Consider the following 72,089-nt stretch of genomic DNA (forward strand, 5'->3'; position numbering starts at 1 on the left):
TTACAAGTTTGCATCGCTCCCCGAGGAGAAATGATAACTTGGTATGACAAACCACATGCATACATCTACTTGGCGCTTCTACATTGAATTAGAACAAGCACTAACAGTCTGCTATAAACATTAATGTTAAAAGTGATTACAGAATACCTTGTAATGTTTGTTTTATAAATATGCATTCAACTCAGTACACGAATTTTCCTTATAAAAATATACAGTTTTCTTGATGTAGAACAGTTCAAGATTAAATTATTTCCTGGCACTCCTATAACTCATTATTTATAATGAGGAATTGTATGCAAACACTACTACAGCAGTGTTTAAAACATGCTTAGTAGTGTGTAAGGAAATAAAAAAAAATGAAACGTTCCTCGTGTTCAGAAATTTTGGGAACAGTAATTCTCTGCACCTACATTAGAAAAAGTCGGTTATAAATAATTATTACAAAGGTAATTAGGATTTAGTTCATTTATCTTTCTATGGCAAGTGCAAAAGTTTATTTGGATAAAAGTGTGTATGTTTACAGTGCAACAGACTACATTTGTGGTCTCGTTTTAATCAAATTCTTTATGGGAGTACCAACCCATGGCATTTCTAGCCGTTCTTTTAGTTTTTAAAGTTCACCCCAAAAGTAACGGAAATCAGCATTTTCACACATATCAGCATAGGCAGAACACTCCTGGCAGAACTTATTTTGTTTTACAAATTTGTCTCTGATGGATAATCATTTTTGAAAATCTGTCACAACTTCCCAAGCAGATGTAAACATATATAGAACCTGCTCATTAATAGGCTACACACAATAAACATAAGAGATAATGCTAGGTATTACAAACGTTTTATGCATAGGTTTACACATTTAGCTGGGTGGTGGCAACAACTAGAATTGTGGTTACCGGAAGCATTTCTCTAAATGTGGTTTATGATAAGCACCAACATCTTAAAGTGTAAACGTTTACCTTACTAGCTTATTCATGGCTTTTTCTAAGGAAGCCTAGGTTTTGTACAGTTATATGATATAAATACAACTATAAAATTTAAAACAAAGCTAAGTTTGGCAAATTCATTTGATAGGATATGAATTACAGTTAAGTTAGTTAAAGGTTGGATCAGCATGCATACGTAGCGTATCGCCTGTCGACAAAAGTCGGAAAGTTTGGGCTGCAGGAGATCCTTTAAAGTTAAAACTTAAAAAGCTCACTATCCAATCCCAAAGTATATTTTGTATAAATATAATAAATATAATTCTTGATTTGATTTTAATAAATATTTAGATTACATCTGCCACTTGCGTCATACAGTGTTGTTATGAAGATAATTTATTTATTTGAAAGTGTGTAACATAAGTGTATTTCAGGTTATAGCTTGAAGTTATTTATCTTTTAAGATGTAACTGTGAAAAATTAATAGACAGTCATTTTTGACATGTTTTAATCATTGGGTTTAAATTTACCAGAGATCTTTCTAGTCCTAGTCATGGCTTCATCTAAGGGATCCAAGCTATACAGTGTAATATGGTATGGAAACAACCATTACCCCTTAAAACAAAGCTAAGTTTGGCAAATTCATTTGGTTAGTCATGAATTGCAGTTAAGTTTGTTAAAAGTTGGATCAGCATGCAGTGTGTCGGATGTCAATAAGTGTTGCAAGCTGATGAATGCCAAAGCCTATACATGCTTTAGAGACTAATCCATCAATATAATTCAGCTTTGTACATACTTGAGCATCTTTTGTGTACATAAAATAAGGATTTATTAATTCTCAAGAAATTTAGGTCATGAAATACAGGTATTGTTTATGGTAAAAGTTCATCATAACCCAACCTAATGAAAATTGCTTTATAATGTGTTCCCTTACTGAATTCTTCTGACTAAATCCAAAAATATAATCGTTTTCTGTCTGAAAAGTCCTTTGTTTCAGGAAAATGGTATTACATTAAAGGAAAATTAAGATTTAAGGAAATGTTCTGGGGAACGAGAGCAAACTAAAGTTCTTGCAGTGACTATTACTTCAAAGGAAGGAAGGTATGAAGATCTTCTTTCTACTAATAGCCTTTTCAAATTCACTATGCATTTTCTATCGCATTATTTCAGTCAACAATATTATTTTAGCAGAAGCTAACTAGACCGCAAAAGAATATTTTTGGGTCAGATGACATTCACCAAAGAACACTCTCAGAGTATACTAATAAAGTTTCCCGAGCAAAGCTCGGTCCCAGGGACTGCTTACAAATCCCTGAAAGGTTTATTACAATCTGCTGAGCGGTGTCGGAGTCCATTGGGTATATGCATACATACATACTTCCTCTTTTATAGATATAGTATATATATATATATATATATATATATATATATATATATATATATATATTAATATATGTATTAAAAATCAAAAACATATTTAACAAAGTATATATATATTTATAACTACACAGCCCGATGTATAACTAGCTGATCCACTCACTCACAGGGGATACAAATATTTACCTAGAACAGCAAGAGATCGGGAATTCGGCACGATTGTAGGCCTTGGTCCCAAAATCCACGGGATAATCCTAAAAAGTCCACCGTTTTTTATCGTTGCAATTACTTGAAATATTTCACAGTTACTAGTCTACGTTTTATTGTCAAGATGTAAAATTTTCTTCAAAACTAAGAGTGTCTTCCAAAAATTACACCTCTTCCTGCATTGTTAAAAGTAAACTTTAATCTATTAATGCCAACTAACAGCTGGCCTGGGGAGGAAACTTTGACCTTGGCATGCGCAAAACAGATGCACGATGGTGGGCCACTACTGTGACTCACACGCCTGACGCCAGTCGCTAGTACGATGTTTACAGAATAACAGAAGGAACATAGGTTAATTCGGGATTCGCAGAGTTTAAATCGAATGCTAAATTAAACTGAATTTAAATTTATATGATGGTAAAGAAGCGTGCAGACCTTGCCAGTTTTTATGCCCATGGAAGATTTATGAGAATAAGGTTTTTTGTAATATTCCAAATCTTATCAAAGTATGAGAAAAAAGAGTTATTTTCCCTTCAAATTTATGTTCAAACCGTTCAATTATCTAGAATAGTCCTCGAGCAACAATAAAATCAAGGCATCCTTTTATAAACCCTCTGTATTATAACACCATGGTCTTATAGTAGAACCCCATTAATAATTCTCTCAAGGGGGTTATAAAATAAGACTGGCTATCAAGGTTAACTTGTCATCAAGGTTTGAATCACATGTGATTAGAGGTAAAATAAATTCAAGGGGATTAGAAAATTGCACTTGTTATCAAGGGTGACTTATTATTGAGGATCTTGTTATCGAGGTTCCACTGTATATTTCTTTCAATATACTCGTATATATATCCACATTTGAACCGATGGTTTTTTTTGCCTCTAGATACCAAAAAACAAAAAAAAACACATTTATCACATAAATGCAGGTATTTAAACCAATTATATAGTTATATTTACATATAATATAACAAAGCAAAGACTTTGAGCTGGCCATTGGCCATGGTAAAGTGATGGTCTAGACTGTGGGGTAGCTGGCCTGGGTGGCAATACCACACATATTGTCGTGGTTCCTGGCCATCATGATATATCCCCTCATTCCCCAGGAGGTTCCCCAGGAGTTCTTCACCAACCAGAAGTCTTCTCCATTCCTGGTAGTTCCGTACCCGATAACTAACACGTAGTGGTCTAGGTCCTGGCTGGAGCAAGCAGGCTCCATGTACACTCCTGGAACCACAAGATTACACATTTAATCGTGAAATAAAGCTAGAAGTTAGGAAGGAGCCAGCTGATATTGTTGTCTTCAAGATGCAAATTCTCGAGCCACTGCTGCAGTCTGCATGATAAAACTTAGCTGTCTTCTGACCCTTTCTCCACCTGGGACTGACCATTGGATTTAAACCATTGGCCAGTCTTTAGAGGATGTTGATCACTGTCTGCATCTTTCCTCGAACGATTGGCTGGTATGCAAAACACAAGTAATGGATAACTTTAAGTTTTTTCCTTGGGTTCGTTATTGGAAATGGTGCCTCACTTTACGTTTATTGTGGCCAATGTTTATAGTATTAGCACAATTATTGTCACAGCTATATTTTAGAAAAGTACAGAGTAAGAAACGAAGTTCCTATAAGAGTGGCATTGTAACAATTGGTTTGTTACAAGTTTTTTTTTTTTACTGTTTAAGAAAATGCTTAAAATATTATTTAAAGTAAAGTTTTGTTTTAATTTCAATTAAGCTAGTTCAGTGCTAGCAGGACAGGTTATTATTGGCGTTTGGAGATAGTAAGTGAGAGAGAGAGACAGAGAGTGAGTGTGAGGGAGAGGGATAACTTGCTATTGATAACTGTGGGCCAAGGTAGTTCTTGCTAAGACAGTGGATGTGTTAGACTTAAATTTGTAGGTTGGCAGATGTTAGTTTTTTTTTGCTGAGTGCCTTGGGAACAGTGGTTATATATATGGGTTCCTAGCCAATGCAAAGTCTTTTATCTTGTGCTCTTGTTCCTGTAAAGAAGTATATCTACAAGTGTTTAACCCTCAAGTGGAGGTAAGAATTTTGTGTTATTTTTAGTAGGATAATTTTAAAAACAAAAAGTTATTCCAGGAATGAATTTAAAAAGTTTGAACCAGATTGACCAGATGAAAATGTGTAAATAATAGTAATTTGAGTTGTAAATATGTGAGCACATGGTTGCAAACTTGTTCTTTCAGGTCCATTTTAATTAAAAACTGCTTATTTTATTGAGGATATTGTGTTTAAAGATGTAAACATGTTTAAGATGTTGAGTAATTAGTTGGTAAAGAAATATTAACCACAGTAATAAATAAATTATATTGAAATGTGTGCAGTATGCTGAAGTAACTATGTGGCTATATTGCATTGTCACCTAGAGTCATGGACATTAAAATTCAACTTTGTTGGAAAGTATAGTTTATTTCAGTAAAAGGAACAAAGTAACTGTGACTGTCAATCATTTTCAGGCTAGTTATTATTTTGAAAAATTGTATGGTCATATCTTATGTGCAGTATTGAGGTTAAATAATTTTGAGTTTACGCCATTGGCAATGAAGATCAATTTTAAATAAGTTTAAACCAATGAAATTAATCAATCCATTTCTTATTATTTCTGTATGGGGAACATACCAAGGAGTTAGGGGAGTTAAATATTTAAATAAAATCGGAAGGCTAAGCAAGGGGAGTTTTCACAGGGTTCCATCCTGTGGAATATGGATTACGTCCGGATGTGCACCTCTGCTAGTCTGTCTTTGGTAACATCGGAGGCTGCCTAGGCTGTCCTTGGACCTAGACAATACAGCCCGAGGCGGAGGATACCTTGGAAGGTGGTCTGCCAGCTGGGGAGTCGTGGTGTCGCTGATCCCAGCAGTCCTGGTCCTGTATCGACAACTCGAGTGGCTGATGTCTACAATATGGACGTTACCTCAGACTCAAGGATCGAGCTCTCTTCAGAACACTTCGGATGAGTACCACATAGTGGATATTATTAAGTTGGGGCCCCTAGATACCTGGATATTGAAAGAACTCATTGTTTTATTTGATAAAAATTGTGTGTAATTTGAAATATGAAGGATAATACTGCACATTTAAAGTAGGTACTGTTTAATAGGAAGAAAATAAATTGGTTAGGTTTGACAAAGAGAAAAATTTGCTTAGTTAGTTTTGGTTGAGAATTGTCATTTTATTTGATTTTAATTTTTATTGTTGTAATAAATCTTTTCTGGAATAAGATGCTTTTATTTTGTTATGACCCGAAGTTCTGGCGTCTCACAGGCATTCATACCTGGTTTAAAGTCCAGTAATTATTCTTGTGGTTCAATTAATATTAGTTGGATCGCAGGAGTCGTTACAAGTTGCGCCACTCTGCTGGTCAGGATGAATGTGTGTGAGTTAGCTATGAGGCTTGGGTTAGAGCAAAATAAATTTTAATGAGTGCAGTTGTAAGTCAATCAGTCATGTCGTTCAATGTAGATCTACTGCTCAAGGATGAGCTGATATATGAATTGCAGTGGCGAGGGTTCCCCGTAACAGTAAATAGTACAGTTCCTGTTTTGAGAAAGAAATTAAGGAAAGCGTTAAAGACTGGGGTGCCTACTGACTGGCAAAATCTTACAGTGCTAAGGGTTTCTATTGAGTTTGACAATTGTAAGGAGAAGATAGGTGAGCTTAAGAGTGTGTTAGAGGGTGTAGAGGGGGTAAAGGAAGCTGTGCAGTTGCACAGATTGAAAGAGAGAGTAAGTCACCTTAGGCGTAGGCTACAAAACTTGCTAGAGAATGGGGAGTCGAGATTAGGTTTAGAGTTGAGAAAAATAGTGGATCAGTGGGTGACAGAAACGGGTGAGTGGGAATCTTTGCTAGGTAAGAGAATAAGTGAAGTTGATGTAGAGGTAGTGCAGGAAGGTTTAAGAAAATTAAGTCAGAGTCATGAGGAGGAGGAAGAAAAGGTAGAGGTAGATGTTAGTGAAATGGGGGGTGATGTTTTCGACCCAGATGTTAGGTCAGGGAATCCCAGGGATAAAGGTGTTTCTGTAGCTTTAGAGTCAAGGGAGAGTCAAAGGGTAGATAACATTGTGGGTAATGTAAACACTGATAACAGTTGCCTAACTCCAACTACTGTCAGTCATGGTCAAGAGTTGTTTACAAAACTAGCTAATCCTTTAGAAAGAATTTTAAAGGAAATTCCACCTAACACTAATGGTCTTGATCACAAGAAACTCCTAATTTTAATAAATGTTGTTAATAAAATCAAACGACACGGTAAATTGAGTGATGTACAGATACTTGAAGTGGTAGCTAGTTATGTAAGTGAACCTTTGCTTGGGAGAATTAATCATTTAATTGAATCTGGATTAAGTCTCAGGCTTGCTCAAGATGCCTTACTAAGGTATTTTATACCACGTGGAATGTATGAGAAGCTAAAGAGGGACATGGTCCACAGACCACAACAGATAAATGAACCACTCTCAATGTATGTAGGTGAAATAAAAAACAATGTAGAGCTTTTATTGTGTGACTATTCTGAAGCTGAGCTTATTGACATTATTATAATGGGTATTAATCAAAATGATAGGAGTAAGCTAGTTTTTCAGGGAATTCCAAAAACCTTTCAAGATCTAGAGAGGATGTGTATGTTTGTACAAAATATTGATTATCATGACCAAGAGAGAGAAGAGTTGAGGAGGGGTAGAATACAACCAAGGGGAGGTTATCAAATAAGAAATGGCGTTAATAATATCACAGAGCGCAGGGAACAGAGTAGTCAACTAAACAATAGAGTTTGCCATTATTGTTCTAGACCGGGTCACTTTATTAGGAATTGTTGGAAACGACAGAGTGAAATCCAATCTGGAAATCAAAGACAAAGTTTTAATAGAGGGGGTCAAGGGGAAAACATAAATAAAGAGTCTGTTGACACCTCTGAAAGTCAGGTACAGGGAAACTAGGTTGTAGGAAGAGTGCCTTCCCTAAAACAGTAAATGTAAATATGAAGAAGGTTAAAACTAGATTACGTAACTCCCCAGGTTATTTGAACAACATAGGTGTAAAGGAGCATGTTAAGGTAGAAAAAAACAAATTAAAAAAGAAAGCTAGAAAGGAAAGGAACAAACATTGGTTTAAGACAAAGAGTGGTGTATATAACTTGCCTATGTTGGATATAGATTTCGGTAAAGGTGTAAAACAATGTGCATTATTGGATACAGGATGCTCTGTAAATATGTTAAGTAGGAAGTTATATGACAAATTATTAGGTCAGAAACTGATAAAGAGTTATTCTAAAGATAAGATCAGTTGTTTAACTGCTACAAATGAGTCAGTTGAAATATTGGGGGTCTGTAATCTCAAGATAAAAATCCAAGATAAGGCATGGGTGCTAAGGTTTGTGATTGCTGAGAGATTAAATATGGATGTGATATTAGGAATGGGTTTTATGGAGAAAGCTGGTTTAGTACTGAATTTAATGGAAAACAAGGGTTATTTTACCTTTGATCCAGAACATATATTTCAGTTAAATGTAAGCGTGGATCCGGTTGTAATACCAACTAAGGATGGGGTACAAGAACTTAAGATAGGTTGTGAAGAGTTAAAGGAGCGTATAGTAAAATTAATTAAAGAAAATCCAGGGGTCTTCACAAATGAGATAGGGAAAGCAATTGATTTCCAATGTGAAATTAAGTTAAAGGATACCACACCTGTTAAAATAAGACCGTATCCTGTGTCACCTCCAAATATGAAGATAATGCGGGAAATAACCGATTCACTGTTAAAACAAGGCATTATAGAGCCAAGTCTTTCTAGTTATTCTTCTCCTAGTTTTTTAGTGAGTAAAGGGGAGGGCAAAGGTCATCGATTGGTTACGAACTACAAAGAATTAAACTCAAAGATTGAACCTATTGTACATCCGATCGGAGAGTTGCAAGGATCCTTTAATTACTTGAGTGGGGCTTCAATTTATACAGTACTCGACCTGAACAATTTTTATTACCAGGTACCTTTGGACCCTAAGAGTAGACATTTGACAGCTTTCAGCACGCCATATTCCCTGTACCAATACACTAGGTGCCCGTATGGATTACATTTAGGATCCGGATTGTTATCGAGCTATTTAGACAGAGTATTCTCCGACATGAAGTTCATCAGTGTAATTTCCTTTGTTGATGATGTGGTCATTTTTTTCAAAAATCCAGAAGAGCATATGCAACATCTCACTGAAGTTATCAAGCGGTTGTCAAACGCCCATCTTACAGTCAACCCCTCGAAGGTATTATTTGCAGCTAGAGAAATAAGTTTCTTAGGTCATCGAGTATCGCACAACTCATTGAAGATTGATAGTGACAGAACCAAGGCAATTAAAGAGTAGAAAAGTCCAACTAACTCTAAGAGCTTAGGTAGGTTCATAGGAATGATAAACTTTTATTCAAGATTTAATGAGAATTTTGCCCTGTTATGTGCTTCATTAAATGAACTACGCAAGAAAAACGCCAAATTTAAATGGACGGATGAGTGTGAAACCAATTTCCAAAAACTAAAGGAGTGTATTAGTAATCCTCCAGTTTTAAGGCTCCCAAATTATGAACTACCCTTTATCTTACAAACAGATGCAAGTCAGGTTGGATGTGCAAGTGTCCTATTACAGGAGGTTGACGGAGTGAGGTTCCCTGTCCACTATTACTCCAAGAAGTTCACTAAGCAAGAGTTAAATCTGTCAGTCTATGAAAAGGAGGCTCTAGGTGTTGTTTTGTCTATACAGAAATTTAGAAGTTATTTGGAAGTCATGCCTTTTTACCTAGAAACTGATAATCAAAGTTTATCCTGGGTGCTATCACAACATAATAAGTTGGGGAAATTAGGGCGATGGACTGAATTAATATTAGGACTCCCTTTTAAAGTAAAGCATATAAAGGGGAAAGAAAACAAGATTGCAGACTGTTTATCTAGGATGTATGAAGGTTACCCTAGCATTGAAGTGGAGGAGGAGGTGTCAGAAGAGAAAGTGATGGAAATGACTCAGTTTGTAAATAACTTAAATAAGGTGCTCGAGAAGGAGGACGTCAATGTGTTGACCGATTACCCGTTGGCTTTCACTGATCTACAGGAACATCAAAAGAATGATAAGCAGATCACAGATATTGTGACTAGGATAAAAAGGGGAGAGAACATATCTCATTTTGTAATTCAGCAATTAGTTCTGATGTTTAAACCGCCAAATAAACAAAAGGGACGGATTGTTGTACCTACAAATTTGCAGAAAATGATTTTACATTATTATCATGATAGTGTGAGCAGTGGGTGTCATCTTGGCATGTCTAAAACTACAAATAAAATAAGAAGCACATACTACTGGGAGAAACTTAATGAGGACGTAAGAAAGTATGTCCGCCAGTGTGAGGTTTGCGCTCGATCAAAACAAGCCCAAAGGATTTATCAAGGGGAAATAGTTGATTATCAGTGCGATAAACCTATGGGTAAGTTATATGTGGATCTAGCAGGCAGTTTCCCTAGGAGCCGGAATGGAAATAGCATGTTATTGGTAGCAGTAGATGATTTTTCAAAATATGTGTGGTTGGTTCCCCTGAGGGATGCAAAAACTTCAAGTATTGTCAAAGCGCTCGAGACTCAGGTGTTTAAACATGTAGGTACAGCGGAGATGCTGATAACTGATAATGCAAGTGTTGGGGGCGTAATGGGTGAAAATGAAAATAATTAATAACTCGAAGGACCAGAACTAATTAATAGTTCAAGAGAAAAATAATTAAATTAGAGAAAATGGCGAATCTGCAATTTGAAGGGCACTGAGGTCCCGAGATGGAATAAAATGTCTTGTGAGGGGCAAATGAGATTAGTTTTAGAGTCTAATTAAAACACACACAAAACTTTAAGGTTGTACCTTGAGTCCAATTATCCAAAGGTGGAGAGTATGGCAGCGGCGTCGTCTATGGTGGAGCGATGGCGGATGGCGGAGTCCTTAGACCGAGTGCTTCTGTTTTGTAGAATTTTGGAGAACGCAACGCACCCAAGTTCATAATCACAAAGAGCTCACTAATACGCGGAAGTCGCGGTGAAAACGTACGGAAAGTCTAGAAGTAATACACGGACGCGCACACACTGTCTTGAGGTTTGAAGAGTCTGAAAGCACTAGATCACAATTTAAGTAATTTAATCACAAACAAAAGGGGGAAATTAAAATGTATATATAGTTAAATGTACTATAGAGGAGAGGGAGGCCAGATATAATTAATCTATAGCCTAAAAATACGTTTAAGGGAGGTAAAATGGGCAATTAATGTCCCGAGATACGAGAAACGGAATACACCGTGAGTTATGGACGCCGACCGTGGACAGACAGACGCCGATCGCCGGCTTCACACTTTGAAAAATGCAATTGTGGTTTAGAGGGGTCTAGGAATTCGATGGCCAATAGGAAATGCGATTGAAGCAAACACGGCGTCAGGTGATTCATGGGTATGTAGTACAGGAAAATAGGCCTTACTGTGGCGGGAAATTCGAGCAGGCTTAGCAATCTCATTTGAATATTGAAAGCGGGAGTCTATATACAATAAATTGTTACTGAGACTAAATAATATTACAATAAATGTGGTGATTTATATATACATTAGCATGATTAATTAACCAGTGACTTAATTAACATAATGATTAATTACTAAATACTCTAAAAATATGAATACCGAACATTCCGGCCCCCTTGAAGCATTACAGCTTCAACAGACAATTAATTAAAAAACACAAGAGCAAACGTAAACCACACTTAAATCTACATGTACATAGAGTGGGTTTCTTGGACTTAGTCTTCATTGCATGGCAGAGGGAAGACCTTGTGAACAGGCCGTGTGAAAGTCCCAGAAGCTGTCTTCACTGTGACGACTCGAACTGTTCCATCAGCGCCAGGGTGAGTGGAGACGATGCGTCCAAGAGGCCAGGTGAGTGGAGGTGAATTGGAGTGAATGAGCACCAAGTCTCCGGTCTTCAAATTCTCATGAGGGGTGGTCCACTTGGATCGCTGCTGGAGGGAGTGGAGATATTCAAGCTGCCAACGCCTCCAGATACGCTGGTGAAAAGCCTGGACAAGCTGCCACTGACGAAGACGATTGAAGGGCACTTCAGACAGGTGAGGTTCCGGCAGGGCAACTAATGGAGCTCCGATGAGGAAATGTCCAGGGGTCAGCACAGAAATTTCGGAAGGGTCTGAACTAAGAGCTGTAAGAGGGCGCGAGTTTAGCATTGCCTCTACTTGAATGGACAAAGTTTGAAATTGGGTTAAAGTTAAAATGGTTTCACCAATTACCCGTTTCAGATGGTATTTTGCACTTTTGACGGCACTTTCCCATAAGCCACCTTGATGAGGTGCAGAGGGGGGGTTGAAATGGAAGTTAATTCCTTTGGGGGTGGTGAAATGAACAATTTTGTCTTGCGAATCAGGTGTAAGGATGGTTTCACGGATTACCTTGCGTAATTCCGAGTTTGCACCAACAAAGTTGGTTCCGCAGTCAGAATACAGATCGGAACAGAGTCCGCGTCTCGACACAAAACGTGTGAGAGCGGCAATGAAGCCTGAGGTGGTAAGATCGGTGACTACCTCTATATGAATAGCTTTGGTAGCCATGCAGATAAAAATACACAAATAGACCTTAATCTGTCTAAGAGCTTTGAGACTGCAAACGCGAACACTAAATGGTCCGGCGTAATCTACGCCTGTAGATGAGAATGGACGAGTAGGATTGACCCGATGAGCAGGTAAATCACCCATTAGAGGGATTTTGTTTCGTGGTTTATTTTTAAAGCACACAAGACACTTAAATATGCGCGAGCGGATAACGCTCCTGGCCGATAGAATCCACACTTTTCGGGCGAGTAGTGATTGAGTTAGTTGCGGACCTGAGTGCAAGTGTACCTGGTGGTAAAAGTCTATAAGCAAATTCACTACAGTATGAGACTTGGGTAGAACAATAGGGTGACGTATGTCATGAGCAAGCGAACAATGTGACAATCGGCCACCGACGCGTATGAGACCATTAGGGTCGAGGAAGGGGGTGAGTTTCTGTAATTGTGCAGAACATATTGAGCTTTTGTTCAATAATTTAATATCCGCACTGAAATGGAGTTTTTGCACTAGTTTAAAAATTGTCACTTCCGCTAGATTTAATTCACTGAGTTTTAAGTGTCCAGAGAGTTTGTTTTTAGACCTGGAATAGTTTATGAATCGTAGTACATAAGCTAGCACACGGGTTAGTTTCAACCAAGATGAATATTTAGACAATAAGTCCCATTCCGAAGGGGCGACTGTTGCACTAAGTACACTAAGAGGAGTTTCTTTAATTTCGTCCGTGGGAGTGAGTTCAGACGGCGAAAAACATGAGGGGGGCCAGTTGGCCGCAGGGAGCTGTAACCATGGTGGGCCAGTCCACCATAAGGGATGGTCAATGAGAGATGAGGCTAGAATTCCTCGTGAGGCACAATCAGCGGGGTTTTCCGTCCCTTTTATGTGCCGCCACTGACAACTGGGAATGATTTCTTGCACTTGGGCTACACGATTAGCCACAAAGGTCTTTAGTCTGTATGGAGGGGTTTGTAGCCAAGTAAGAACTACAGATGAGTCACTCCACAATACAGTGGTATTCGTAGTAAGAGAGTTAAATTGTTTTTCACAATAATGCACTAGTTTTGATAAGAGGTGAGCTGCACACAATTCCAAGCGGGGTAAAGTTACCTTTTTTAACGGGGCAACACGAGTCTTAGACAATATTTGTTTCACAATGACTGTTTTGTCACTAGATTCACACCGGAAATACACTACCGCGGCATAACCGCATTCCGATGCATCACAGAAACCGTGAAGCTCGATATCAGAGGAGTGAGCGAGCGGAAATGCTCGGGGGATCTTAATTTGACCGAGGTGGTCTTTAGTGTTACTAGTGAACACATGCCACTTATGTGCGAGATCAGAAGGGAGAGGGTCGTCCCAATCAAGACCTTGAGTCCATAGTAATTGCATGAAGCATTTTGCTACCATGATTAATGGGGACAAAAATCCACAGGGGTCATATAGTTTGGCAATAAAGCTGAGCACGGAGCGCTTAGTCAGCTTTTCAGACGGGGGGTTGAAAGCGTAACAGAAACAGTCTTCTTCAGGAGACCAATGGAGGCCTAGGATGGAGTACTGGGGAAGCTGAGCGTCTTGCAGGAAACTTGGAGTCTCTAGATGTTCCGAAGGAAATTTGTCTAGAAGAGCAGAGGAGTTGGAGGCCCACTTGCGAAGTTCAAAGCCACCACGATGTAGAAGTTGGATAAGTTGGTCCTGTAGTTCAAGAGCAGCCTCAACGGAGTCAGCACCCGTGATAATGTCGTCCACGTAGGTGTGATGACGTAGAGAGTGAGAAGCCTGAGGGAAGGCATCACCTTCGTCTTCCGCTAACTGCATTAAAGTTTTAATAGCAAGGTAGGGGGAGCTGTTCATGCCGTAGGTGACGGTAGTAAGTTGAAACGTAGAGATTTCCTTTGAAGGGTCGTCACGCCACAGAATCAGTTGAAACTTTTGATCGTCAGGGTGCACTTGTATTTGGCGGTACATTTGCCGAATGTCACATGAAAACACAATTTTATGAGAGCGGAAGTTCAAAATTACGTCACAAATGTCAGTTTGTAATTTACGTCCTGTCAAAAGAATATCGTTTAAGGAGTGACCGGAACTGGTTTTGCTACTGGCGTCAAACACTGTCCTTAAATTGGTCGTGCTAGAGTCCTTCAGTACCCCATGATGAGGTAGGAAGTAGTGTGGGTGTATGTCTTCAACAAAATCTAGTTTTGTCATATGGCCGAGAGTTTGATATTCAGACATGAACGTCTTATACAAGTGTGAAAAATGGGGTTGAGCTTTAAATTTCTGCTCAATAGACAACAAGCGCTTTTCAGCAATGGGCCTAGATTGGCCTAGAATGGAGGGGTCCGTCTTGAACGGAAGTCGCACAACATAACGACCTGATTGATCACGAGAGTGTGATTTTTTATAGTATTCATCACAAAGAAGCTCTTCCTGTGACTTAACCTGGAAGTGAGGGGGTTCCTCCTGTTGCCAAAAACGTTGCAGGGAAGAGTGTAGTGAATTATCACTAACAGAGAGAAGAGAGATCGCAAAACCTGACACGGGTTCAGAGTTAGTTGCACAGGGAGCTTTACCCATCAGAATAAAGCCAAGATGAGTACCTATCACATGAGGCATGTGCGTGCCGAGGGAGTAACTTTCATGAGTCCAGAGGAGGGGTAGCAGAGAACTACCTATAAGCACGTCAATGCCACCAGGCAAGTGAAAAGTAGGATCAGCTAGAACATAGGGCTTGATTTTTGTTAGCACTTCCGGTGATATAGGGGAGCGAGGTAAGTCGACGGAAATCTTATCAAGAATATGGAATCGATGGTCAGTGGCTATTACTCGACCTGAGAGAGTTTCAAGATTCAAGTAAGTTGACCCTTTAGTACAGGAAGCCATTTGAGAAAGACCAGATATTTTGAGTTGAGAAGACTGGCGTTTTATATTCAGGAGATTCGCAGCGCGTTCTGAGAGCAGATCACACATACTGCCAGTATCTAGTAGAGCACGAAACACATGAGAGATACCCTGAGGGGAAGTCAACTTGACCAAGGCGGTGCCGAGTAATACAGTATAATTACCCGAAGTCGTACATGAGTTATTTTGGGCAGAATAATTGCTTACATCCGCGACAGTGGCGGAGATAGAGGCTTGTGAATTAACATCACCAGTCTGAGTGTGAGATGGACCTGAAGTGGTCGGGGAAGTTCTTTGACCTTGAGGTCGAAAAGACATCTGAGATGTTTGATTATTATCACCAAGGTGTAAGAGAGAGTGGTGTCGCTGTTTACATGTGCGACAAGTGAACTGAGAGCGGCATTCTTTGGAGCTATGTTCACCCAAGCAAGAAAAACAACGATTATGTTTTTTAACAATGGCGTGTCGCTCTCGAGGAGATTTATTTTGAAATACGTCACAAGTGTAAACTTTGTGATCATTTTTGTTACAAACAAAACATTTGTTATAGACAGGACTATTTTTAGTCTGAGAGCTATGAGAGGGGGGAGCATTAGATCTCGAAGTAGCTACCATGGCTAGGCCTACGTCAGACCGGAAATGCACCTTTTTTGGTATGGTTTTGTGAGGTGAAGGTTGAACGCTTCTGTGGGCCGATGACATGTTATGTATGTTAGCATCTTCTGTCTGCGAACATTCTTGGTTAAGAAATTTTATTATTTCACCAATTTCTGGTAATGAATGAGTAACTGGATCTTCGGTTTGACTGGAACGGAACGATTCAAGTTTTTTACGTAGTTCCTGGTCCATTTTACGCAAAAGGAGTGCGGACAATAGGGGGTTGTTGTCACTAACGTCACAATTTAATGCCTTAAGAGCTTGTGTGTGTTCCGTAAACAGGTTTACAAATTGGCGCAAACCTTTGAGTGAAGTTGCCGTAATGTTTGGCAGGTCCAACAATTGGTTAAGATGCAATGATTGCAATCTTCGATTGTTGTGATATCTGTCACGTAACAATTCATAGGCGACTAGATAATTAGGAGCGGTGAGATTTAAACTCCTTATTAAATTGAGAGGCTCTCCATTTAAGACAGAGAGTAAGTACTGGAATTTCATAACAGAGGATAATGAAGCATTACGGTGGATTGCAGTGTCAAAAAGATTGATAAAACTTGTCCACGTTAATGGATCGCCAGAGAATTTTTGTAAGTCCAGTTTAGGTAATCGTACTTGTGAGCTTGGATGAGTTTCTGAAACAGAAAACGATTCACTGAACGCGGAAGGGGTTTTTGGTGGTTCTGAGGGAACCAGGGTTTCAATCGTAGCTTGAATGTGAGAGAACATGTCTTCAATAGCATCTTGATCATTGGAAAGAGTCTTATCATCGATCCCTTCATCTTCCAGAACGAAGGCACGTTGAAGGTTATTTTCAAATTCACTGCGTTTCTTTTTTATTTCCAACGCGTAAGCGGATAATTTCTTAAGTTGTAATGGTGTTAGAGGGTCGATTTGAGTTGATAATTCATCTACTGTAGCCTTAAGTTTTTCAAAACGTGATTTAATCAGCGCCGTAGAACGGGTGTAGATTGCGGACTTAAAATCAGATGCTTTAGGAGGCATTGTGAAGTGTTCACTTGAAAGTATTCACACGAAAATGGAAGTTATGGGTACACAAAAGGCTTGTAGCTAGGCCTATGAATGGTATTAGCTTAACAATGTAGTAATTAATTGTCCGCTGAATAATATAGAGATAAAATATTATAAATATCTAAAACATATATCCACCTACTTTGTAGCTTAATTGAGGCAAATAGTGAAAAACACTAAGTTATCAACACGTTAAATAGCAATAAAATATTTTTAAATGAGTGTGGCAGGTTTAATTCGATTTTCAAACTATAAATCAACAATTGAGCTTAGTTGAAAGTATTCAAGTACGGTAATAATAATGCACAATAAAACAAGAGATATGATAGAACAAATGAATGAGTCACATGAAAGTTCACCGTTATTTACAAAAATAATAAATGGATCTAAATAAGTTTAATGAGAGTAGGCCTTATTTATTTTAAAAGAATTGAGTTCTCCAAGACAAAGAAATTAAACCAGCTACAATTACAAACAATTGGTGATGTTACAAAATATAGGCCTCATTAATGAAACAGTGTAGAATAATCCTTAGTAAACAAGAATTGCAACATAAAGAGTAAGTTATTACCCTAATAAATGAGAAAGGAACATAAAATTATAACCATCAATGAAATATGAATCACAATACAAATACGCTAGCTAACAGTTTTGTTTATATGTACAACACTAGTAATAAGAACCAAAATACCTAATAATAACCTAATAGTTGGTTATTAATAATATCAATCAACCTTATTACACAATACACCTTAAATGAGAAAATGTAAACAACAACAAACGCTGTACAGTGATGAGTGACAGTTGAGATATGCGTCTGCTACTAGTATCGGCCGTCTGCACGCGACTAAATCCCGCAACTAAAACTAAATCCCGTTTTCGGGATAAAAAAGCCAAGTAGGGAAAAATTGTCTACTACTAGAGAGAACAGCAAATTGTACATGATTGTGACCTGCGCAGACGCGCGAGTGGAGAGAGATTGCTAAACCACGCCCACGAACGGAACGAACGCGAGCCGATATTTTACCAATATGGCGAAAATTGAAAATTGCAGATCGCTAAAAATATGGTTGATGATGAAAATTGGCTGAAATTAATTACCACAGGACTTTAGACAATGAATCCGGCTCGAAGGACCAAATGTTGGGGGCGTAATGGGTGAAAATGAAAATAATTAATAACTCGAAGGACCAGAACTAATTAATAGTTCAAGAGAAAAATAATTAAATTAGAGAAAATGGCGAATCTGCAATTTGAAGGGCACTGAGGTCCCGAGATGGAATAAAATGTCTTGTGAGGGGCAAATGAGATTAGTTTTAGAGTCTAATTAAAACACACACAAAACTTTAAGGTTGTACCTTGAGTCCAATTATCCAAAGGTGGAGAGTATGGCAGCGGCGTCGTCTATGGTGGAGCGATGGCGGATGGCGGAGTCCTTAGACCGAGTGCTTCTGTTTTGTAGAATTTTGGAGAACGCAACGCACCCAAGTTCATAATCACAAAGAGCTCACTAATACGCGGAAGTCGCGGTGAAAACGTACGGAAAGTCTAGAAGTAATACACGGACGCGCACACACTGTCTTGAGGTTTGAAGAGTCTGAAAGCACTAGATCACAATTTAAGTAATTTAATCACAAACAAAAGGGGGAAATTAAAATGTATATATAGTTAAATGTACTATAGAGGAGAGGGAGGCCAGATATAATTAATCTATAGCCTAAAAATACGTTTAAGGGAGGTAAAATGGGCAATTAATGTCCCGAGATACGAGAAACGGAATACACCGTGAGTTATGGACGCCGACCGTGGACAGACAGACGCCGATCGCCGGCTTCACACTTTGAAAAATGCAATTGTGGTTTAGAGGGGTCTAGGAATTCGATGGCCAATAGGAAATGCGATTGAAGCAAACACGGCGTCAGGTGATTCATGGGTATGTAGTACAGGAAAATAGGCCTTACTGTGGCGGGAAATTCGAGCAGGCTTAGCAATCTCATTTGAATATTGAAAGCGGGAGTCTATATACAATAAATTGTTACTGAGACTAAATAATATTACAATAAATGTGGTGATTTATATATACATTAGCATGATTAATTAACCAGTGACTTAATTAACATAATGATTAATTACTAAATACTCTAAAAATATGAATACCGAACAGCAAGTTATTTTAGAGGTATTGGGTTTAAGGACTTCTGTTTTAAATATGGGATCAAATTGCATAGAATTGTAGCATATAATGCTAAATCGAATAAGAGTGAGAGATACATCAAGACAGTGAAACAAAGTATGGTAGCTCTGCACCATGATTGTCATGATAAGTGGGACACCAATCTACATTACATTCAGCTTGCACTGAACACTGCAGTCAATGATGTCACTAAACATACAGCATTCCCATTGATGTATAATTTTGAGCCTAATTGTGGTCTATCTACCGTGTGGGGTATTAAGGATCTTGTGGGAAATTCATCAGATAAGGAAGGCGTTAAAAGTAAATTCAATAATGCACTTAAAAATCTGAAGTTAGCCCATGCAAAAACTAAGGAGCGAAGGCTGTTGAAGGAGGGAGCAAAGCATCCCTTTAACTTATTTGATTGTGTGTATGTAAAGCTCCATCACATAAGTAATAAAGCTGCCAAGTTTCAAGCGAAGTTAGCGTACAAGTGGTCTGAGAAATTTAGAATTATTCATTTCTTGACTCCTGTAACAGTGTTACTTCAGAAGGTGGATGATTATAAATTTATCCAGAGAGCTCATGTGGACCAGCTGAAAAAAGCGTAAAAAGGTTTTACCCGGGTTGTAAATAGTAGTTAGTCAAGTTAGGTTATAAGGATAAAATTGTAAATAAGGAAGGTTTTATTCTGCAGTTACAAATACAATTAATCTGGAAATAAAGGTGGTAATTAGGAGGTAGGACCGTTATGAGGAGTATGTTTTGGATGTCTCGGTGCACAGGGACTTCGAGCATAATACTTAAACATCTATCTTGTCTTCAATAATCTACTTTGCCTTGTAAAGGATAAGTTCATGGCCAGGGACTTATCTGAGATGCAAGAAGGGGAAGACTATCTTGTAATGTGTCTACACTTCTGATATAAAAAAAAATTAATTAAATGTCTTAAGGATTCTATTAAACAAAGGAAAGATATAACACCTTCATTATTTATAAAGTGATGATTATTTAGATGATGATTGAAGATGTAATGATGTTGTATATAGTTGTTTTAAATAATATGGATTTGTGGTGTAAAAATTTTATGATTATGAAAGGGGAGTGAGATGAAAGGTTATTATGTAAACACAATGTGTCAACAGAGGTTGGACTAGGAGTTTAAACATGATTTTGGAGGTCAAATGATTTCTAAAACTAACTTACTTTGTATGAAATGAGAAAGAAGTCTCAATTTAGAACAAATAAACATAGGTTTGATAACGGCAATGAATGAAAGATAAGGACAGACAGTTGGTGTGGTAAACTGTTATCAGCCTGAGGTATGGGGTTATCTTTTGGGAAAGGTATCCTTTACTAGGTGACTTATCAATGAATAAGGGGAGTAGTGTTTGATTTCCTTGTTTACATAAAAAAAGAGTTTCTACGAAAAATAAAAAGTTGTTTATGTGTTGAAGAACAAAGTTTTATTTTTTGAAAGGAGAGATTTGTAACAATTGGTTTGTTACAAGTTTTTTTTTTACTGTTTAAGAAAATGCTTAAAATATTATTTAAAGTAAAGTTTTGTTTTAATTTCAATTAAGCTAGTTCAGTGCTAGCAGGACAGGTTATTATTGGGGTTTGGAGATAGTAAGTGAGAGAGAGAGACAGAGAGTGAGTGTGAGGGAGAGGGATAACTTGCTGTTGATAATTGTGGGCCAAGGTAGTTCTTGCTAAGACAGTGGATGTGTTAGACTTAAATTTGTAGGTTGGCAGATGTTAGTTTTTTTTTGCTGAGTGCCTTGGGAACAGTGGTTATATATATGGGTTCCTAGCCAATGCAAAGTCTTTTATCTTGTGCTCTTGTTCCTGTAAAGAAGTATATCTACAAGTGTTTAACCCTCAAGTGGAGGTAAGAATTTTGTGTTATTTTTAGTAGGATAATTTTAAAAACAAAAAGTTATTCCAGGAATGAATTTAAAAAGTTTGAACCAGATTGACCAGATGAAAATGTGTAAATAATAGTAATTTGAGTTGTAAATATGTGAGCACATGGTTGCAAACTTGTTCTTTCAGGTCCATTTTAATTAAAAACTGCTTATTTTATTGAGGATATTGTGTTTAAAGATGTAAACATGTTTAAGATGTTGAGTAATTAGTTGGTAAAGAAATATTAACCACAGTAATAAATAAATTATATTGAAATGTGTGCAGTATGCTGAAGTAACTATGTGGCTATATTGCATTGTCACCTAGAGTCATGGACATTAAAATTCAACTTTGTTGGAAAGTATAGTTTATTTCAGTAAAAGGAACAAAGTAACTGTGACTGTCAATCATTTTCAGGCTAGTTATTATTTTGAAAAATTGTATGGTCATATCTTATGTGCAGTATTGAGGTTAAATAATTTTGAGTTTACGCCATTGGCAATGAAGATCAATTTTAAATAAGTTTAAACCAATGAAATTAATCAATCCATTTCTTATTATTTCTGTATGGGGAACATACCAAGGAGTTAGGGGAGTTAAATATTTAAATAAAATCGGAAGGCTAAGCAAGGGGAGTTTTCACAGGGTTCCATCCTGTGGAATATGGATTACGTCCGGATGTGCACCTCTGCTAGTCTGTCTTTGGTAACATCGGAGGCTGCCTAGGCTGTCCTTGGACCTAGACAATACAGCCCGAGGCGGAGGATACCTTGGAAGGTGGTCTGCCAGCTGGGGAGTCGTGGTGTCGCTGATCCCGGCAGTCCTGGTCCTGTATCGACAACTCGAGTGGCTGATGTCTACAATATGGACGTTACCTCAGACTCAAGGATCGAGCTCTCTTCAGAACACTTCGGATGAGTACCACATAGTGGATATTATTAAGTTGGGGCCCCTAGATACCTGGATATTGAAAGAACTCATTGTTTTATTTGATAAAAATTGTGTGTAATTTGAAATATGAAGGATAATACTGCACATTTAAAGTAGGTACTGTTTAATAGGAAGAAAATAAATTGGTTAGGTTTGACAAAGAGAAAAATTTGCTTAGTTAGTTTTGGTTGAGAATTGTCATTTTATTTGATTTTAATTTTTATTGTTGTAATAAATCTTTTCTGGAATAAGATGCTTTTATTTTGTTATGACCCGAAGTTCTGGCGTCTCACAGGCATTCATACCTGGTTTAAAGTCCAGTAATTATTCTTGTGGTTCAATTAATATTAGTTGGATCGCAGGAGTCGTTACAGCATAACATATGACGTACAAATTAAGGAATATTGATTATGTATAGTTATGATTTACGTTACCGCTCTTGTACAGCAGGAAGGCCTGGTGCCTCCTGTCGATGAGGGCAGAAATTGGTCCAATCTTAGCTACAGCCTGTTGCAAAGCCTTTTCACTTCCTTTAGTCACATCCACGTACTTAATGAAATCTACTACTTTTTCAGAAAGTTTTCTTCGGCATGTGCCTTTCTGTAAAGTGAAAGTTAGATTAGTATAACTGATCTCCAATGTCCTATGCCATACATAGTGGTAAAACACAAACACTCTTCAATAACTTGGCTGTAGCAGCAAACCTAAGTATTCATTAAAATAATCCGATAAGGAAATAATTCAGACGATTTTAAGGGAATGTTTGAGTAAATATCCAGCCAGATAAATAAAGATTTGCTTTGTCACAGGTTTGCTGCGTTGGGATATGGAGATAGTGCAGTACATTAAGTAAAAAAAAAAAAAAAAAAAAAAAAAACACTCCATATTACCACAATGTAGTATTGCAACGCCGCGCCAGCCCCTCTTAGCTTACTGCTTGAGTACGCACACTGCATTACACCGGCTGAATCTCGCAGGATATTCATAAAAGTAAGTACTATTATACATAATTTTAAAGCTAATGAAAGCAGCTACAGCTTTTGTACTAAACCTTTTTTCATAAAAACGTCAGTGTAAAAAGTTAAGGTGACAAAAATAATTATATGTTCAAAAATGTATAAACCTTTACATTTTTATACAAATAACGAGCAAACGGTAACAGCTACGACGAAGGTAACTGAACAGGATTGTAGGATATTTTATAACAAAGACAATAAAACTAATTGAAATTAAATATGTCGTTTAACAATCGAGAAAAACGTGATTTACGAAACCCTTACACTTTATATGTTTAGGGGGGCACAGGGGGGGGGGGTCGGTTGAAGGGTAGTAGGGATGGGGACTTTTGGCTAAACACTTGTCTAAATGGTAATAGTCAATAGGCAAAAAATCTGCCTTTCCCTAATTACATCCAACACAATCCCTTTATTGACTGGGCTACCTAGGCTGCAGGTCTATTGCAGGTATGGTGTTGACAATATGATACTCAAGGAACCATCAAACAGTTGTGTTTGAATAATATCACTGCTCCTCATACGACATTTTTCAATTGGAAGTTTGGTTTTTAACAGAGTTGCCGTTAATTTTGACTGATACTATTCTAGCCTTCATTGAAAACGTTTTAAAGGCTGTAAGATTTTTTTTAAATACCTAGTTAGTTAAAAAGATTATACTTTAAGTAAAAATTTAAAACCTTAAGTATGTACAGCAATCAAAATTTAACGTACTCACACATAACGCATGCATATTAATTTTAACGAACTGAAGTAGTATAAGGAGGGATACCCCCCCGGGCGGTACCGGGTTAGAATAGCACCGCAGCCTTCTCGGGCTTGTCGTAAGAGGCGACTAAAAGGGTGACCGACGAACTCACTGGGAGTCCCTGAGAGTGCCCCTGTTGTGTTGCAGGGGTTGATGTGTGCTCTGCACTGCCGATGGGTTTTATCAGTGGGTCGTGAGAAACCAGCCACTTCGGTCCTTGGTCAGGGAGTGCGGCATGGATGCAGAGGTTGGGCTCTGCATTGCGACGGGCGACCCCCGGAATGTGAGGTATCCGGTGCAGGGCAAACGGAAGCCGGGCCCCGGGGAACCGGGGTAGGGGTTTTTTGTCCCCGAGGGTATACTGATTCCGGGCCGCTCCTTGCCGAACGATGCGCTGGAGAAAACACGATGAATTTTAATGAAAATCCTACAAACACATCTTTGAATAGGAGCTCCAATGAGCAAAAAGAAACGTCTGAAGTGGAGCAGAACCTCTTTGATCGAAGCTCCAAGCTTAAGAGGTCGCCACCACCGAAAAACGTAAGGACATCTCCGCCACCTGCACCTTTCAAGTGCTCAACGTTCCCCCCGTTAGGATCTCCTTCGGAGAGTGGAGCTGGAAACGGTGCAGAAAATGTTGGCGATGTAGATGTCGAACTGGCATTGCCGGGAACTGTTGTAGGGATGCCGAAGGAAACCTTAACAGCGACGTCACGGTCGGAAAGCTCTGAGATTGTGCTTCTGCGTCAGGAATATGCGTCAGGAGACACCTGGGGCTGTGTGGAAAAACGCCTTTTCAAAAAGGAGAAGAGGCAATTGAAGCGGGCGGAGGTCGCCTCCATGAAGAATGAGGCAGTGAAGGCAAAGCCAACTGGCGTGGCCCAAACTGGGCCCGGCTAGGTGCCTGCACCTAAAAGGTTGCGGCCAAAAAAGCCCAGGATGGAGGCAATCATTGTCAAACCCTCAGGGGGGAGATCTTTTGCCGAGGTCTTGGGTGCAATCAAGGCCAATGCTAAGCCAGAGCAGACCGATACGGTTGTACGGTCAATTAGACAAACCCGGGACGGGGACGTTCTCCTTGAACTGGGTAGGTCGAAAGACAAAGCAGCCTTTACTGCGGAACTGAAGGCAGCTGTCGAAGGCCAGGGCACCGTCCGTTTTCTTGAGCTAAAGACATCAGTCGAGGTTCGAGACATTGATTGTGTGTCGACGGAGGTTGATGCTGTGGAAGCCCTGAAGAAAGGTATCCCCGAGCTTAGTGGGCAAACTTTTCTGAAGGCGTGGCTCACAAAACCGAATAGGAGCCAGCAGCGGATGGCGGTCGCCGAAATGGCAGACGCACATGCCAATAAGGTACTGGCACTCCAACATCTGAGAGTCGGCTGGGTCAACTGCAGGCTCAGACGGAGAGTGGAAGTAAATGCCTCTGTTTTGGCCATTCCTCCCGAAACTGCAAGGGACCCGACCGAAGCAAGAACTGCCTTCGGTGCGGGGAGGTCGGTCAAGTCGAGTCCTGTTTTCTTTGCAAAGAAAATGGGCTCGCTGAAAAACACTTGAAGCATATAGCTGGGTCTGGACAGTGCAGTGCATTTAAATCTGCACTACAACAAGCGAAAGCCCTCCCACGAAGATAAGAATCCTTCAATGCAATCTTGAGCGATCCAGGACGGCTGTCGCACTTCTATATCAGCTTGCCCTAGAACACGATGTCGACGCGCTTTTAGTCAGTGAACAGTACCAGTACCGTGATAGAGACCCAGCTTTTTGGTTCCCTGATAGTCTTGGTACTGCTACAATCTGGGCGCGTAATGCAGCTACAGTAAAAGTACGGGGTCACGCGAAGGGCCGAGGTTTCATTTGGGTTCGGTGCCGGGATGTCACTTACATTAGTGTCTACCTCACTCCCAATGAGGTCATCCGTGACTTTCATGAGAAGATAGACCACCTGGAAGAGAGCGTGTGCAATACCACAGGACACGTCGTCGTGGGTGGGGATTTTAATGCTAGGGCTGTCGAGTGGGGAATGACCCTCACAAATTCCCGGGGCAAGTACATTCTGGACTTTGCTGCCAGAGCCGGACTCGTTGTCGTCAACGAGGGCAACACGCCAACTTTCCGGCGCCCTGGGATGCGGGGAACGATCCCAGACATTACCCTTGCATCTGAGTCTCTTTTGTCAAGGATCAGAGCCTGGAGAGTCCTGGAGGATTACACGGCCAGTGACCACCAGTACATAATTTTTGACGTCCTGGATGGTCATCAGAGACAAGTGGCAGCGTTTCAAGTGCCCGTTCGATGGAACATAAAAAAACTGGACGTGGCAAAATTCAATGGAGCCATCCTACGAAGAAGACCGGTGGTTCATCCTACAACTGGCGTGCCTCACGCAGAGGCGTTAGTTGCATCCACGATGAAACTGATTGTGTCGGCCTGCGATGAGTCTATGCCTCGCAGGATATACCGGTGAAATAAGCGTCCTGTTTACTGGTGGACTGCCGAGATTGCGGAATTGCGTCGAGTAGCATTGAGGGCCAGAAGACTTGCTACCAGGACTAGAGAACCCCTAGACAGACGGCGTAAGTCGGATGCTTATAGGGTGGCTAGGAGGTATCTTCGTCGAGCCATCAATCGGAGTAAACGCAGTTGCTGGGATAAATTAAGGGACGATGTTGATTCCAACCCGTGGGGCCTGGGTTACAAACTTGTAACCAAGAAACTTGGAACCCGCTCTCCACCTTCCGTCATGGACAGGGTCACTATGGAGAGGATAGTCGAGTCCCTTTTCCCGGCTCACACGTTGCGCCCACTGCGGGATTTTAGAAGGGTGGACGACGTCCCACTTTTCAGCCCTGAAGAGCTGGTGGCGGCCGTCATATCCCTGAAGAACAACAAGGCTCCTGGTCCCGATGGGGTACCCGGTGAAGTCCTCAAGAAGGTTTTGACTACCTACCCCTTGATCCTTTTGAGCATGTACAACGCCTGCCTGGTTGAAGGGGGTTTCCCCTTGTGCTAGAAGACAGCTAGGCTTGTGCTTGTTGGGAAGGGCAAGGGAGACCCAGATCTGCCATCCTCTGTGTATGTTGGATACGGCTGGCAAAGTCTTTGAGAAATTGATCCGTTCCCGGCTAAATTCAGCCGTTGTCGCTGCGAGGGACCTCTCCCCTCGTCAGTATGGATTCAGGATGGGGCGATCAACGATTGATGCGATTGAGGAGGTGAAGCAAGCCGTGATGAGAGCTGAGGATTTTAACCACTACTCTCGCAGGGTTGTGCTGCTCGTAACGCTCGATGTGCGAAATGCATTTAATTCGGCGAGGTGGTGCGATATGCTGGACGCTCTGGAGAACACCTTCCACGTGCCGGCATACCTCATGCGCATCATAGAGGATTATCTCCGGTTTCGCCTCCTAACGTATGGCACTGCGGAGGGCCCGCGAACGATGAGTGTCACTTCTGGTGCTGCCCAAGGTTCCATACTCGGCCCAGACCTCTGGAACGTCGCTTATGACAGCCTTCTGAGGTCTGAAATGCCTGAGTAAACGGTCTTGGTTGGGTACGCAGACGACGTTGAAGCTTTGATAGCTGCACGTAGCGTTGAGCTGGCTCAGCTAAAGCTAAACCGAGTTATGCGTACCATAAACGCATGGATGGCAGACCACGGTCTCTCGCCTTGCTCTGAGCAAAACAGAGATCGTGATTTTGACAAAAAACTGATTGACACCATCAGTGCCGTTGAGGGTGGGAGCCGTCAAGGTTTAAACTGTTCGTTCTGCCAAGTATCTTGGGGTCATGGTAGACAGCAAGCTTAGCGGGCGGGATCAGATCTTCCGTACAGCGGACAAGGCCGCTAGGGTGGTTTCTTCTCTTAGCCGGTTGATGGCCAATGTCGGAGGGCCTCGGTCCAGTCGTAGAAGACTGTTAATGTCTTCGGTCCAGTCCGTACTCTTGTATGGTGCGGAGGTGTGGGCAGACGCACTAAATAAGGAGGCATACAGGATGCGGCTCGCCCGAGTGCAGCGTCAGGCAGCACTGAGGGTAGCATCTGCCTACCGAACAGTGTCCGAGCCCGCCGTCCTGGTGATTGCTGGAGTCATCCCCGTCAAACTTTTGGCGGCGGAGAGAAAGGCAATTTACCGGCGCCGTGGGGAGGACGAGGCACGAACAGAGGAACGCATCCGCACCTACCAGCTGTGGCAGGAGGGCTGGGAACATGAGACACGGGGACTCTGGACCAGGCGACTGATACAGCAAGTCCAACCTTGGGTTGATCGGCGGTACGGAGAGGTGCACTTCTACCTCACCTAATTTCTGACGGGACACGGCTTTTTCCGGTCGTACCTGTTCAGGATGGGCAAAGCCGTGTCACCCGACTGCATATACTGCCCAGGCATTCTCGATGACGTGGAACATACATTTTTCCACTGCCAGCGCTGGGAAAGGCCCCGCCTGGAGGCTCAACAGTTAATAGGACTGCTGTTGGTGGACACGGTCATACCGATTATGACGGAGGGTGAGGACAATTGGAACTGTGTGTCACATTATATCCAGGGTATTCTCCGCGCCAAGAAGATCGACCTTGACCGGGATGCGGTGTAGGTCATTAAGAATCTAAATGCCAGAAACGGTGCGAGCCCTGAGGGCTTAGGTCAAATGTTGGCCTGACTTGAAGTAATGTGGCAAACAATTCCAGGTCTGTGTCCAACAGAGTAGAGGGGGTTTTTTAGTGAGTGGTCTGATAATTTTCAGGAGTCTCACACTACAGGCTGGCTACCTGTGTGCGTAAAAGCATTTTCCTCCTCTCCCTAAAAAAAATAAAATAATAAGGAGGGATACCAGGGCACTCAAGCTCATCTCTAATTGAATAATTGTACCGATGTCATCAGTGATGTCAGTTGAGGTAGGTCAGATAACATTATGATTATCTGACCTTATGATATAACCTTATGATTCTAGTGAGAGCAACCAAGAATATTTACCTAAACATTTCAAAATAGACCTATGGTAGGCAAATTAGGATGGACTTTCACTCTACCGCTTTGGTTAGAGATCGTTTTGATGTTTCCAGTCGTGCTACAACTGCAGTAGCCTCTAGTGTTTCGCACGAAATTGGCATGGTAATTTTTTTTACAGTTTTAAATTAAGATATTTGTTAAATAAGGAGTCGTAATGGGTAATTAAGGGGTTTAGGACGCCCAACATTTTGGGGACTCATCGGATCTTTATTTTATCATAATCATATTATTAGTATTTCACAGGTGAAACTTTATGAATGTAAACATTTTGTTGCTTATAAACCTTATTTTACCTATAAACACATTAGTAACATATTTAAATGCTAAGCTAGGAACTACAATCAAGGCGGGAAGCCTACTGGCTTTCGCAATGCCACTGGAAAAATGTGATTTAATTTAAGGAATATGGTCAGCTTCTACGCATGCTCAAGTTTTGGTAACGACAACGGAGTGACCCGTGAAGAGAACGTTGAGCTTTGAAAAGATAAGCTGAAAAACAACTGGCGAATGTCAGGCTCGTGCGTCACACCATGAAGCCTGTGGCGCTTGGGTCACATAGCCTAAATTAAAGTATAAAAAGTATTTAGCTAATAGTCCAGCATCTAGAGGGGGTTGAGTATGCACTGAAAGTGTAACTCTTTTTGACTTTTGATTGTTGTTGGGGGCATCTTGGAGATGACAAAAACCGATGTTGTCGCCCTCCCAGCAGGTGCACAACTTTGGGGGGAGGGGGGGAAGGTGCTCTGAGACGCGTTCTAGAAAATCGCGTATGTCTCGTGAACTAGACACGATAGAACCAAGCTCTAAACGGCATTGTATTACCAACCTTATCTGCTTTAAAAAAGTATGCAGGAAAAGTCCCGTATCTATGATATTAGTTGAGTTATTTAACAATTTATTTAAAAATTTGAATAAAAACCCCTAAATAAAGTTAAACTATTCATTAAAACCCCTTTAAAACAACAAACAGTAAAGTTTTTCATCATGCATAATATGTTTAACACGCTAAAGTGACTTTATATGGTGATTATATCGAAATATTACAAGGTTATGCGAGGTTTCCGATAAAGCGGCACGTTGACGCGGGTGACGCCGCTGCGCGCCAGAAATCAACCTGTTGTACAGACTTGTAAAAATTGGGTATGTACCGAAGGTGTAACAAATTTTGACTTTTGATTGTTGTTGGGGGAATCTTGCAGATTACAAAAACCGATGTTGTCGCCATTCCAGCAGGTGCACAACTTGGTGGGGGGGTAGTAGCGCTGAGGTGCGTTCTAGAACATCGCTCATATCTCGTGAACTAGACACGATAGAAACATGTTTTAAACGGCATTGTATTACAAACCGCATCTGCTTTAAATATTTTACAACGAAAAATCCCATATCAATGATAATAATTTAGTTATTTTACATTTTATTAGAAATTACAAATTTAAAGTCAAAATACCGTTTATCTACGTATATAACTCTCATAAAACAATGAATAGTACTGTGTTTGGAGTGCATTCTATGTTCAACACACGAATTACAAAAAATTAAGTGTACTGTACTTTCCTTAAAATAATATGTACGGATTTTTTAGAGTTAGCGAGAAAATAATTATAAGCTGTTTTTAACACTAGGCTATTTAAATATAAAGTTTAAACAAAAATCTAGGTACAACTACCAAAGAAAATGCTTCGGTTTGCAATGTATACGGTTTTTTAAAGAATATTAAAATAGACTTAGAAATGCTGTACTTCATTTTAAAACTTAACTACCATATAAACTACACATAAAAAAACAATATATACTATTTCGGTCATCTTGTTTGAAACGGTCTTAAAGATGAGGATTTCTACATTTTTTTTAAACATTTGCAGTAGGAGCAGCAGGATGACTTGTTTGAAAAGCAGCTACAAGTTGATCTAGAACAAGTCATGCATTTACATGGCTTTAGCAAATTTGTAGGAGGCAGGGTCAAAAGAAGGGGGCGCAATTTTACTGAGCTGTCTTTGGAAAATCCGTACTGGAATAGATCTAAAGGCTCTATTACTGCCGCCAAGGACTTTTCCCAAAAATATAGTTGGGCACTACACCGTAACAGGTGTAATTTGAAGCTGTCCGGTGTGTAAGGAATTTTACTAATGTCCTTGACGGCAGATGGATTAGTTGTGATTTCTATATAGCGGCTGTCATTGCACGTGCTTCCTTTTCTTCTTAATCCTGCTGCTCCTACTGCAAATGTTTAAAAAAATTGTAGAAATCCTTATCATTAAGACAGTTTCAAACAAGATGGCCGAAATAGTATCCATTGTTTTCTTATGTGTAGCTTATATGGTAGTTAAGTTTTAAAATGAAGTACAACATTTACAAGTATAGACTTGGGAATGCTTTACTTCATTTTAAAACTTAACTTAATAATATTCTTTTAATAAAAAACCGTATACATTTCATACTGAAGCATTTTCTTTGGTAATTGTACCTAGATTTTTGTTTAAATTTTATATTTAAAATAGCCTAGAGTTAAAAACAGCTTATAATTATTTTCTCGCTAACTCGAGAACTCCGTACATATTATTTTAAGGAAAGTACAGTACACTTAATTTTAGCGAATTTCCCATATAGGGAATAAGCCATTGCCGTAGTACTCATGGTAACACCTGGACTCGGGACAGATTTTTTTTTCGTTTTGAGGTCCCTAAAAACACCATCCGTTCAAATTCATATATATATTTATGTGTCCGTTAGCACGATAACTCGAGCAAAAATGATCCGATTCTGATGAAATTTGGTATAAACGTGTAAACCTACATTTATTCGAACGAGTTCGCGAACCAGCATGATCGGACTATGGGAACGGGGGTTTACAGAGGGGTTTTATGGGGTAAAAATATGTTTTTCCCATTTTTACCATAACATTTTGCAATTTCTCTCCAAACCATTTTGTAGAGCTTAAAAAAACAAATAATTTAGTATATTGAACCGTTATTATGCGCCTAATGGTTACGGAGATAATAAAAACAAAATTAAATTTAAAATTGTCCTGTTATCCTTATGAAGAACAAGTAAACTGTTGTAGTTTGCTTGTTTATGAACATATTTTGATCAAATGTGGAAAATGTTTTTATTTGTTACTAAAAACTATTAATATAAAAAAAAAACAGTTTTACCCTCCCTGATGCAGCAAACCTAAGTACTTGAACTAATTCTACTTAAATAGGAAATAAATGTTATATTTTTTAGTAGACATTTTAGTGTAAATCCAATCAGGCAAATGGATATTCGCTTAGTCTGCAGGTTTGCTGCGGCGGGAGTATTTTGTAATTCGTGTGTTGAACATAGAATGCACTCCAAACACAGTACTATTCATTGCTTTATGAGAGTTATATAGGTAGATAAACGGTATTTTGACTTTAAATATGTAATTTCTAATAAAATGTCAAATGACTCAATTATTATCATTGATATGGGATTTTTTGTTGTAAAATAATTAAAGCAGATGCGGTTTGTAATACAATGCCGTTTAAAACATGTTTCTATCGTGTCTAGTTCACGAGATATGAGTGATGTTCTAGAACGCGCCACAGCGCTACTTCCCCCCCCCCCTCCCACCACGTTGTGTACCTGCTGGAATGGCGACAACATCGGTTTTTGTAATCTCCAAGATTCCCCCAACAACAATCAAAAGTCAAAATTTGTTACACCTTCGGTACATACCCAATTTTTACAAGTCTGTACAACAGGTTGATTTCTGGCGCGCAGCGGCGTCACCCGCGTCAACGTGCCGCTTCATCGGAAACCTCGCATAACCTTGTAATATTTCGATATACTTACCATATAAAGTCACTTTAGCGTGTTAAACATATTATGCACGATGAAAAACTTTACTGGTTGTTGTTTAAAGGGGTTTTAATGGATAGTTTAACGTTATTTAGGGGTTTTTATTCAAATTTTTAAATAAATTGTTAAATAACTCAACTAATATCATAGATACGGGACTTTTCTTGGATACTTTGATAAAGCAGATGAAGTTGGTAATACAATGCCGTTTAAAGCTGGTTTCTATCGTGTCTAGTTCACGAGATATACGCGATTTTTTAGAACGCGTCTCAGAGCACCTTCCCCCCCTCCCCCCCAAGTTGTGCACCTGCTGGGAGGGCGACAACATCGGTTTTTGTCATCTCCAAGATGCCCCCAACAACAATCAAAAGTCAAAAAGAGTTACACGTTTAGTGCATACTCAACCCCCTATAGATGCTGGACTATAAGGACTTGTGTCCTAGGATGTCAAGGAGGAACAAAAAACGAACCATTTTACTATTACTCCACCCACCAGACATCTACGTCTTATATCAGCTTACCTGAGCCTCGTAGGGGTAAGAAGACTCATATTCGATTCCCATCGCTGACTTAATGTACTCGAATGTGCCATTAATAACCCCTCCATCACAGCCTTCGGAAAAGATTGAGCAGTCAACAAGTTGCTGCTCACTCAAAGACACCAGCTTTTCGGTCTTTATGTAGTTCTGCCCTTCCAAACTGCCAGTCTGGAACAGGTAGAATGTATTACGCCAGAATTTCTAAAAGTAAGAAATTTAGTTAAAAGGTAGGCCCTTATATTTTTAATTGTGGAGGATGGACTTAAAATGTTATATTATTTGGAAGGTTATTGTCACGATTTCTATCACGATAAATACGTAACTTCTTGCTCTTGTTTCTTACTTAAACGATGTACAATAAAGTTGTCTGCTTGCAATATTGAGTGGAGATAGCATATTTACCCAATAATTTTCCAACGTCAATGCTACATCTGTTTCTTGAAAATGAGATACATACTTGCAGTATCCAATGGCAATGGTATGTTTGGTTCACGTAAATGTAATGTCTATTTGCAGTATCCAAAGTCATTTATAAGTCTGGTTCACGTAAATGAATTGTGTTCTTGCAGAAACCAAAGTCAATGTTTCATCTCCTTTTCATGAATTAAATGACTACTTGCAGTACTCAATGTCAAAGATTTGGTTCGCATAAATATAATGCATATTTGCAGTATACAAAGTCAATGGTAACCCTGCTTCACATAAATAAGAAATCTACTTGCAGTTTCAAAAATCAATGGCCACTTGTCCATTTGGTAAATAAATAAGATGCCTGCTTGCAGTATGTCAAAGTCAATGGTACGTCGGGGTCATGTAAACCAATTTTTTACTTGCAGTATCCAAACTTAATGTCACATAGGGTTATCGTAAATGAATTATTTACTTGCAGTATAATAAGTCGATGATTCATATAAATGAAGTTTGCCATTTACACTATCAAAAGTCAATCGTCCGTCTGGTTCACATCAGTGAAATGTAAACTTGCAGTATCCAAACTCAATGGTATTTTTAGTTTATATTAATGTCATTCCTATTCGTAGTGCCTGATCAAAGTCTGCATTAATTTAATGGTACGTCTAACTCACATAAATGGAAACGCTACTTGCATTATCCAAACTCAATGGCAGGCCTATATTTTGTTCACATAAAATGAATGGCTATCCGGAAAATCCAATTGTTCTTTCCTTTTTTCTCTAAGGTTATTTGTAATGTGCTATTTTAGATTATTTTTTAACTAACATACGTTGCAATACTGGACAAGAACTTGCATCAATTTACAAAATGAGGACAATCGGTGTTTCAAATATGCTGTTTCAGCAAATTTGTCGAAGATAAGCATTCCTTTAGACCAAGCCGTTATTATAGTGAAGTGACTCTTAAATATAATCTCTCAGGTTCGTATAACCCAGTGTCTTTAAAAGATATAGAACAATTTGAAAAACAAAAACTGAATTCGTCTGGCTTGGATGAATCTAATAATGTGTTTCCCACCCAGATTACATCTCATGAGCGTTAATCCCATACATATAAACTACTTCTCACAAACATACATTTCACTTCATGTTTACATAAGAAACTTCAATGCACTCTTATCAAGACAGCGAAGATGATTCTCACTATTTGCAAACCGTGTTTTTAGTACGCTGTAAAAGCATTTCGGATGGGGGTAAGGAATGGGTACTTAACCACCAATGTTTCTGTAATAGTAAGGATGAAGTAAGAGTTAAATTACCTCCACCTAGTTATAATTTTAGAAATATATTTACCTGTAGATGTGCAGAATCCCTTTTAAAAATAAAAAAGGCTGAAAATAAGCACAAATAAACGATATCAGCATTCTGACACATACTTTCTCCCATAAGTTTGTTGTTCCTTGTAAGGTTGTCCACCTTTATCATATTATGCGGTGAGAGTAAATATACGGAAATGGGATTTGTCAAATTTTGTTCAGAATTTAAAGGACTATAACATACTAAATTTTTATCAAAATCGTTCGGGCCATTTCTTAGAATATCCCTTCTTTTCCATTATTTTATGGGGTTTTATGAGAAAAACCCCAAAAATTAAAAAAAAAGAAAAAAACTTTCAAAGTTGTAAGGACTATAACATACTATGTTAAATCAAATCCGGATTTTTTTTCTTAAATCCTATTTTTGAATATTTTATGGGGTTTTATGGGAAAATAACATAATTTACAATACCTTTTGAACCGTAATTTTTACAGAAATGGGATTTTTACTATTTTGCTCAGAATATAAAGGACTATAACATAGGCTACTAAGTTTTTATCATAATCGTTTGGGCCATTTTTAAGAAAATCAGATTTTTCCGTTATTTTATGGGGTTTAATGGGAAAATCCCCATTAAAAAATCATGATTTCTAAAAAATAAAAAATAAACTATCAAAATTGTAAGTGCCATAACATACTATGTTAAATCAAAACAGTATTTTTTTCTAAAATCCAATTTTTTGTTATTTTATGGGGTTTTATGGAAAAATAGCATAATTTACAATAACCTTTGAACCGTATTTTTTACAGAAATGGGATTTGTACCATTTTGCTCAGAATATAAAGGACTATAACATAATAAGTTTTTATCATAATCGTTTGGGCCATTTTTAAGAAAATCCGATTTTTCCGTTTTTTATGTGTTTTATGGTAAAATCCCCATTAAAAATCAAAATTTCGAAAAAGTAAAAAAAATGACTGGAGATAAAATGGATTAGAACCTACATACCAAATTGCATCGAAATCGGACTACAGGTGTAGTCCCTAGCTCTGTACACATCCAGAGTGTATTATTAACTAAAATTATTAGTTAATAATACTTAAATGTTCAATTTACCATAAAAGGTTTTATTAATATTTTCATTTATTGGTTCAAAGCCTCGTATGATTATTTCCTTCTTTTCCTTCACATCAATGTTGTCAGATAAAAGATATAATACATCTAAATTAATAGATAATATGCGCGTTTTCTCTAATCCTCCGCGGTGCGAGCGTTCAGTGGTGTAGCGTAGCAGTAGCCATCCAGCCTTTCCATGCGGGGTTGCCACTTCGGACGCCGCGGTCTTAGTTAAAGGCAGCCGTGCCACAGGTCAAGACTGACCAGGCACAAACGATATCTAGATCCAAATTTATATGATATTGGAGGATTTTATAAAATCATTAAAGTATCTGGACCAAGAATAATTATTCATTTCGTCACATATGACACAAGGTTTAGATTAGGCTACTCAATAACATGATTAGGGTTTAGGCCGTTCCCTTTTGACATAAGTATACCTATTCCACAGTCCTATTTTCATACACCTACCCTTCCCAACTGTAGTTCCCTTTTTTGTGACAGACTGTACACAAAAGTTTCATTTTATCTGTAAGTTATAAACTTAAAACACTACACCCAAGGCTGGGCCACTTACCGCACTGAAGGCATAGCTAGATCCACACTTTCCTTGGTCCTTGACGGGGGTTACGGCTCCCTTCTTCCTCCAGTCAACAGTCTTGGGAACTTCGAGGTTCTCGTCGATCTCAAACTCCTCAGTAGCTCTTCTTCTCGGGTAGTAAATATTGGGCGGTCTAAATCCGCCCAACTTATGGATCTCATCACTGGTCTAAAACCAATTTAGTCAATTATACAACCATTGACTTTTAAATAGTGAAGAAGACACTATTCGATATGGTCCAAATGAAGTAAATTGATTGGCATGCAAAATCTTTGAATGAGAACCTTGCAGAGCTTTTAAAGGCAAAATTAAATGTTCCCCTTTTCATTATCCATCTCCGTACATAGTGGAGGAAGTATTGTACTATGGAAAAAGTATTGTTTTCTTGAAAATTTTGAGTTTGAGCTTGGTCTGTAATATCTGTTTTGGGTCCCTTAGAAATCGTCGAAAGTGATTTTCGAAGTGTTTTCTGTGTTCAGTTCAATCAGTTCAAAAATCTTTGTTCAAATATTGCATGGTAAAATTTTACATTTAGCCATAATATTCAATCTAAAATATATTATTGACATATTTGATCCTGTTTATATTTCAATGTTTCGAAAAAGTACATGAAGTGCCTTATGTTTTTTATTTAATTTATAAGCTATTACCGTAGTATGCCCGGTAAGACCTGGGCCCGGGACTGATATACTTTTTAAGTTTGAGGTCCCTAGAGGCCAAAAACACCATCAGTTCAAAATCATATATATATATATAAACAATTTAAAACATTACAAAAACATTAGTACCCTTTTACCTCATTTTAATTATTTTACCCTTTTAACTTATTTTAATTAATTAAAAAGGTACTAATGTTTTATAATGTTTTCAATTTGTTTATCAGGGTGGTAAAAAAGTCCCTGGACAGTTTAATATTTTAAAAGATAATGTAGATAGAGCTACAATACTTGGTACAAAGTTACAGGGCATAAAACTCTATTTTAACACATATTCAGTGATCCAATAACTCTTCAGGGGGACGGCCCACAAGGAGTCGGCAGAAAATCTTAAACAGAAGCATAGGTCAATATGCACATCAAATTAAAGGTCCTTTTTAGTAGAATACAATGCCGCAAACCGCACTTCAAAAGGTTGATCCTGCACAAAATGACAGTTGTTCAAAGATTTCTTGAATCCGTCATTTTGAATCTTTGAATCTTTATGCCCTGTAACTTTGTACCAAGTATTGTAGCTCTATCTGCATTATTTTTTAAAATATTTAACTGTCCAGGGACTTTTTTACCACCCTGTATAGTAGTAGCCGTAATAACAATCAAACCTATTATAAAGGGTAAGTAAAACGTCTGGAGACCCCCTGTTAATTTTTAACGGCCCATACTAGAAAAACTAAACTCGGCAGACCTTTATGGCATGTTATGAAGTACTTTTTGGGCATAACCGCCACTTGCACATCCCTAAAATGGGGGATTTTGGGGGAATCTCAAAAATTGTTAATGGTAAGACCCATCGAGTGACCCCTCATTTTTAAGGTCCTGGTAAAAGAAAATCTACGTGATCTGTACTGTTTAGCCTATTACTATGATATCATACAGCCCGCATAGGTACATTATAGCAATCCATACCCATACGGTCACACCATAGTCATAATATAATAAATATGGTATCAATATACCTTTGTTACTAAGTTCTTTTAAAATATAGATATTTTTCATCTCACCCAGTCAGCGAACTGGTTGACTCCTACGGTAAAGGTAACTTCTCCTTGCTCGAACTTCTTGTTGTGACAACGGATGAAGTTGAGGTTGTTCATGAAGATTTCCTTTCTAGTTTTATCCTCCTTATCTCCATACTCTCTTGCATATCCAATCTGAAATTGAACATTATTAATTTCACAATATTTTCAATATACGAACATTGATTTATTGAATGGTAAAAGTTGTAGTAAAATTTCATAGAAAGATTACGTTTAAGTTATAACAACTTGACTGGATAAATCCATTTGGCATTACTTAGGGCCGCTTCATTTAGTATCCAAAGTAGTATGATTGGATTAACTTTAATTTATATTTCATCAACAACTCCGCTGAACATTTCTTACATACCAATTATTGTCTCTGAATTAACACAAACAACACAAAAAAACATAATTTTAGGTTGAAATAACTGATGTAAGATTTTTAATTTTAAAGACATGTGAAAAAACTTTATAAAATATATTATTTGCACTTTTGTTTTAGAGGCCGTAACAACTTTCTTTAGTCAGAAAATATGAATATGCATTACCTTGAAGAGTTCCCACTGGACCTCGTCCTCATCGGAGTAACCGATGTGGCTGGAGTAACCCAAAGCAACGAGGGTAAACAACAATAACAGCTTCATCTTGAATACAAAGCAACATTGAAATAATCAACAATAATATCACACATACAGTTGTAGCCAGTTTTTAAATAAAAGTAAACGTAGTTGAAGTTAGCCACTGACGGATTGCATTAACGTAAATTACACATTTTTGCATAGTATGTAAATTGTTTAACCAACTCAAGCTGATAGGACGACTTACTGTGGGCTATAGCACCTTTTAAGTCATGTGGCCGGTTATGTAAAATTCCGCCCGAGTTTCATTTCGCCCGTAGCCTAATTAGTCTCAGTTCGTCCACGGTTCTAGATTAACCCTTACAATCCTCAGCTCTACCTGCGTCAGGAGTCTCATTCCATCCACGGAGGCGAAGCCCCATCTCCTAGGTACGCACCCTCCCCCAACTATGACCCCCATCACCTTCCACCTCCGACTACACGGTTATTGAAACTTAAAATATTTGTTTGACAAACCAGACAAACCAAAAGAATTTCCTTTATAGTATTAATTTAAAGTTGGAACACAAAGATCTCAGCATTAAAATATAAAGTTGCATGTGTCCTTATTGATTGGTTAAGTTAAGCTGAAATAAACAAAAACTGAATACAGTAACACCTTTTTGTCCATGGTAATGATGTAGGCCGGGTAAATACCCAGTGGGTGGGTATATATAAATTGGATATTTATAATTTTTATTAAAGCCAGAGAAGATTGAGATGTTTTTTGCAATTATTACTCTGTAAGGATAGTAAAAACAATTATTACTCTGTAAGGATAGTAAAATGATGATAAAATGCGTTAAATAAAATTTTATATGGTCAGTACAAACATTTTACTTCTGGTTATAATCGCCATAAATACCCAGGTCTGAGCATAAAGCATAATCGGCAAAAATACCCTGGTCCCATGGTTGCACTGGTCCTGACTACTGATGATTTTTTAATTTCAATGATGGATATATGCATTATTTTTTTTTAAAGTGAAGAAAAATAATTTTTAAAGTAATAATTATTATTTAGAAAGACAGGAAAATTTTACCTATTAGTGTCCTACGTGTAAACAACTTAAGAAAATAATTAAAATTCAATCTGTAGGATGGAAGGATTTAATTATATTTTTGTTCCAGATCTTTTGTTGGTATCAATGGTATCAAAATAAAAAATAATAATTCTATAAACTTGTGATATAAAATATTTGAATCTGTGGCACAATAAATTTTCCAATAATTCCTGGATATTTATAAATTTAAATACATTTGTTTATGTTATTTAATTGGTTATAAATTTATAAAATAATAAAAGTTTAAATAGTCACAGCCTTTGTAATACACTATTTTTTAGTTAGTTAAATTTAACTAATGTTACTCTTTTTAAGACACAAAACCCCATGCTTATTTCGAAACTTTATGTATTATAAAAAAAGTTCTAAATTATTAAATAAAAGGTACTAGCAAAGCTTCAAGTGACTGTAAAACTATCCTAGTGGGTGTTATAGACTATCCTAATTTATCATGTAATGATAACAATAACATATTTAGGGGTAAATATAAATAAATTTCAATCAATTTCATAAATATCCAAAATTCACAGGTATTTATGGATTTTGGGTATTTACCCCGAGTTTTAAATACCTGGGTATTTTACATCACTAATGGTAATATATGGTAATACCATGAAATACTAACAAATAATCACACCTGAGGTAATAAATTGAAAGAATAACAAAAAAATATGTAAGCTGAGGTATTTTCGCATAGTATGAAACACAATGTCGTGGAAAACGTTATGCTTAAATTTGAGTAATTATAGTTGCATCTTAGAGTTGTTTGAAAACTTGTTAGAAACTAATTTTAAATATCTCTATTTGCGTCGTGAAGGATCGCCTACATTATTTCTGTTCTACAAGTTTGAACTGATAACATCTAATGAATGCTAAACACCCTGCTTCAATTCGAGTTAACATGTTGCAACAAAGTTTTTCCATCATTGAGAATAGAAGAAAACTGATGCTTTACTGAGACCTGTGTTAAGTATTTCAAGTTGGGTAATTTCTTTATGTATTTCTTTGATTTGAGGCATCACCTAAACCAACGAAATTTCTCCGTAGGGAATCCTGTAAATTGGGATGATGTCAACTATTTCACGTGTTTTATGTTTGACCCACAAAATCTGGGTTAAACACAGTCATAATCTGATTTTAATATGCTAACGCAGCAATCAGCAACACCATTGAAAGTTAATTAACGTATTTTAACGTGGTGTCTGTCAGTCACAGTATATGCCCCGCATCGGATCATTCTCACGTTGTTCAGTGGAGTTTCTCTTAATACCTGTCCCAAAGTTTTGAAAGTGTGGATTCATTTGTCAAAATAGGTTGGATAACTCTTGTAGCTGTAAGATTTGGACAACAATTTTCATTTTCTCTTTAGGAACAGCGTATATTATTTGAGTCTCCTGAGTCATAATAAAAATAAACTTGATCGTAACAACTCGATCGTTGAATACGTCGTTGGATGGATTGCAGCGTTATCGTATATTTCTGTTTGCCATTAAACACTATAATCCAAATAATTTAACTTGCTTACTAAAACATTTTAGATGGGGAGACAATCATACAGTAACTAACAGCACATGGGCAGTAAATCTTATTAATCTGTTATGTCGCAAACATTTATAAATATAGATATACTGTTGAAGCTTTTCAACCCAAAGGAATGTTCCAGATTATAAAGGTTTAACATTTCTTTATAACGGCATCGTCAATAAAGATACATACCACTTTATATTTTAATGCTGAGATCTTTGTGTTTCAACTTGACATTAATACTATAAAGGAATTCGCTTGGCGGAGGGCCTTTTCATAGTTGGGGGAGGGTGAGGTCCTAGGAGGCGGGGCTTCGCCACCGTGGATGGAATTGGACATCCTGAGGTAGAGCTGAGGATTATAAGGGTTAATCTGGGACCCTGGGCAAATTGAGACTAATTAGGTTACGGGCGAAACGAAACTCGGGCGGAATAGGACTACACGATTTGAACTAGCTTAGTAACACAAATAAGGTAAACAATAGAGTTTTGGATACAATTGTTATCTGTGGCTGGTTCACAGTTAAATATTCCAAATAATACATTTGAGGCTGTTTTTCACAAAACGATGTTCTTAAAATTGTCAACAGCAAGTCCACATTGCGAGGATATTAGCTTCAGTATTATCAAAAAACAATGATTGGTGACATTGTGAATGCATTGCCTATTTTACTACAAGTAAACAGGTTTGATTACGGGTTTTCTACCTCCAAACCTAAGCTTCAGACTAAACAGATCTCCCTTCAAGGGCTTTTAAGCCACTTTTAAAAATACTGATCACTGCCTACACATCATTATACAAAATGTCCAACTCCATAAATACTTGGTTCAAAATATTGAAAAATATAAAATGTTGTTGTATTTCCTTTAAATGCCGTGAAACACCGAGTCACGGGATATCTGGTGATTTAATAGCAAAATATTGCATTTTCTGAGGTCTGAACTTAAAATATTTTTGAAAATAAAAAAAATTATACATCTGCCAAACTATAATAGGGGTCTTGAGCCATGAATTACCGAGCCATTAAGCTAATACTTCGTACCCAAATGATATTTAACCTTATCCGGGGACTTAGAATTACTACTTCAACTCGAGCCTGCCTCCAACCTACAGCATTGTCTTGGGGTTGCTTCTTATCTCGAGCGGTGAGTTGTGTATAGCTCATGTTTAGCGCAAAGGCCAGATTCTGTCCTCCGATGTGACCTGCTCACTCCTAAGACCTATAAGGCATGCTAGCATGCTAGATAGCCAGTCCTGTAAATAAATTTGTATCCTCTTTGTCTATCTGGACGTAGGCAAAACGTAATGTTCAGTTCAGGACTGGGAACCAACAAACATAACACTTAACTTTCGTTTAGTGCTATAAATCGCCTGGTCCAGCGTCCCCGAGTCTCCTGTTCCAAGCTCTCCTGCCACAGCTGGTAGGCGCGGGTGTGTTCCTCTGTTCGTGCCTGGTCCTCCCCACGGCGCTGATAAATTTCCTTCCTCTCCACCACCAGAAGTTTGACGGGGATGACTCCAGCAACCACCAGGACGGCGGGTTCGCACACTGTTCGGTAGGTGGATGCAACTCTTAGTGCTGCCTGATGCTGCACTCGGGCGAGCCGCATCCTATATACCTCCTTATTGAGAGCGTCTGCCCACACCTCCGCACCGTACAAGAGAACGGACTGGACAGAAGACATTAACAGCCTTCTACGGCTGGACCGAGGCCCTCCGACATTGGCCATCAACCGGCTAAGAGAGGAAAGCACCCTAGCGGCCTTGTTCGCCGTACGGAAAATCTGATCCCACCAGCTAAGCTTACTGTCCACCATAACCCCAAGGTACTTGGCAGAGCGAACGGTCTGGACTTGACGGTCTGGAGTGACGGCCCCTACCCTCATCCGCACGATGGTGTCAATCCGTTTTTTTGTTAATATATCTCAGTTTTGCTCAAAGCGAGCGAGACACCGTGGTCTGCCATCCATGCGTATAAGGTACGCATAACTCGGTTCAGCTTTAGCTGAGCCAGCTCAACGCTACGTGCAGCAATCAAAACTGCAACGTCGTCTGCGTACCCAAAAAAAAACAGTTTCCTCAGGCATTTCAGACCTCAGAAGGCTGTCATACGCGATTAATATCTTATTCGTAGCTAGGCCAACAGAGTCACTTAACGGCAAAACATAAGGCAAATGTTGAATTTTGTAATTTTTAAATGAGTTGTGTAGCAAAATACAAACTTTCCTAATTGTTTTAGGGCCCTAATTCTAAAAATTTTTAAAATACTCTTTCAATAGATCCCGAGTTATATATCACAGACAGACAGACAAACATACGTAGCTCATAATAGAGTATAAGATTATTATTATTTGACAATTGTTTTACTTATTCTGGCCTGTTTTAGAACGTATGTCCTACTGCTGACTAGTTAAGTCAATATGTACACACGTAGTTCACATTTTTATGTTGTGGCTTGGACTCTTTATAGATTTTTATTTAAGATTATATTTGCTTGGTGTAATACCACTAGATAAAATTGTTCCATTGCAGTGCAGATGTTTTAATTTTAACAATTACTAATCTAAAATATAATAACTAGTAGAAATTTTATCAAAAATGCTTTTCAAAAAACTGATTAAAATAAAAATAAGTAGCAGCTTACCTATGTTGTTAAACAAAATTACCAAAACAGAGCCTTTTCTTTGCAGCCAATTTATAGTGAAGCAAAGAAGATGAGCTGACTAATGAAAAAGCTAATCAAAACCAAGATAGCTTGAAAATGATAAAAACTAATTGTTATACAATTTTCCATTATAAAGATGGATAACGATAAAGATTGATCATTGTAGCTGATCATTGAAGCTGATCATAATTTTTTATTAGTCATACGTTTAAACCAAGTAAGTTTTTAATAGGTGCGCATGCATAAATTAATACATCTGTATAGTCCAATGCTTTGTTTAGATTCCATTGTTCTATGCCAAGTGTAAAACATGATTTTGGTAAGTATGTGGATGTGTACAGAGCAACAGACCACACCTGTGGTTTGATTTTAATTACATTTGGTATGCGAGTGCCAGCCCATGGCATCTCCAGGCGTTATTTTCACTTTTATTTTTACTTTAATGGCGATTTCCAATAAAACTCCAAAATAAATGGGAAAATCACATTTTTAAAAGTCGCTTGAGCAATTCCGTTTAGAATTGACTATGTTATGGTCATTAAAACTGTAAGCAAAATGGTACAACCTCCAACGCTGTAAAACTTAGTGTTCAAAGGTGTCTGCTATTTCCAGGATTTTATCTATAAAACGTCATAGTTACCCCCATGACTTGTCAAATTTTAGGGTACGTCCACAATGCACGCTGGTACAAGCAGGAAGCCAGATTCAACGTCCACAATGCACGCTGGTATAAGCAGGAAGTCAGATTCAGATTTTCGGCGCCGAGTGCCTGACTCCGGTGGGGTGGCCATAATGCAAGCAGGTTGTAAGCTGTACCTGTCTATATTCCCGCAAATTCTTGCAGACGACAACAGGGTTTTTCAATATTTCAGAATGAGCTTGCACACCTTTTATTTAATCCTCATAAAAATCGAACACAAGCTCGCCAAAACTGTGGAAAATATCACAAAACATTGAATTTGCATATCCCGCTGAGGTAAATCAATTTATTTAAGTAAGTTAAATGGTTTATTTTGTAAAAATGCAATATTAAAAACAATTTAATTAAACCAGCAGATAAATTTAACGTACAATGTTGCCATATTTCAAAAAATGCACTGTATTGCTATTTGCTGGAATGTGTTGAACTTTTGATATCAATTGGTCGATATCCATGGTTAATGTACTGAAACACTTATACACTTAAAACAAAAACCAAAACAACAGTCCGATAAAGCAGGTTGTCTGAAACCAGAATGAACAATTCATTCCGGTAAAAATCGGAGTCAGACTACCTGCGCGCAGAAAATCGGCGCGCAGGTGCACTATGGCCGCTTACGTTTACTAACATGGGATGATAAGCGCGCCGAGTCTGACTTAATCGGCGCCGACAGTCTGACTCAGAAAACCAGCGTGCATTGTGGACGTACCCGATTTTCTGCGCGCAGGTAGTCTGACTCCGATTTTTACCGGAATGAATTGTTCATTCTGGTTTCAGACAACCTGCTTATATCGGACTGTTGATTTTTGTTTTTGCATTGAGTGTATAAGTTTTTCATTACATTAACCATGGATATCGACAAATTGCTATCAAACGTTCAACACGTTCCAGAAAATTGTAATAAGCACATCAAAGTGCATCATTTTTAACAAATATAGTAACATTGTACCTTAAATTTATCTGCTGATTTAATTAAATTGTTTGTAATATTGAATTTTTACAAAATAAGCAATTTAACTTACGGAAATAAATCTAGTTACTTCAACGGGACATGCTATTTCAAGGCTTTGTGATATTTTCCCCAGTTTTTGGCAAGCTTGTGCTCATTTTTAAGGTGTTCAAGCTCATTCTTAAATATTTAAAAAACCTGTTGTCGTCTGAAAGAAGTTAATAATATGTATAAAACCTGTATAAAATATGTATAAATATGTATATAATATGTATGAATCAATGTACAGTATCCCTTAAATAGGTCTCAACACAGACAGGTCCGGCTGACAACCTGCTTGCATTATGGCCACCTCATCTGAGTCAGACACTCGGCACCGAAAAGGTTTGTTGACAAGCTAATAGAAGAAGGCTTGTATCAGTTTTTTGGTACAATTTTTTACATCCTAAACAACAACCAAATTTACTATGTGTATAATTGTTTAAACTTACCTTGAACTATTCATTGAACATCAATGTGTAATATATTGTTTTTTTTTCAAATTTAACAAGTCATTACAAAGGTACCATTGTAAAATATTTTAAGTTAAATGTTACCCCATTTTGACAATATATTTATATACGCATTGTCATACAGTTCTACCAAAATGAGATCTTGCGTTATACATTTAATTAATTGCTTCATATGCTCAATAAAAAGCTTTTATTGGTATACTTCAACACTTAAACACGAGTTTGCATTTTTTCAAAGATCAATAGAAATAAAAATAGTTGAGATGCAGTGTAAATAGTTGAGAACCCGGTACCACACGGACTGAAGTCCCGCACAATTTATAGATAGTACGTGGAATGTGTTTTTAAATGATACGGAAAATATATTAAAATGTTCTCTATTAAGCTCAATTCATCCACATGAGTTTGTTATCACCGTTTTACTTTAACAAACGTGAACAAATAGTACACATTACTTTAACATTCATCACAACATCCTAACTGTCTAAAACACACTCAAGGCGGCCGTCGAGTAGTTTCTGACATGATTAATCCGTTAAAGGTAAAACAAAGAGTTTTTCTTGTGTTCAGCGACTACAAAACAACACCTTGTAAGTCTAAAGCTTTACTCTGATGCTATACAAAGTAATTGCATTACCAAACAAACCTTTGATGCTTATATTTCCATAAACCGGTTTTGAAATACAATAATTATGTTCTGTCACCTTGTTTGACCAATTAAATGATTGTAACAGGATGCATTTTGTTTGCACAGCTCACCAATCATTTTTAAACCTAATTCTTTACAACCATAAAATTTACATATAAAGTCATATTTTGACAAACAGGAAAGTTGTACTAGTCTTCTACATATTTTGAATAGTTATCAATACTTACACTATTATTCAAGTGTTTAAGCACTTTCTTCTCTTAAAGGGAGCGAGCTTGGCCCCACCTCTACAACACCACGACCACACATACCCCTCATTCTCTTCTTTCCCTTCCTCGAACCCTAGGTATCAAATCCCTTGTTGGTTGTAGGTCAGAGGGTCCCAGGGCAACCCAGACAAGGGTCGGTCGTAAAACATTTGAGCGAGTGCGGTCACAGGGTCCCAGGGTTACCCCTCATTAGCGCTGGGACTCTCTGGCAACTCCAGCCAAGAGATGATTAACGCGCAGGCCACTGAAATACCCCACATGTAGGGTAACTGTTGGAAATAAATTATTTTGCGTTTCAGTTGCATTGCAACCTTTACTATATGCACAATTTACTATGGAGGTAAAACTCGATGTACCACTAGTTTCAAGGAATATATCTTTGGTTTATCTATTTTAATCAGCCTCGTTGAAATATCAGAATTAATAACTTTATTGAGATGTAAATCTATCTTCCAATAAAAATATATTTAATGACTGGAAAAATTCAAAAGAGAAAAATAAACAATCAACTATAAATAAAAGACCAATGTAACAACTGACACACTGTACTATATCTACACAATAATATCATACAAAGATCTCAAGGGGTCTTCTGTGAGTAAGTATGCTAATCAAGTACGTAAATATTTAGTTACCATACCTCGGATCTGTTTAGGACTGTCCATGCTTCTATATCGACCGAGGGCTTTGCTTGCTGATTGTTAATGAAATATTTATCTATCTATCTAAAATACTAATGTTCGGGAAACACTTTTATGTATGAAACGTTTAGGTCATATACAATAATAACTTCGTGAAAAATAATAGCCTAATTTATGAAAAAATATATAATGATTAGATAAGTTTATATAGATTAATTATATACTTACACATAAAAAGACGTCAAACAGTAAAATTAAAAGTATACAACTATTTACTACACAGGAATTGACATGAAAACAGAGGAAAAACTACCGATATACTGTTTATAAACAAATAATGAACATTTTAAGGAAATTCTATTTATTTTTAACGGAATAAGGATACGAATAATAATTATCAGTGTCAACTCGTTTTGATGACCCTTGCAAAACTATTTTAAAACAATTTAAGTATATGTGAAGTATGTAGGGCCTACATGTGTAGTTCAAAACTGTTGCATGTCTTAAAAAGCTTGAATGTTTAGGAATTTATATTATACGAGAGTTTATGCTGTTTAAAGTTATTTGGCAAAACTGTTAAACATATAATATATTACAAAGCTCAGCTCACTAGCTAAAGTTAAATTAATATTACCACGAACACATAAAATTAACAAACGTAAATTTTAATGACATTGAGGTGAACTTTGCATGTTTGGTTAAGACATTGGATGACTCTCTGGGCTCACTTAAACAGCTGGAGTCCCTCGTCAGCGATCTTCATCTTGAGAAGGTGGCTCTGGAGACGAGAATTGAGCTGGAAATTCAGAGAAGACGCACAGATCTAAATGATTCTTTTAATGTTCAAGAGAGTTTATTACACGAAAAAGACACTATCCTTAGAGAAAATGCTGATAAAGCAAGTAGACTAGTTCAACTTAAGTCTAATTTTAATGTTTTGGAACAGGAATGTGCTTCCCTTAAGTCTTCTCTCTCAGATAAGGACTGTATTATTTCTAGTGTTAGAGATGAGCTAAGTAAGTGCAAACACAACAACTCAGATTTACTTAGTACTGTAAATGTTTTGAAAACTCAACTTGAAGAAGCAAATGTTAGCTCATGGCACAAAAGCAGGTGGTTAGATGACAAAGTTATTGATTCTTATTTTGATTTATTCTCTAAAAGTAATTTTAACGTCCTGAATAAGATCTTGTTCATCGGTCCCACTGTCTCTCAACTTGTGAAGCATGGCAGTAATAAAGACATTGAGACAGCCTTATCTGATCTTTCTTTTAATTTGTTTGACTATGCCTTTTTATGTATTAGCAATAATCCTGCTGTTCTTAAAGATGATTCAGGTAGCCATTGGTCTCTATTGTTTATAGATAATAAGTCAAAGAAAGTATTTCATCTAGACTCACTTAGTGGTACACAACAACAAAACAGCTATGAGTGTGGTCTTAATGTTTTGGTTAATTGCAAACTCATATATGAAAAATACTGTTTATGCCCTAGTTTAGTTGATGTGCCTTTTTCTGAGTGGTACCAAGGGCTCCATGTGAGACCTACTCCTAAGCCTATGGACAAAGGTGTTGAAGTAAATGTAAGTAACCCAGCTGCTAGTAACAAACAACAATCAGTAGAGTGTATAGACAATGATTTGCAGGTTCCACTTGTGGAAACTGACAATACTTCTGAAAGTAATGTTCTGAGTAATGGTCCAGTTTCTAGTAATGTAACTCAAAAACAGTGGAAAAAGGTTAAGAGTAAAAACAAAGCAGGGAAGAATAAGGGTACAAAATTGTCTGTGGCTAAAGTAGTTGATAGCGTAATGCAGGATGGTTTAGAATGTAAAAACAGTTTTAGTTCATTAGCTGATGAAATTGAAGAGCTTTCTGAATCAACCAATGTTGTACTCGTAAAATCTAGTAAAGAAACACTTGAGGAGGGTAATATGCTTGGACCATCCTCAGTTTATCCTATGGGAGGAGTGTTGTTAATTGGGGATTCAATGCTTAGACACTCTGGGAAAAAGTGTGCACAGAACGGGGCAGTACTAGATGTCAATCCTGGGGCAAACATTAAAACAATTCAAAGCAGACTTGAATTGTATGAAAATGCTAAGCCAAATGTTGTCTATTTGCTTGTGGGTACAAATGATCTTGTGCATGGGTATAATGGGCGTCCTGGCTATAATGGGGGGTGGGGAAAACGTGCGGCATTGCATAGCATGGCTAGCCTGCTATCTGCAGCTAGGCAGAAGTTCCCTGAATCCAAGATTGTTGTTAACAGTGTCATCTGTCGAAGAGATATCAATCGTAGAGCCTTAGAACACTTCAATGATCAACTCGATCTAATGTGCAACAATTTCCGAGTTCATTTTGCAGAGGCAGATTTTATAATTAACAAAAGTCATCTAGGAAGGGATGGCCGACATCTTGATAGAAGAGGTAATGCTTATTGGAGAATTTATGTTCTTCTACATCAGCCAGGTGATCGGAACCTTTGATTCCACTAAGCCTGATTGGTCCAAACGAGATGATAAAGTGATCGTATCATGTGATGTTCCTAATCCTGATGTTTCGTGTAGAGCTGTGATTGGTGAGCCTTCGTCTTCTATCTTATCCTCTTCATCGGGAAACGAGCTCATCCTTCAACATTCACCACTCGAATAGCACATGTGAACATGCGCTCCCTCAATACTGGATTTGAGGAGTTGCGTTCTCTTGTTGATGATTTCAGGTTTGACTTTTTAGGGATTTCTGAAACTTGGCTTAGGCCTGGCATGTCCTCTGATCCTTACAACATTTTTGGTTACAATATGTTGCGTTCTGATAAGATCTCTAATGAGAGTGGAGGTGGAGTTTCTCTTTATTTGAGAAGCGATCTTCGTTTCACTCAGGTCTATATTTCTAACGTTGACAGCAGTATACAATATCTCTGTGTTCTTGTAAATATCAAATCCAAAAGGTTGTGTGTTTGTGTTGCATATAGATCTCCATTAGTGTTGTATTCGTCTTTAGGTTCTTTGTTGTACTCCTTGTTTATAGACTTCTCCCCAGAGGCAGACAGAATTGTTCTATTGGGCGATCTGAATGTTGACATGCTTGATGCTAGTAAGCCCTGTACAAAATTCTTAAATAATCTATTGGATTCCTTGGGGCTTACACAGGTCGTGAATGAGCCCACTCGTTGCACAGCGACATCATCTTCCCTAATAGATCACATCATAGTTGATAAATGCCTCAACCCATTTGTTGAAGTTGTAAATACGTCAGAAATATTGGATGGTAGGGGGAAGAAAATCACCGACCATAAGCTGACTTTCTGTGAAATACCAATTTTTAAGGCTAAAAAGTTTGGGAAATTTATTTCCTATAGAGACTATAAAAACTTTGACATGGCAGTTTTTTTGAGACTTCTTTCAGAAATTAATTGGAATCATATTTTGGCATCAAAAGATACAAATTGTATTGCAAAATTTATTTCAAACAACATAATCAATGTGTTTGATAGCTGTGCCCCTGTAGTAAGGAAACGTGTGACAAGAAATAGGTCACCATGGATTACTTCCAAAATTAATAGCCTTATCAAAGAGAAAAATAAATTAAGAGCTATACATAACAGATGCCCAACTGCCAAGCAATCATACATCAAATGCAGAAATGAGCTGAATAGTGCTGTTCGAAGGACCAAGAAAGAATATTTTGCGCACAACCTAGATTGCAAAAATTCTAAGAAGTTCTGGTCAACACTGTCTAAAAGTGGCGTTTTAGAAAAATGTGAAAAAGAAAGCCCTTTTCAACTTCTTCCAAATGAATTAAATATGTTTTTTGCAAGTATGGGATCAGGTAATAGTATTGACCAAAAGAGATTGGCATTCTATCAGGAAGATTACTGTGGAGAAGTTGAGAATAATTTCAAATTTAGAGCTGTCACCAAAGAGCAAGTTATAGAAACTATGAATAAAATACGTTCAAAGGCATCTGGTATCGATGGCATATCAATTGATATGTTAAAAGATGTTAGCCCTTATTGTGTATCAGCAATAACTCATCTGATTAATGTGTCACTAGAGACTGGAGTTTTCCCTGATAGTTGGAAGCAAAGCATTGTGATTCCGCCCCCAAAGTGCTCTAATCCAACTACGAGTAGCCACTTCCGCCCAAAATCAATTCTGCCTGTTTGTTCGAAAATCTTAGAGAAAATTGTTGTGGAACAGTTGGTAAGTTACCTGGAGGAGTCGGACATACTTTTAGAATCACAGTCAGGTTTCCGTAGAGGGTTCAGCACCTGCACTGCTCTTCTCAATATGACTGATGAGCTTCTTCAGGCCAAGGATCAAGGGTTGCACAGCTTTATGGCGTCACTTGATTATTCAAATGCTTTCGACTCTGTTCATCACGACATGCTCATATCAAAGCTCAGGTTTCTAAAATTCCATGAGAGTACACTCAAATGGTTTTCCTCATATCTTTGTAACCGATCCCAGGTGACTAAGGTGAATGGTAGGTGCTCTGAGTTGATTCAAAGAGAAATAGGGGTCCCTCAGGGGACTTGTCTGGGTCCAATACTTTTCATATTGTACACCCATGACCTCGATAGCGTTCTGAAATTTTCCACTTTACATTCCTACGCTGATGATTGTCAACTAGTTCTTTCCCACGCTTCTTTTGATTTTCATGAAGCAGTCAATCTCATCAACACTGACTTGCTAAGGGTAAAGCAATGGTCTGACGATCACGGTCTAAAATTGAATCCTGAAAAGTGTACTGTGCTTCATTTCTGGTCTTCTGGTTTGCAGCCTAAAAATAGTCTTATTGGAAAGGTAGAGCTTGACGGTCAAATTCTTGTGGTGTCTGATTCTGTTAGGGTGTTAGGTATCAGAATTGATTCTCAACTCAATTTTCACTCACATGTTAGTTACATTTGTCAGAGAGTCTCAAATAGGTTGAGAATTTTACACCGTTTGAGAGGGATACTATCTGATAATGCTAAGCTAGAATTGGTCAAATCAACAGTCTTCCCTATTATTCAGTATGCACTTCCATCGTTTGGTGAAGGTCTTACTCTTGACTGTAGAGTTCTTCTTACGAGGTTGCAAAACCTAACCCTAAGGTTTGTCTTCAATCTGAGGAAGTTTGATCATATATCTGCCTATCGCAAACAGGCTAAGGTACTGAATTACTCGTACATCTGAAGTACTCTTTGGAAAAACAATGTTTTCTACTAACTGTTTTAATTGTTCACAAGACACTGTCTTCTAATTTGCCTCCCTATTTGAAAAGGAAACTTATGCCTCGAACATCAGTTAGGGAACGCTGTACTAGGCAGGACGGCTTGCTTGAAATGCCGAGAGTGCGGCGTGAGATAGGTAAAAAGGGGTTCTCATACTTTGGACCCCAGGCATACAACACCCTCCCAAGAAACATGAAAATCATATCATGTAATTCATTTAAGGCCAATTTAAAGCTAGTTTAGTTCCACTGTTTGTAATTATTGTGTACTTGTAAACTTTTTGTGACTTTGAGTTGTCTTGAAAAGCAGTTTGTCTGAAGACCGCTTTAAATAAATGCATTTTATTATTATTATTATTACTATGCTGACTTAGTTGACAGCACAATAATTCCAAATTTGACTAATAAAGATTCCTTTGGGGATAGCCCCAAGCAGTCCAATGCTGTTATTGCTGATAAGTCTAGATTTAAGTTTCACACTATATCTGAGGAACAGTTAGGTAAAATAATTAATTCAGTAAAGAACAAGTGGTCATCTGGATACGATGACATCCCAACAAAAGTCATTAAGGCTTCAAAAAGAGCAATTCTTAAGCCTCTACTGCACGTTATAAATGCTTCTTTGATATCTGGAGTATTTCCCACAGAATTAAAAGTATCAAAAATTATTCCAATATTTAAAAAGGGTGACAAGAATGATCCTGCCAACTACAGACCTATTTCAATCCTACCATCATTATCAAAGTTTTTTGAAAAGTGTATGTTGATGCAACTAACTGATTATTTTGAAAAAAAAAATAGCTTATTAGATTCGGAACAGCATGGTTTTATACAATATAAATCAACTATTACTGCAGTCATAGCTTTTGTTGAACATGTTGTGGATAAATTAGACAAAGGTGACCATACTGTTTCTGCATTTCTAGATCTGACTAAAGCGTTTGACAGTGTATCCCATTCTATTTTACTAGAAAAACTAACTTCTAATGGAATAATTGGCAAAGATTTAGCTTTATTAAAATCATACTTAATAGGTCGAAGGCAATATGTGGAAACTAAACACCTCAATGGCAATAAATTATTTAAAATAAAGTCAAAAACTAGATTAATTAAATATTCCGTTCCCAGGGATCAGTCCTGGGACCATTCCTATTCCTTGTGTATTTAGGAAAGTTACCAGAATGTCTTTCAAGTCTAACATTAAATAATAAATTTTGTATTTTTGCAGATGATATTAATCTAACGATAGCTAGAAGCAATAGAAGTAATGTTTTGATCAATTTTCCCTAGCAACAAACAAAGTTAACGAAAGACTAAGTAACTTGAACCTTTTAACTAATAAAAATAAAACAACAATAATTAAATTCTCTTGTAAAAATGGTAATTCAAGGAATGACACAGAACCAACAGACTGCCTTAATACTGTTGACCTTGCTGAAAAGTCAAAGTTCCTTGGTATTTTACTGGATAGAAAACTGTCTTGGTCAGATCATGTAAATGAGGTCTGTTCGAAAGTTAGTTCAGGAGTCTTTGCTCTGAAGAGATTGTCCTCTTTTTGTGACATCAAAACATTGCAATCAATGTATTTTTCAATGGTCCATACCCATATTGGGTTAGGTCTTGAAGTATATAGAGCAACATCAAATTTTAACCTCAAAAAAAATTTTCATCTTCTAAAAGATGCAATAAGATCAATGCTTAAATTGGATTTTGATGCACACTGTAAAAAACATTTTATTGGATTGGGTATCATGACAGTTTATAGCCTTTATATTTATAAAACTGTTCTTCGTGTTAAACGTAATATTTCAACATTTACTAGAAACGTCGATAACCATAATTACAACACAAGAAACCGATATAATTTCCAAATTAATAAGCATAAAAAAGAAATATTCAAACAAATCCATCATACATTTGAATTCAATTTTTTAATCAATTACCAATAAAAATCAAAAATGAAACAGATGACAACAGATTTAAAAACGCTCTAAAATGGCATTTGACACAAAATGCTCTCTATGAATTCAAAGATATCTGGGCTAAGCAATAACAGCATTGACTTAAAATGTTTTAGTCCTATTGCTGTTTCACTGAACTATATTTTTGTTTTTTGTTTTCACTGAAGTATACTTTTGTTTTATACCTACTTGAGAGATGACTGTATTGTTTTTGTTGTTTTGTTCTTGTGTATTGTATTTGTCTTTTATTTGTGTTTATATTTTATGTAACGATGAATTTGACACCATTCTTGTATATACAATATATACTAATGAATAAAGATGTTTTAAATTGAATTGAATTGAATACTCCCTAGTGTAGATTAACGTCTGCACGAGTGAGTACTACGTCTATCCGCAGTACTATCCTGATAATTAGACCAATTCGTATATACCAAGGCAAAAATGTGGTTCGGATTCCACTAGAAACTGTAGGTCCCTTAGTTGCCATTAGCTGTTTGGGCTATTAATTAACAGCTGTGTCTAAGGAATATGTCGGCCTTAGTCACTAACAAGACTAAAAGATCGCGCCACTCATCCTACACGCATCTCCATTCATACTTGGCTTAAAATACCTACTTTGTATGGTTGCCATTTCATCTAAAAGTATAAAAAAGTATTAAAGTATTTAAGAGTTAAGGTGCTTTAATTTTGATCATTATTTAAGGGTTTTTTTCTTCCATTATTTTCCTTCATAATAATTTATAAAGGTAACTTAATTAACTGTTAATTGTACCATTACAGTTCATGGACAACTGTTAAAGACTGAGATACTTTGACTACGCCCTCAAGATGCTAACTACGCATAGTTTTTCATTTACGCACTGCGTTTTTGGGATCAAGTTAAGGCACTTGTTTTATTACGAATATTTTTCTATATTATCACGCCGATTTAGATTCTTTATTTGACTGATTTAACTTAACAAATGAAATTGAGCGTGGTGTGACTAATTTTTGTCTCCTATTGGATAGACTTTTCCAACTATACTCTATAGAAATTCGCACTGATGTGAAAATCACCTCTTCTTATGAAATTTATCTGACGTATAAAGTGAAGTGTGTACTATACAGAACCAGCTACTAGTTTTATAGTCAGAGCTTCTAGACGTCAATGTTCAAATAGAAAAGGAAATATCTGCTCACCATGTACAAATGGACATCTCAATCAACACTAATAACTATTTTGTTGATGAGCAAAATGTTTTATTAGCTTTGAAGTTTGAATCTTCTGAAATTGTATTTAAAAATTACCTAAGCATGACCGTTTGTTAAATATATATGAGGTTATCCTAGCTTCCAACCGTAGGTTAATTGTAGAAAACCACAGACTGAATAAATTAATACATATAAATTGAGCTTTCAAATAATGCAGATATGGTTGAATAACCTAAGGTTTGTTCTTCAGAAAGAGCTCCAGACCAGCCTGTTAATGAGGGAAAGTGGTTCCCTGATATTTTTATTAATGATCACTTCAATTGGTTTAATTCTGAAATTTGTTGATGTATAAAAGATTTCTTGTTTGTTGGTCTTTATGTGAGACATCTTTTAAAGTTGTGTGGTTCTGACGGGGTTCATGTTTAAAGTATTTAATGTTTGATAATCAGAGGTTGTACTGCAAAAGACAATGTTCTCATGTTTATATGCTTACACTGTAAAGCATAATAAATATTTATAGCTTAAGCTTATGAGATAAAATAAGTATTACTAAATAAAAATTTAAGAAAATATTTGAATTGATAAATAATGTAATTATAAATTTAAAAAGTCAATGATTAACAGATAATCATAACAAAACAATTATATAAACCCCTTAAATAACTAAACTAATAAAAAATGAATGTGTATGAGAAGGGTAAGGAAATAAAAAGTCAGACATTTGAGGTAGTAATGGTTACATTTACTTTAAAATTCATATTTTCAGGGTATCTCGTAACTTTAAAATATGTTTTTGCAAATTTAAATATATATTTTTTTATAATACTGTACAACAACACAGCTTTTTTTGTGGCTTTTTCATGTTGTTTTTACCCATTATTAAAGATGTTTTATTTTAGGTTAACTAAATAGTTACAGTGTCATACGAACACGTTAATAAATCATTCTAAGCCTTCAAACGATTAAACGACTAAATAATACGCCTCGGAATATGAATAGGATATATAGAAGGTACTTACATAGTTGTATAGTAAACAAGTAAGAAAAATATTCGTATTGTTTGAGAAGACTATTATTGGGGACGAAACCGTGGCCACTGACTTCAAAGGTTTGCCACTAAGCGGCTTTTAAAACTAATATTTATAGATTCTAACAGTTTGAAGATAAAATGTGCTGTCAAAATGTCAGTCAATTGAGCCAGATATACAATTGAATTTATTTTCACATAAGGTTAACAAAAGAAAATTCCGGGAACATTCTTAGAAAATTGTTAACCATAGGGAAGAATCTATCACTGTAGCAGTCGTATTAAAACTGAAGACCGGATCTATGACATAATAAGTTTCCATTTAAATGAAAAAAAGAGTTTTAAGCTATACCATTCATTATACTGAAACAAACACTAACTTTTGTAATGATTCAAAATATTTAAAGTTACCCGAGAACGAATGTAATTGTGTTAGCTTCCAAATTCTTTATGAGAAGATAGTCACTCAAAACTGTGATACACAATTAAGAGACTAAGCGCTTAGTCACAATGTAAATTCGCTTAATAAAAAAAGTATTTATTTATCAAGCGTTTTTCAGACACAATTTCTGCTTTTCAAAACAACTCTTGTCTTTAATACTAATAAACTGCGACGCTACTTTCTGCACTGGAAAAATAATACAAGTGCGTGCAGTCGTCGCCGTTTGCCGGGGATAGCTCAGCCTACAATGGCTGGGTAAAATTCCAGGGTCTGCGATAAGGTCAGGGAAACCACTAGGCCAAAAGCCGGGTCTAACCGGTATAGGACTGGCTCATACACGGGCACTGTGAACAAGTAAAAAACAAGTCACCAAAACAAACGTGCAATAATCACTACCAGGCCTACGCCGATTCTCCACACTCCTAGGGGGTCGTTGCTGACTACGCAACTCGGGCTTCGTCCTAACTATCCAATAGTTAAGCCCAGAGTGCCTAAAACACGGTGAGTTACACGACGACTTGCCAATAATAACCACAACGCGTGTTATCACCAGGCGGGGTCTACTAGGCCACTATAATCCAATACACAACTCTAATACCCAAGCTAAGAATCAAACAGTTCACTCAATAATCGTACCACATAATAATATACAAGTACACTATAGGTAGAGTGACTACACCACTAGTAGCTGGTCTCAATAAATACCAAGCCAAACAAGCAAAACTAAATAGCAATTGCACTATTAAAATATTGAGCTACTTAGTAGCAGATAAATAAATATTAAATACGTTCCAAACACTAGATAAATATATTATCTGATAGCCGGTACTCCGCTATCCAAGCTACCAAGATAACGTGTTGGACTACCAAACAAGCTGTTCAGGTTAAATTAAAATAATCAAATGAATAAACAATAACAACCCTACTACTGTTACTGCTACTACCAACTTTATGTTGCTTAGCTGGGCTTCTGTTAATAGGCTAATAATATTAGCTACTAGCCTACTGGCCACGTGTTTCCAACTACGCACGCTAAATCGTGCAGCCTAGGTTTGTCGGGCCTCAGAGTTATTAGTAATGTAACTAACTTTTGGTACTATACGCTACCCAGTACCCCTGTATGGCCAATCACCGGAGAGTAGGTAGGCTAGATTTAATTTGGACTTATTATTCTTCAACACCAAGCTAACAGCTAAGATGAGGTTTGCTGTGATAACCTATCATTAGGTGATTTCCCTCAGATGTTAGGATGCTGCACAAATTACTCCAATGCATGGTAATAACAAATTATAATTTAATTCTTCTAAATAAACGAAAATCCTTTATAATCTTCCTTATAAATGATATCTAATATTACTATATCAGTAATTAAATGGCAACAGTCTTACTTGGTAAAATTCCTACGGTTTGACTGGCTTAAATAGGCTGTGATTCCCAGTTCCTACGGACTATGACTGTTTCAAGTACAGTAGGCCTAATGCTTGAACTCGTCTGTAACAATTTCAAAAGAAATAATAACAAGTAAACTAAAGTTATACTAGTTTCACATAATTGAGGCAAACATAATTAATTTAAGGTGATTTTACAATTTATAAAATATTCTCAGAACATGTGCTTTTTCATCCAAATGTAACATGAAAGTTGAGTATTTAATATTTGACATTTACAAAGTTATTAACTGACAGACAATCAAAATAATATATATAATCATAGGTAAAAACATGGCAAACAAGATTATTTACAATACAATACCACATAAATCAATTTTCTTATATTTAAAATGTTTTCTACTTACATTTTCACGAGTTTGTACAATTTTTAAGGGAATCAGCCAACTAAGAAAGATTTGAAGAAACAGCTCATTACAAGAATGACTTTAGTTAATTAACAGCTGTTCTCCAGTTCTGCCAACAAGGTGAAGTGTAATAACAGTCAAGCTAGTTAGCCATTGATCATGATATTATATGTACATTATATATTCTGTGAATTAAAATAATTTAAATTTAATTAACATTTCCCTTACATCAGTATAGTACAACGCAAAATAATATCTACCACAGTCAATAAATTATATTATCTGCGCTCTAGCGCCTGCCCAGAACCGTCAGGAATATACTTTTTATTCCTGACACCTGTAAATAAATCCTAACTACCGTCAGGCTTTGACCAGCACGGTTACAACTCTAACTCTCTTAATATAATAAAACGTCGTCCACTCACCACAAGTGGGTCACTGACTCACTACCCAACTTGAATGCCGACACTCACTGTCACACCGCACAACAGTAACACCAACGTACTCCAGTGCACCCGTCGTCTCAGCCAGACACCAACACTCGCTCTTCACTGCACGGGATCCACCACTAGAATGTCCATCCTATACTGTCCTGAAGATCTAGGATATCCCAGGCTTATCGGCACTGATAAGCCGGGTCAAAGGGCGCTCGCTAGCCTCGCTGCCGCCGCTCGCTCACCTCAACAATCGGTGCGCGGCCAAATAGCAAATATTTACCCCCCTAGGAAAAAGGCTCGTTACAAAACTATTCATAAAAACTAACTATAAAACAATATATAAAGAATCTATGAAAACAATCTATACCAACAATCTATTTAACAATCTTAAAATATTAAAAAATCTATAACAAACATTACTTAAATTGTTTCATACATGTAAGATGATGTGAAAGTTTGAGTTTTCTAACGGATTTAGTTAAAAAGATATTAAGCCGTTTCCAGACTTTTTTATCACCTTGTATGTATGTATATGTGTTGCATAAAGAAGTGTTATTTTATTTTGTTTTAGTGCTCAGTATGTTGATTTATGTGGGACAATTTTATTTCATTAATATTGAAGCCAACCCAGCAGACGGTCGTATGACCATTGTTGTATGTGCATGTATCAATCCATCGTATCCATTTCATGTAACCTACTGTACATAATATGTATTTAATTAAGCACTTTTATATTCTATTCTATTCTTCCAACTTGGCGGAACGCCTTCGCGCTTTACTGCAGATAACCATTCATGATAAGATTGTTGAGGAAGTAACCTATGTTCACATAGGAAATTGCCGGTGTGGGTCGTATTGTTTAAATCTAACTTAAAGAGTGATAAAAAGCTTTATAAAATAAAATTATAAAAAGCTTAAGGAACCTAATTCCCAGAAAAAAACCTAATGCTTATTCTAAGTAGGCTAGGAACAGCTAAATTACTAAACCATCCTATCAAAGCAGGCAATTAAAAAAATAAAAAAAATAAATAAATTTAGTAAATTCACTAACTTAGGCTACTGAAATTCAAACATCACAATGCTTCCTAGAGCTTTTAGAGTTAAAATTTAAAAAAAATACACAGTTTGTGTGTGAGTATTCAAGCAAATGTTCTGCCAATCCGTTGTAATTTCTAGGCCTACAGTATGTACTGTTGTAACTATTTGGTAGTGTAAGTTGCACTGGTAATAATGACATGAATTAATAAGCAGTGAACTTTATTTCAAGTTGAGGTAGGCTATTAAGTTAATATATTCTGAAGAAGAAAAAACAAAATTTTGCCAAGTTTAGCTAACCAAAAATATAAAAACGGTAAGTGACAGTCGCTCTGCTACCAATTTGTAGTACTTGCTACCAATTTAAAACGATTAATGCGATTTTTCACTTGTTGTTACTATTGAAACTGGCGCGATGGGGCTGAGGAATAATGGAAGAGTTGTTTGGATAGAGAGGGTTGTGTCATGGCAATATATAATAAAATTAACAATATGATTGTGGAATTACGAAGGGCTGTAACCGTCTATTTTAAAACACAGGTTTTACCTTGATGCTGATCGTGCCCCTTGCCGTAAACACCCTAAGCCAACTTTGATGAGCTGTGATTTAATAATTTAAAACGTAAACCCCTTATAACTAAAAACCTGTAAATGTAAGACTTGCTTTGATATGCATAACTTATAATAAACTGACTATAGAATACTGAAGCCTTGATTGAACTATTGTAATTAGGGAATGCATTACTCGGGTTAAAGCTGAGAATTTACCAATTTAGAACCATGTGAATATTGTTACATTATTTAAAAAAAGTTTCTTGCTGGTAACTCTTAAGGAGAACCCGACATTGTAAATTGTAAAACTACACCCTAAAGGCTATGGTTTCTCCCTGAAAACCCCTAGCAAAATATTTAACAATTTCAACTTAAGATTTAACTATTTACTAAATTGGTCTTGGTTCCAGGTATTATTATGAGATCTACGGTAATAGTTTTTCCCTATACATATGCCCTATACCTATGCTATTCCCTATACACTATGCTAAAAGTATACACTTTTTCTTCAACTTAAATCAAAAATTATATTTTTTTAATGTTGGTTATAATTTCGAATACTTGTGTCCCCAGGATGTACATTCAATTTGGCATTTAAAATCCCCTTTTATAGTTATAGACCAATTATAGTTTCCAGCAACATCATTTTTACTTTCTCCCCCTATACCATAGTATATGGAGAAAGTATTGTTTTCGTCAAAATTTTCGAGTTTGAGTTTTGAGTGGATATATTCGTTTTGGGTCCCCCTGGACCCAAAAAAGTGGTTTTCAAAGTGATGTCTGTGTGTGTGTGTGTGTGTGTGTCTGTGTGTCCGTGTGTCTGTGTGTCTGTGTGTCTGGATGTGTACAGAGCTAGAGACTACACCTGTGGTCCGATTTCGATGAAATTTGGTATGTAGGTTCTAATTCATGGTATCTCCAGGCGTTTTTTTCATTTTTTTGAAATTTTGATTTTTAATGGGGATTTTCCCATAAAACCTATAAAAAACCGGAAAAATCGGATTTTCTCGAAAATGGCCCGAACGATTTTGATAAAAATTTAGTATGTTGTAGCCCTTTAAATTCTGAACAAAATGCTACAAATCCCATTTCTGTAAAAATTACGGTTCAAAAGTTATGGTAAATTATGTTATTTTCCCATAAAAACCCCATAAAATAACGAAAAATCGGATTTTAGACAAAAATCCAGTTTTTATTTGACATAGTATGTTATGGTCCTTACAATTATGATATTTTTTTTATTTTTTAGAAATTCTTATTTTTAATGGGTATTTTCCCATAAAACCCCATAAAATAACGGAAAAATAAGATTTTCCCAAAAATGGCCCGAACGATTTTGATAAAAATTTTGTATGTTATAGTCCTTTATATTCTGAACAAAATGGTACAAATCCCATCTCTGTAAAAATTACGGTTCAAAAGTTATTGTAAATTATGTTATTTTCCCATTAAAACCCCACAAAATAACGGAAAATCACATTTTCCCAAAATTGGCTCGAACGATTTTGATAAAAGTGTAGTATGTTATAGTCCTTTAAATTCTGAAGAAAATCTTACAAATCCCATTTCCGTATATTTACTCTCGCCGCTTACACATGATAAAGGTTGTTGACAAACTTATGGGAGAAAGTATGTGTCAGAATGCTGATACCGTTTATTAGTTATAAAATCATTTTAGCCTCTGGATTGTTGGTTATATATAATTAATTGATAATGTAAAATCTTACTTTAGCTATCCTTATTATCCGATATTAATTTCGGACCCGAAGGTCCATCTTCAGTCAGAGTCTAGGGAGACCAAATACTTATAATAGTATCCACCCGATGGGTTTCTTAGAATGTATGTATGTTGACATTTATTTAACACAAAACAAAATACAGTCGACACGAATATGGTACAGAGATAAGGGGTAAAAACCATGGTTTACAAAATGTGGGATAACCCCACTTTAGTCATGTAACACGTTGCCGGCAACTGTCAAATTACTCAGGATTGTAGGTTGAGTTTATGTTAACATTTGGTTACGGGATGAAAAAAATATTGTCTTTGATGTATTTGGATTGATGCGGCTAGATGTTTGGTTGATTATTTGTTTTCAGACGTGTGTCAACAATTATATTTGCTGAAAAATTACGTTGGTTATTGAGGATTTCAGACGGATTGGATTTAGTGTTGCTGTATATATGAAATTGCTAAAATTTGTCCAACTTATTGTTTTTGGGCCTTTATGTAGAATTTCCAGGTTTTGGTCTATGGTTGAGTATGAGTGGATATAATTTTTTAGGTGTTCGGCGTATGTGGACTGGTTTGTATCGGAGTTTCTGGGAAGGTGTTTTTTGTAACGTGTTTTGAATCACTATATATAATAATACTTAATAATCACTAAACTTATAATTACTTAGTAATATAACTTATAAACTAATAATATAGCCTCCACAAATTAAAATATTATAGCTTTTTTAAACAAAAGTCTGACGTAATAAGTTCTACATTTTCCAGGTTGAAAGTTTAGAAGGACAGAACTACCTGAAGACCAAGAAGCTGGTGTCTTTGAGTGCGGGGAACGTTCTTTACTGCAGTAATTTTGATATAGAAAATGGCGCATGTTTATATGGGGGAGATAATTTGGCTGGATTCAAGTATATGAAGAAAGTCGGGGGAATTGACACCGATGCCTGCTCCCCTTACGACCCAGATGTAAGCTGATATAAGAAGTAGATGATTTGTGGGTTGAGTAATAGTTAAAGGTCACCTAGATATATTTTTTATTATATATTGATAACCTAGGACACAAGTCCTTAGCTTGAGACTTGTTAGCGAATTTCACATATAGGGAATAAGCTATTACCGTAGTACTCATTGTAGGACCTGCACCCGGGACCGATTTACTTTTTCGTTTTGAGGTCCCAGAGGCCAAAAACACCATCCGTTCAAATTCACACATATGTATATATATATATATATATATATATATATATATATGTGTGTGTGTGTGTGTGTGTGTGTGTGTGTGTGCGTATGTGTGATTTCGTGCTGCATAAGCTGTGGGGACATGAGTGTGAATGTGACCAGACTGTGTGGACCTGGTCGCTTATGTGGACATCACACACGTCCACACAATTTTAACAGGAAATACATTAACTGTGTGGACTTAGTAATGTCTGACTAGTGGCGCTCCTACAGACTTTTTGGTGAAAGTTACTATAGTAAGTCTCTCTAAACCTCATAAACATCTCATAAGCTTTAGAGACATCTCCATTTTCAAAGTCGAGATTTAAATCACTGTAAGGATAATATTCAGAGTTTAGAAATGCTTTGAGATTTTTTAACTTATAGTGATCAAATTCATCAGTTCTTTTTCGTGCACTATTATCCCTAGCTGTTTGGAAACCAAATATAATATACCTAGGCTTCTCCAAACTGGAAGATGTCTTTACTGACCATGTATGTCTTGTGGTATTGGGATATGATGGAAGTTCATGCAGCTCTAAACTTCTAAATGCAATTTGCAAATTTTTGTTTTGCAATAACATCTTTTGTAATTGTAACTTCTCCCCATCTGATGGTATCACATTTGGCATCACCCATTGAATCGAGTTAAGTGTAATTTTAGGAATCGTATCAGCAGTGCCACTGGCTGGAGCACTAGTGCTTGTTAATATACAATTCAAATCATTTTTTGATTTAATGATTCTCAATTTCTCCTTTAATATACAGATAACTCCTACATGGGAGAGTTAGCTAATCTTGATTATTATACATATTCGAATTTCATCAGAATTATTTATTGCCAAAGTGTTGTGTAGAACATAGGAATGATTTGTAATTCAAACCACACTATCGTCGAATTGGGTTTTCCTGTAACATCTATAAAATCTCCCATTTTTAATAATAGAAAATTTTAACTTTAGTCCTATGGATTTTAGGAACCTATCATTTTGCACACTTATAAATAGTTGCCCATTCTTTTAAATTCCCATATCTTTTTTATATGACAAGTAATTGTAGTTTCTTCTCCGTTAAAGTCAATTGCCTTGTCGTGCTGGTCGGCAAATGTAATGCTGACAACATCTAAACTTCTTGGAACTTCAATAATCTTGTAGCTAGGAGGAGCTTCTGGATAAATACTGTGTATGGTGTGTGATTTGTTTCCATTTAAATAAGACCTATTTGCAATATTAAATTTTTCTCTAATCACATTTACATTATTAATGTTTATTTTATTTGTAGATTCAAACGGAACACCAGGAGTAGAAACTCCTTTAAATCCCAATAAAACAGACCCTAAACATGGTTTTGTGAAATCAAACACGTGGCTAGAATGTAATGTCGCTTTCTTAGTTGTATTATTAGCTGTAAGGAACAAGTCTGGGATTTGCTTTTGAATTTCCTTTGCAAGCTAAACAACCTCATACGTTCCTTCAGAAATTTGTTGCCTTTAAGTTGATTTAATTTTGAAATAAGCCCTTTGCATATTAGCTTGACTTTAGTCTTAATTATTGTTTCTCCATTTTTATGTACTATAACTTTAATTTTGCCATCTAAAATGGTGCACCATTCTATAGACTTCATACTTGGCTTGTTTCACAGTCATTCTCTTTAGGCACACGAGAAAGACTTTCCACCAACCACTGAAATCAGGCTATGTCCTCAATAAATAATACCCGAAGTCTCGAGAATTGAACTTGGGACCTCAGGCTCGTGAGGGTTGAACGTTGGCAACGAGCTAACTAGGCTTCCAGCATGACGTGTAGCATCACTCTTGCAAGTTGCACAATTGGCCACTATAGAAGCGCTCATTATAGTTCTTCGTCTACAAGAAAGCATCATATTTGATTTTCAAACAGTATTTTAATTAACAAAAGTTAAAAACCTATGTTATTAGTTATCAAATTAGAGAAAATAAAATAAAAGATTCATATTTATATACAAATCTTTAGAATGTATGTCATCTTAGGAGATTTAATCATTTAAACAAATGTATTATATTTGTAATCATGAAACGTGCCAATACCCTTATCTTATGACTCACTGATAACATCTGTAATTAGACACCAGCTCTGCAATGTTAATAATCTAATCAATCGCTACTTATAACTGTTTTGTTTATTACGAAGGTTTTATACAAGTTAGACATGATTTAAAGATTTATATTTAACAATCGATGAAATTAACCCATTAAATGATAAAGAAACTGCTTTGTTTAGCTAAAGTATTATTACAATTAGAAATTGTACTTGTTTCTAAACACATTTTTTTTGTGGACAATTTTATGAAAATTTAAGTATATTTCAAAATATTGTAAAAAACTATACTAATGTTATACAAAATTAGAAACATGATTGATCATTTTATTATCTTGTTGTACCATTGCCCATTCAGTATCCAAAGTGAGCTACAATACTATCTACTTATATATATATATATATATATATATATATATAGGTCTTAGATTTTTTCGTTTTGTGTTACCCAGATCGGTCTCGGGTCCAGTGCTTACCATGACAACTTTTTTTTTATGAGGTTGGCGGCCTCTTTTAATCTTGCATTTGCCCGTCCACATAGACTAAGCGCCCGTGCGTGGATAGTTTACAGCAAAGCAAGAAGTGAGCCGGTACAGTACAAAGGCGAACTGTACTGATAAAATGTTATCGACAGTGACCAGGATCCGAACCCACGACATCGCTGTCTTGGGCCCGAAGTCCGCGACGCTACCGACTGAGTCACCGACTCACTAAACCACCGGGTAATAACGTTTTACCTATATAGGAATAATCTAAAGGTTAAATACCTTGTTGACAACGTAATCCTTAGTACACTTACTACTTAAGTCTACCAAGGATTACGTTGGCAACAAGGTATTTAACCTACAGATTAGTAATTGTTAAGAAATCCGGAAGGCAACACCTCAGAAATGAAGCTATATAGGACATTCGCTAAGACTGAATCTCGTACATTGGTTACCCAGATAAGGTAGCTCCCGTTTGAAAACAAGTTTCGTGTTTTACCACTTTTTATAACGTAGGACAGCAGATATTAGTTATATTATTCTAACCTTAACTTTACAGCATGGACAATGCACTTACAATGCTACGAACAAGGCAGCCACTCTCTCTGACTACGAGCAAGTTTACGGAGATGAGATAGATTTGCGTGAGGCCGTGGCTAAGATTGGACCTGTTTCTGTCTCCATTGAAGGAAACCAGAGATCCTACTACCTGTACAAGAGCGGTAACGTTAATCATAATTACACATAATCAGTATTCCTTTGAATTCGTACATCGTGTGTTATGACACTCTTATTGGCCATGCGTTTCTTACTCAGTAGTTTACCAAAAGATAGCAGTGACAATTCTGCTAACAATATAAACATTGATCGCAATAAACACCCAGTAAAGCGAAATTTTCAATTTTTGAACCCAAGGAAAAAAACTGAAAGTTATGTTTTACTTGTGTTTTGCATTCCAGCCAATCGTCTGAGGAAAGATGCATTCAGTGATCGACTCCTTCTAGAGACTTGCCAATGGTTTAAGACCCGGGTCGGTAACAAGTAGAAGAAGTATCAGAAGACTGCTAGGTTTTATCATACAGAATACAGTAATACAAAATATTGTAGCTAGCTAATAAGCCACAATATTGGAGCTAATAATAATGTAAATATTATAGCTAATAAGCTAGCTCCTTCCTAATCTAGTTTTATTGCACGATTTAATGTGTAATGTTGTGGATTTAGGTGTATACAACGAGCATAAATGTGTGAGGGTGAGAAATGAAATTCCATGCTGTTTCTTGTTGGTTGTCGGGTATGGAACTGCCATGAAGGGAGGAGACTTCTGGTTGGCGAAAAGCTCCCGGGGAACCAACTGGGGAATGAATGGATATATCATGATTGCCAGGAACCACGAGAACATGTGCGGTATTGCCGACCATGCCATCTACGCCATATCCTAGGCCATCTCTCTTTATTATAGTCAATAGCCAGCTCAACGTATAACGTTTGTTATTATTTATTAAATATAACTATTTAGTAAAGTGTAATTGCTGTACGGTTGTGTTTTAACAACGACCTCATCCAACATGTCGAGAAATTGCTCTAGGTTCAGTAATTTGCAATATTTTTATGTTACTACTGGCATTGTTTTCATTGATCAGTTGCATTATTTTAATCAGATTTCTATAGGTCAGTTCAGAAGGTATTCGTTTTGGCATTTATAATAGGGATAATATCGACACTGGCTTGGTCTATTTTCTGGTCTGGGTAAAAGGCCCCCGCCCTCTGGTTGTTTATGCATGTTTATCCAAAAAATAATTATTACGGTCAATTTTGGTATCAGCTGAAATATCTATAATCTGACTAACAGTCTTTTACAATAGCTATTATTTTATAAATTACACATTTTTCATAACATTTAACACTTCAATTAGCAGCCGAATCATCTCGCTCACGCTTTCTTACAACCACAATTTAGTCTAATTCAATCTTCCTCAAAATGCCTTCCTTTTTATATTTTTATCTTTTATTCTTTGTTAAAAAATGTATATTTACATTTGTAGATGTTTAGTTATTTTGAGGGATAGAAGTTGGAATCATGTAACTCAGTTGATGTTGACTGGTGAAGAGGTGGATGTGAAGTGACTGCTGTGGGTGAAGTAGTGAATGTAGGCATACCTGAGGAAGTATTGTTGCTATATAAGGTACAGAAAACTTTTTTCAGATTTAATTTTTAACTGCAGGAATGAATTTGAACGGAAGGTGTTTTTGTACTCTTAGGACCTCACACGAAAAGGTAAATAAAATCAAAACAAATTTGTATAACAAAAAAATAATAATAACATGTATAATAGAGGTAGTTTTCAAATCTTACTGAATCATTAAACACTATACGAAGTTAATTATACTTGGGAGAACCCGTGCGTGGGAGTGAGTCTTTGAATAGGAATTAAAAACTTGTGTAACGCCACTGAGTTGTATTGAGTTTTAAATTCTTTATTTGCCTACGTCACTGCCACCACCTGTGTAACGAGAACAGAATAAATTAGAAGTGCCGCATGTCAAGTTTACATTAAATTTATACAATTTATAGTAGTCAGTTTTGACAAATCATTTGACATTAATCAAGATTGAGTAAAATACAGACAAATGTTGGAGCAAGCTAAAGCCGAAATTGTGTGATTAATTTAGAAAGAGTTTGGAAAAAGTTACATGTTAATACATGTTACATGTTACGCAGTACAGTACTATCTGTACCAACTCCTCAGCCCGAACTGCCCATTTTACTTCAGCTTCAGCACTCACCTTGCAACCAACGTCAGTCCAATAACTAGCTTGAAAACTACATTATTATGATCTCTATTATGAACTCTTTATGATCTGAATTATTATCAATACATAAAAATATAATATGAAATATATAATAGTAAAGATAAAATACTTTATTGCCCTTGGGAATGTACCATTCTACAAATATTACGTTATTGTTTAAACAGTTACTATTTTAAAATTGTTTTTTTTAAATTAGTTGTAAAGTTTATAACAGGTTTATAAAGTTTATAATATATATAATATATATATATATATATATATATATATATTTCTTTATGAAAATGCCAAATGAATTTTATATTGTTCTTGAGGATTTCTTGATAGAGTTATGAAAAATTAATCATGAAACGGTGCAAATATTCGTTGAATACACAATATGTTTTGGTCTCACCAACATATTTTTTACCAACATATTTAAAATATATGTTGGTGAGACCCAAAATTCCAAATTCTCGGCCTTCAAACAATTCTAAACACGGCTGTGAACCATGTCACAAGCCCCGATGTGGTATTTGCTAAATTATTATGAGTACCACAACTGAATGTGATAGCAAAGTTACAAACATGGTTTATCCGATTGTTGTTAGACCAACTTGTAAAACTCACAATGTGATTTATCAACTATAAGTGTAAACATTGTCCAAAATAATACAGTGGCCAGACTTCAAACTCTTTAAGAGTTCGAATGACAGGCCATCGTTTTGATTGCAACCTTAAACTGTAAGGCACAAGTGTCCGGGCAGCTTCACTCGGGTTGGGTCGTAGGTGATGCGGGACCAAATACTCGCAGAGTCTAGAGGGCGCCACCTCATTGGCTGTTGTGTGTAGACCTCCACCAACGGGGAAGAGAGGGTCTCAGCATGGTGCAGTACAACCCTAATAATATCCAAGACTCAGGAGAATCCGGTAATACCCACAATTAAAGAGGAGGGGAAACACCCTTAAACCCAAATTTAAGGAAAAACTTTTGTCTGTGTTAAATGCAAAATTGGGCAGTTCTTACAAAACCTAAAACCTAACTGAGTTGGGTGCAAACAAGTTATAGCAGTAGGCCTACCTTAAAAAATAACCTTACTTACAACTAGTGACTGGTAAAACAAATGTTCACAGAAGGCTTAGGCCTGAATCAAATAAAGACAAAAACTTGCTGAATGGTGAGAACCTAACTTAATTTAAAATAGAATTCAGAAATAAGTAAATAAGATTTCAGAACCAAAATGTTCAGAGTAAGCACAAATTAAACTACTGTAATAGACAGGAATTAGATATCAGCAAAGGCCACCAAAATTTAAGTTTAATTACCACAACTCAAACCATCTAGACTTTATGAAGTAAGTTAGTTAGGACAATAAATAACAAAAGAATGTAGAGCAAAAATTTAACTTTACTCTTCACTGAAACTCAAATCATTTCCAAGAACACCACAATACAAAATATGACAATAGGCTACAACAAAATTGAGTCACTGACAAAGTTTAAACGGTAGCCTACGATAAATAAACAAGATTCTTTAAATTGGCAAAAGTAAAATTGGATAGGTTCTCGAGGACAAGTTGCAAGTTTTTAAGATAAACAAAATCACAAGTATTTACAACAATTACAAAGTTACAAGTTTTACGATATGAGAAAAATTAATAGTTTTACGATAAGACAAAATACAAGTTTTACGATATGACAAATTGCAAGTTCAATAAATTGGCGAGAGTTAAATGGATAGAGAACCAATTTCAAATTCTTACGATGTAACAAAATCTAGATTTTACGATATGACCAAAATGACAATTTTACTATATTACAAAATTACAAGAAGGTGAATATATGACAAGTTTCAGTTAGGTGGTCACCCCTAACAACACAAATACACTTCAAACAAGTTTTGGACAACAATTAAATCTCATGGATGAATGAATCTTAAACGCTAATCGACAACTCTCGCTTAACTCAACCTAACCGCTCTTCGTCTCGGTCCATGAGATTGAGTAATGAAATGAAATGAAATGAAATGAAATGAAATGAATGAAATTAAATTAAATGAAATGAATGAAATGAAATTAAATGAAATGAAATGAAATGCTTTATTTCCGAGAACATGACACATGTATGGAAAAAGTCAAATAAACTAATACTAGGTTAGAGTACTAAAAATTGCGAAAAATACATGATTTGTTTGTTCCTGCAACACTCCATGCATAGAAAATAAAATAAAACCACACTTGCAAAACTCATAAAAAAACATACTTACAAGTTGTCAGGAAGTTCAAAAAACTCATGGATTGAGTAAAGTGGGTTAGCCAATAGGAACTCCCTCACCCTCTTTTGGAATTTATTGATTGGCAGGTTCCGAACTGTACAAGGCAATTTGTTCATTAATTTCAAGCTTAAGATTTCCTTACTAGCCTGGGTTTTCTTTAGTCTAACATAAGGTATGTTTAGATCCTGCTTATTCCTAGTGTTGTAGTGGTGG

The 72,089-nt window shown here is 36.8% G+C and overlaps 2 protein-coding genes across 2 annotated transcripts; one reads left to right on the forward strand and one right to left on the reverse strand.

The window, feature by feature from the left end:
* Positions 1–3,428: 3,428 nt before the first annotated feature.
* On the reverse strand, positions 3,429–44,003 carry LOC128996257 (procathepsin L-like). Its single transcript, XM_054421455.1, has 7 exons — positions 43,902–44,003; positions 38,602–38,697; positions 38,036–38,185; positions 36,295–36,486; positions 32,853–33,038; positions 22,171–22,336; positions 3,429–3,733 (listed from the first exon to the last, which is right to left on the reverse strand). Exons 2-7 carry the CDS (start codon positions 38,695–38,697, stop codon positions 3,525–3,527), a joined length of 999 nt encoding a protein of 332 aa, XP_054277430.1. The 5' UTR covers positions 43,902–44,003; the 3' UTR covers positions 3,429–3,524.
* Positions 44,004–59,736: 15,733 nt separating this feature from the next.
* LOC128997607 (cathepsin S-like) lies at positions 59,737–67,900 on the forward strand. Its single transcript, XM_054423246.1, has 4 exons — positions 59,737–59,778; positions 63,802–63,999; positions 67,371–67,533; positions 67,771–67,900. The coding sequence occupies exons 1-4, from the start codon at positions 59,737–59,739 to the stop codon at positions 67,854–67,856; spliced, it is 489 nt and encodes a 162-aa protein (XP_054279221.1). The 3' UTR covers positions 67,857–67,900.
* The last annotated feature ends 4,189 nt before the right edge of the window (positions 67,901–72,089 follow it).

Source organism: Macrosteles quadrilineatus, unplaced genomic scaffold (assembly GCF_028750875.1).
Source record: "Macrosteles quadrilineatus isolate MER2022 unplaced genomic scaffold, UCM_ALF_1.0 Scaffold_6__1_contigs__length_79288215, whole genome shotgun sequence".
Lineage (NCBI taxonomy): Eukaryota > Metazoa > Arthropoda > Insecta > Hemiptera > Cicadellidae > Macrosteles > Macrosteles quadrilineatus.

Coding starts and splice junctions, on each gene's coding strand:
- LOC128996257 (XM_054421455.1), bottom strand. CDS start 38,697: ATGAAGCTGTTATTGTTGTTTACCCTCGTTGCTTTGGGTTACTCCAGC. Junction 38,186..38,601: donor TCCAGTGGGAACTCTTCAAG/GTAATGCATATT, acceptor GTTCAATTTCAG/ATTGGATATGCAAGAGAGTA. Junction 3,734..22,170: donor CTTCCTGCTGTACAAGAGCG/GTAACGTAAATC, acceptor TTGTGGTTCCAG/GAGTGTACATGGAGCCTGCT.
- LOC128997607 (XM_054423246.1), top strand. CDS start 59,737: ATGCCGACACTCACTGTCACACCGCACAACAGTAACACCAAC. Junction 59,779..63,801: donor CGCACAACAGTAACACCAAC/GTACTCCAGTGC, acceptor TACATTTTCCAG/GTTGAAAGTTTAGAAGGACA. Junction 64,000..67,370: donor GCTCCCCTTACGACCCAGAT/GTAAGCTGATAT, acceptor TTAACTTTACAG/CATGGACAATGCACTTACAA.